Here is a 72089-nt window from a genome sequence, read left to right on the forward strand (position 1 = left end):
GCCGTGGCCGAAGCTTGCGGCTCCGTGATTCTCGGTGAGTGTTCCCTCATTAGGTTCGCTTAGGTTCCGGCATTGCGTGGGGTCTCTGGTTTGGGCGCGCGGCGTACCAGGTAGCTGATCATCCCTCGCCGGCGTGTGCGCCGCCACGGTCTTCTCCGATGCCGCCGTGTGCGTGCTCCAGCGTGAGGCTAGAAGGGGGAGGCGACTTCTGGAACGTCCGATCGGTTCTGGGCGATCTGGATTAGAATGACCAACTCCCTTTACAGTAACCTTTCGCAAGAATAGGTCAGGGTCGTCGATCCTTGATCCTATGGTTCTGAGCGCATACCGATTCGTTTTGGGTACATCTAATCCGGGCCCTCGGTTCTGGATCGAGCGGCCGAGATTGACTCATACCCTTTCGCGTGCGTTTCTTTCAAAAGAGCCCCTGAGTAAATTGGAATTCAACCCGCAGTCCTAGGTCAGGGACGCCTGTGTCTGGGATTTATTTGCGCCAGAGTCCCTGCCCTTTTATGAATTTGAGGCCCAGTCCAGAGTTCATAGGAAATAGATAAATAATATCTGGAAATGATTTTTAATGAGAAAATAAATGCTAGAACTTTAATAAATCATAGAAAATTCATATTAAGTCCAAATTGATCCATTCCAGTTTCTATAATTTTATAATATTATTGTTCATCATATAGTGCCACTGTTTTGACATGAAAATTGTATTAAAATTAATCTCTTGGTTAATCTTGCATTGAATACATCAAACCGTAGGAAATTCATAACTTCTCCGTTCTAACTCCAATTTGATCCGTTCAAGTTGCGTTAGTCTTGTAGCAGCGCATAGATCATTATTATGCAGTATATTTTTATGTTTGGTGTGATGTTAATTTTGTCTATACACTGTTTGTTTGTATTGCTACAACTAGCGGTGAGGTCACGAGGATCTGAAGAATCACCCTGGTAACTGGAATCTCAAGTGCCAGGCAAGTTGTGCCCTTGACCATTTTCTACCCAATAATATTCTTTAATGTCACTTATCCATGCATAGGTTAATTTTGATGGGACCCAATAGGTCACCCTAGATTGTTTATCTCATTACCTTGTTTACCCCTGAATCACTTGGGTAGTTTGCTATTGCTTTACATGGTTTTGGGATAATCATTTATTATATCTATGTTCCAATTCTTTTTGTTATTCTATTTATGTTCATGTTGAGATCATTAATGTTAATTGGAACATAGAGCTTAACTTGAGAACCACGTGCCACCACAAGGGTTTAATGGGACGCCCTTGGCTGATTAACTAGGAAAGCTAGTGGAAGACTACCTTACCCGAAAGGGGCAAGGGCAGTAGGGGAGAGGTCAGTGCGGGGAGGTCCCTGGTTGATTTTGCTGCGATGGCGGTCAGCCAGGAACCCTGTACTGGATCTTCCCATAAACTGTAGCGGGTTTTCGGAAGCTAGTGGAACTTTGTAAAGGCCTCGTAGTGTTGCCCTGCCGCGCTTCCTAGGTAGAGGTGTATGGGATTCGCGACCCCTTGGCAAATGGGTAACATGACTTGTGGGTAAAGGGTACAACCTCTGCAGAGTGTAAAACTGGTATACTAGCCGAGCTCACGGTCATGAGCAGCTCAGGACTCTCTGATGATTAAATTATGAAACCTAAATTCAATTTTGTCATTTGCATATGCATGGGTTTATTATTAATTTTGTTCTATTATTTATTAAGGTTTGGTATTTACTTACATCTAGTAATTGCTAATAAAAGTTTGACCAACATTAAAAGCAATGCTCAGCTTAAACCATTCTCTTTGATAAGCCTTACACTCCATGAGCTCCCACCTTTGGTGAGTTCATGTCACATTATTCCCCACGACTTGTTGAGCTATGATCGTATGTGAGCTCACCCTTGCTGTCTCACACCCCCCCCCCACAGGAGAAGAGCAGGTGGTTCAGGAGGAGCCACATGGCGAGGAGTTCGATCTGATCTAGGTGGCGTTTCTCAGTCGACATTGGCGCCAACGATCCTTAGTTCGTGTTATATTTATCTTTTATTTTTGTAAGTCTTCCGCTATGTAATAAATACTCTGATGTTTTGTGACATTTATCTCTATACGCTCTGTTATTATATATGTTGTCTTCTTGGCGCATGTATGAGATGCACCTGGCTTTGTCCCTTAAAGCCGGGTGTTACAGAAGTGGTATCAGAGGAAATGTTGACTGTAGGACGAAACCTAGATAGAAACGGACAAAACCCTTACCTACTTACCTTCTTCTGATTCATTCTACACTTACCTTACTCTGATTCTTTCTACACTTATCTTGATCCTGTTTCACCTTCTACTGTTCTACTCTGATCATTCTTACCTCCTCTATCCTAAGACAAGATGGATTTCACACCATGGAATCCTACCACTATGATCTTTTTAAGAGATAGGAACCCAAGACAAAATTTAAAACTATTTTCTTTAAAAATGTTGGTTGATTGTTCTGATGATCAATGTCTGATTTGCTTCTTTGATTGATTGAAATAGTATAGACGGGCATCTTAGCATGTACCACTATAAGGTATTGTATTATCTTTAGTAGGTGACACACTAATCTACTTAGCTAATAAATCAACCGCAGTAACATTCGTCGTAATTACTCACCTCGTCTACAATTCTTCCTTTCTTACCCTATATTTCTATCCCAAATGGACTACCCCTATAGTGTTAGAAGAGAGCACTATAGATATGATCCTTGGTATGTCATGGTTAAGAAAGGCAAAGGCAGTATATACACTGTGCTAAGGGAACCGTAGAACTCACCAGTTCCAAAGGACAAAGCTTTGAAGTTGAAGTTGCAATGACTGCCACCATCAGACTAGCGGCATTCTTAGTAGATGGGAAGTTTGTTGGTGTCAACATCCGTGTGGTTAGATATTTTCCGGATGTCTTTCCAGAGGAGTTGAAGGAACTTAAGAAGCAGTTAACTGAGTTACAAGAGTCTGGATACATTCGTTCGAATTCCTCACCTTGGGGAGCACCGGTCTTGTTTGTACAGAAGAAAGATGGATCGCAAGGGATGTGTGTGGATTATAGGACCCTCAACGATGTTACTGTGAAGAACAAGTATCCGTTACCCCGTATTGAGGATTTGTTTGATCAAATGAGAGGAGCAAGAGTATTTTCGAAGATTGATCCCCGATCGGGATACCATCAGATGAGGATTAGACCATCGGATATTCCCAAGACGACTTTCTCGACTCGATATGGACTATATGAGTTTACCGTGATGTCGTTTGGATTAACCAATGCACCAGCTTATTTTATGAATTTGATGAACAAGGTGTTTATGGAGTATTTGGACAGATCCGTCGTGGCATTCATCGACGATATTCTTATCTATTCCAAGAGTGATAGTGATCACGAGGAACATCTAAGGTTGGTGCTACAGAAGCTACGAGATAATCAACTCTACGCCAAGTACAGTAAATGCGAGTTCTGGATTGACGAGGTGTCATTTCTTGGACATATTATTTCTAATGGAGGAATATCAGTGGATCCTGCTAAAGTCAAGGCGATAGTGGCGTGGAGTATACCCACTATAGTTACGGAGATTCAGAGTTCTTGGGATTAGCAGGCTATTATCGGAGATTTATTGAAGGATTTTCTAAGATTGCTAAGCCTATGACTTCACTTTTGGAGAAAGGAAAAGAATTTAAGTGGGATGAGAAGTGCCAAGATAGTTTTGATCAATTGAAGAAAAGATTGATGTCGCCACCAGTATTGGTTATGCCAGACCTACAGAAAGGATTTGATATCTATTGCGATGCATGTGGCCAAGGACTTGGATGTGTACTTATGCAAGAAGGACATGTGATTGCTTATGCTTCTCGTCAGTTGCGGAAACATGAATTGAACTACCCCACTCACGACTTGGAATTCGCAGCCGTTGTGCATGCACTTAAGATTTGGAGACATTATATTATGGGAACCAAGTGTCAAGTATGCACGGATCATAAGAGTTTAAAGTATATATTCGCTCAGAAGGATCTTAACCTTAGGCAACGCCGTTGGTTGGAGCTTATTAAGGATTATGATTTGGAGATTCACTATCACCTGGGCAAGGCAAATTTGGTTGCAGATGCCTTGAGTCGAAAGGAGCATGTTCATTCAGTTGTTGTTGCCCAGCTACCCGATGAGATTGTTGAGGATTTCAGGAGACTTAACCTGGGGATAGTTACTCATACTGAAGGAGTTACTATTGATGTGGAACCTACTTTGGAGCAAGAAATCCGCAAAGGTCAACTTGATGATGCTAAAATAAAAGAAATTAAGGATCTGATTACTGTGGGTCGAGTTCCGGAATTCACGGAAGATGAGCAAGGCACTGTTTGGTTCAAGGACAGGATATGTGTTCCTGATATTGAAAGCATTCGAGAGACTATTTTAAAGGAGGCCATGACCCGGACTATTCTATTCATCCTGGTAGTACTAAGATGTATCAGGATTTGAAACAGAAGTATTGGTGTTATGGACTGAAGAGAGATATGGCTGCACATGTGGCTATGTGCGATGTATGTCAAAGAGTTAAGGCTGAACACCAGAGGCCAGCTGGATTATTACATCCACTGAAGATACCCGAGTGGAAGTGGGAAGAGATTGGTATGGATTTTATTACTGGATTGCCTCGCACCCAGAAAGGATATGATGCTATATGGGTGATTGTGGATAGATTAACTAAAGTGGCTCACTTTATTCCTGTGAAGACTACTTATAAAGGTTCTCAGCTAGCAGAGTTATATATGGCTCGGATTGTGTGTTTGCATGGAGTGCCAAAGAAGATCGTGTCTGATCGAGGTTCGCAGTTTACCTCAAGATTTTGGAGAAGCTTTCATGAGAACATGAGTACAAAATTGAATTTTAGTACAGCTTATCACCCTCAGACTGATGGACAGACTGAAAGGACTAATCCAGTATTGGAAGATATGTTGAGAGCTTGTGCACTTCAGCATGAAGGAAGTTGGGATAAAAGTCTACCTTATGCTGAGTTCTCGTATAATAATAGTTACCAGGCCAGTCTGAAGATGTCACCTTTTGAAGCTTTGTATGGGAGGAAGTGCAGGACTCCTTTGTATTGGGATCAAACTGGAGAAAGACAGTTCTTTGGGCCTGAACTGATTCAAGAAGCAGAAGAACAAGTCCGTATAATTCGAGAGAATTTGAGGGTGGCTCAAACCAGGCAAAAGAGTTATGCTGATAATAGAAGAAGACCACTGTAATTTGAAGAAGGAGATTATGTGTACCTCAAGGTGTCACCACTTCGTGGAATGAGGAGATTTAAAGTTAAAGGCAAATTGTCCCCTCGCTATATTGGACCATTCTTGATCTTTAGGCGAGTTGGGAGATGGCATACCAACTCGAGTTACCTGCTAGTCTGTCGGATGTGCATAATGTGTTCCACGTGTCTCAACTGAAGAAATGTCTCTGTGTCCCTGAGGAACAGTTGCCAATGGAAGAGCTCAGTGTTCAGGGTGATCTGACTTACACGGAGTATCCAATCAAGATTCTTGACACTTTGGCTCGAGTTACAAGGCTATAAAGATGTGCAAAGTACAATGGAGCCATCATGGAGAGGATGAAGCTACTTGGGAGAGTGAAGAACTCCGTATAGATTCTACCCATCCTTTCCCTAGTCCTTCCTAAATCTCGAGGACGAGATTATTTTTAAGGGGGGTAGGATTTGTAACACCCAGTTGTAATATAAAAAAAAGCCATTTCCTATATTTTAGGTGAGTGTTGAATTTACTTAGCATCACATGTGAACACCATATTCAAACAACAAATAAATAATAAAAAGATACCCAAAACAAAACTTGCATCATGCTGGGATTTTATTTTGTGAGTGCATTCTGTGACAACATAAAATAATGAGAAAAGAATTACATTAATACCCAAATGGGAAATTAAGATCTAAAAGATACTCTAGAATCGGAGAAAGAAAGCACTACTTATCATAAAATAAATACTAAATTTAGACAAATTTATCCATAACATGTCTAAAATGAGTCTTTAATGAGAGAACAAATTTATCATGAAGTTAAGTTGGAAAGGGAATTCAAAATTTTGAATTTGAAAAGGAGAAGAGAAAAGAATAAAAGAAAAAGAGAAATACCACTGTTGGGCCCAAAGCCACCAAATTCGGCCCAATTTCCCTTTTGAATCGCGCAGCCCACCACCTATCTCTGGCGCCGACTTGTGGGCCATGGCTGTCAGTCGCACATGCGCTCGCCGTTCCTCCCTGCAGCCGCTGGTCCGTGGGACCCACTGGTAGCCTCTTCCCCGCGCCCGACCCATTTAGTCCTCCTCCGCGCGGCCCATCTTCGCGCCTCACGACCGCGCGCGCGATGGCGCCGACGGCCGGGGCCCACATCGCCAGCCAGTATACCGCGTGCGCCTGTCTCTTGCGCGTGGGACCAGCAGGTCAGAACCCTCCCCTCCCGACGCCGTTCCTTCCCCAGCTGAACGCGGTCTTGGCGGGCGAAGGTCCCTCGCCGTGAATCTCGCCCCGGGTCGTTGGTGCCTCAACAAATCTCCACCGAATCCCCGAGGACTCCGCGCCGAACTGCTACCGGTCTCCTTGGCATGGACTCGCCCCTTCCTCCCCTTTTCTAGCGGCGGATGGTTACAGTGGAACCGCGCGCTTCCACCGACCGACTCCCTCTTCCCCATAAGATCCGTGGATTGCGGCGCCCCCTTCCTGAGCTGATCCTCCCCTGTTAGCAAGCCGCGTAGCGCACCACCTTTACGCTGGGGCCATGGCCGCCGGGGAACGCGAGAGATAGGAGGTAGAGAGAGAGAACCAGAGAACCGGCCGCTGTCGCCGTCCTTGGCTTACGCCGCCGTGTGGTCCGTGGCATGGTCGAGGAGGGCTGCCAGGGCTTGTGCAAGCTTTTGTGGCGTCGATGGATGGTGAGCATCACCGTTGTGGACCCAATTTCTCACCGGCGATCTCTGCTCGTTGCGGGGCCGCCATGCGCCGTGGCCGAAGCTTGCGGCTCCGTGATTCTCGGTGAGTGTTCCCTCATTAGGTTCGCTTAGGTTCCGGCATTGCGTGGGGTCTCTGGTTTGGGCGCGCGGCGTACCAGGTAGCTGATCATCCCTCGCCGGCGTGTGCGCCGCCACGGTCTTCTCCGATGCCGCCGTGTGCGTGCTCCAGCGTGAGGCTAGAAGGGGGAGGCGACTTCTGGAACGTCCGATCGGTTCTGGGCGATCTGGATTAGAATGACCAACTCCCTTTACAGTAACCTTTCGCAAGAATAGGTCAGGGTCGTCGATCCTTGATCCTATGGTTCTGAGCGCATACCGATTCGTTTTGGGTACATCTAATCCGGGCCCTCGGTTCTGGATCGAGCGGCCGAGATTGACTCATACCCTTTCGCGTGCGTTTCTTTCAAAAGAGCCCCTGAGTAAATTGGAATTCAACCCGCAGTCCTAGGTCAGGGACGCCTGTGTCTGGGATTTATTTGCGCCAGAGTCCCTGCCCTTTTATGAATTTGAGGCCCAGTCCAGAGTTCATAGGAAATAGATAAATAATATCTGGAAATGATTTTTAATGAGAAAATAAATGCTAGAACTTTAATAAATCATAGAAAATTCATATTAAGTCCAAATTGATCCATTTCAGTTTCTATAATTTTATAATATTATTGTTCATCATATAGTGCCACTGTTTTGACATGAAAATTGTATTAAAATTAATCTCTTGGTTAATCTTGCATTGAATACATCAAACCGTAGGAAATTCATAACTTCTCCGTTCTAACTCCAATTTGATCCGTTCAAGTTGCGTTAGTCTTGTAGCAGCGCATAGATCATTATTATGCAGTATATTTTTATGTTTGGTGTGATGTTAATTTTGTCTATACACTGTTTGTTTGTATTGCTACAACTAGCGGTGAGGTCACGAGGATCTGAAGAATCACCCTGGTAACTGGAATCTCAAGTGCCAGGCAAGTTGTGCCCTTGACCACTTTCTACCCAATAATATTCTTTAATGTCACTTATCCATGCATAGGTTAATTTTGATGGGACCCAATAGGTCACCCTAGATTGTTTATCTCATTACCTTGTTTACCCCTGAATCACTTGGGTAGTTTGCTATTGCTTTACATGGTTTTGGGATAATCATTTATTATATCTATGTTCCAATTCTTTTTGTTATTCTATTTATGTTCATGTTGAGATCATTAATGTTAATTGGAACATAGAGCTTAACTTGAGAACCACGTGCCACCACAAGGGTTTAATGGGACGCCCTTGGCTGATTAACTAGGAAAGCTAGTGGAAGACTACCTTACCCGAAAGGGGCAAGGGCAGTAGGGGAGAGGTCAGTGCGGGGAGGTCCCTGGTTGATTTTGCTGCGATGGCGGTCAGCCAGGAACCCTGTACTGGATCTTCCCATAAACTGTAGCGGGTTTTCGGAAGCTAGTGGAACTTTGTAAAGGCCTCGTAGTGTTGCCCTGCCGCGCTTCCTAGGTAGAGGTGTATGGGATTCGCGACCCCTTGGCAAATGGGTAACATGACTTGTGGGTAAAGGGTACAACCTCTGCAGAGTGTAAAACTGGTATACTAGCCGAGCTCACGGTCATGAGCAGCTCAGGACTCTCTGATGATTAAATTATGAAACCTAAATTCAATTTTGTCATTTGCATATGCATGGGTTTATTATTAATTTTGTTCTATTATTTATTAAGGTTTGGTATTTACTTACATCTAGTAATTGCTAATAAAAGTTTGACCAACATTAAAAGCAATGCTCAGCTTAAACCATTCTCTTTGATAAGCCTTACACTCCATGAGCTCCCACCTTTGGTGAGTTCATGTCACATTATTCCCCACGACTTGTTGAGCTATGATCGTATGTGAGCTCACCCTTGCTGTCTCACACCCCCCCCCCCCCACAGGAGAAGAGCAGGTGGTTCAGGAGGAGCCACATGGCGAGGAGTTCGATCTGATCTAGGTGGCGTTTCTCAGTCGACATTGACGCCAACGATCCTTAGTTCGTGTTATATTTATCTTTTATTTTTGTAAGTCTTCCGCTATGTAATAAATACTCTGATGTTTTGTGACATTTATCTCTATACGCTCTGTTATTATATATGTTGTCTTCTTGGCGCATGTATGAGATGCACCTGGCTTTGTCCCTTAAAGCCGGGTGTTACAGGTGTGATGTTCATTTGTACTTTCCAAATGTATTGAATGCATGCTCACTTTATTTAGACAACGAGCAGTCCGAGATTCCTGAGTGTGTTGTTGGAGACCTCCCTGAGCAGCAACCTGGTGAAGGCAAGTGTCCTCTGCCCCATTATGTCCTACATACTTTATGATTCACTGTCCCGCATTACTTTATGAAACCTAAGGATTGTCTAGTCTGTATTCACTTATCCTTGTTTACCTTTTTGGGTTACCATGGTTAGCATGTTGCTATTGCCTCAACTTAATTAATGAACATGATGTGAACATTTATGATACGATACTGTTATCCTGATTATGTGGATGATTTTGTGATACCTTAGGGGGCTCAGACCTTTTCCCTGAGTACCTCTCCGTAAGGACCTATTTGTCGAGTGACCACCCGGGATAACAGTACAACCATGAGGGTGGAATGGGACGCCCTTAGCTGATTAATTAGATGAACCTGGGGGTGTAGTTGGCTTTGACGGAGGGCCGTCAATGGGGGCCGAGGCGTAGTGCTCGCTCCGCCAATGTTGGGGTGCAGAGGTTCTTTCGATTTGGTTTTGTTAGTCACCCACCTTGGGGAGGTGTACTGTGTTTGTATGACTGGCGAAACCTAACGAGCAGCTATGCACCAGGAGAGTCTTTGTAAAGGCTACGTAGTGTATCACTGGCCATTCACCTTGGTAGTGACGATTGGGTCTGTACAACCCAGGCTGGAAAGGGATCACGACTTGTGGGTAAAGTGTACAACCTCTGCAGAGTGTTATAAACTGGTATATCAGACGAGCTCACAGTTAAGAGCAGCCTTGGTATCCTCTTTGATTAGAAGAACTTTGGATACTATTATGTTGATGATTAACAATGATGTTATAAAATCTGATCTCTGGTATTTCCTCTTTTGAGGAGGTACTTCTGGGTAATAACTGGGTTTATTACTAAAACTTGGCTTTACTAATAATAATAAATATTTGACCAACTAAAAGCAACTGCTTGACCTCAAACTCCATATACAGCTAGCCCACTTTAGCCAAACGGGACATTTGCTGAGTACGTTGATGTGTACTCACCCTTGCTTTACACACCACCCCCACCCTAGGTTGTCCCTAGTGTACTCAGTGCTCAGGAGGTGATGCTGGCAACATGGATGACTTCGAGGAGTTCCAGGAATATGACGAGTTCTAGTTCTTTCTTAGTGGCAAACCCCCAGTCAGCTGCCTGTGTAGGCTTTAGCTTCTACGTTTTGTAATTCCGCACTTTGATAGTTATGTTGAACAATGGTTATGTAATAGACTCTGTGGATGTCTTGGACATATTGATGTAATAAAGTACCTTTCCGCTATTTATTTCGAGCATTGTGTGATGATGTCCAATTATGTAATCATTGTGTACGTGAGTTTCTGATCCTGGCACGTACATAGTTCGCATTCGGTTTACCTTCCAAAACCGGGTGTGACAGTAGGTGGAGATGCTTGTATGGAAGATGATGGTTGATCTTGTGTTTGTGGAGGCTCTTTGGATTCCTTTGGACACACATCCCCAATGGACATGTTCCTTAGTGCGACGCATGGAGCCTCTTCATCATCTAGTTCATCAAGATCAACTTGCTCCACTCGGGAGCCATTTGTCTCATCAAACACAATGTCACAAGAAACTTCAACTAATCCAGTGGACTTGTTGAAGACTCTATATGCCCTTGTGTTTGAGTCATAACCAAGTACTAGTTGGGTGCCCGTGCGTTGCAACGACATACAAAATATTCAATAAAACTTTATTGCACAACGATTATTGTTTAGATCATCTAAATAGTATTTAGACACAATAAGATGGTTTAGACAACATGACAATGCCATAATCTATACTTAAGTTCTCACTAAAGCAATAAGAGAAAAACAATTTTGGTGGTTATAAAAAGAAAATGCAAAGCTTTAGAAACATTAATATTAGTTCAGAGGTAACACAAATTAAGATGGCATACAACAATTCGCATATGACACATAAATCAATAGTACAGTCAGATCTGAGAAAGAAAATCACTATTGATTTTCTAGACACATAACAATGTCAAATCATATTCGAGAAATATTATTTATTACAGAAAGTAACAATTATGTATACTATAGTGCTGGCGCATCTGAACTGGATGAGAACAAGCTGTGGCCAGCTACCAGTACCATTTTCCACTAAAATTCACTAACTACGCCTTCTAATTTCATCGTAGCAGTCAAGATAGGATGAGCGCCTGAGCGTCAATCGGGGCCAGGGATGGTCTTTGGACGAGATTTACTGCTAGGTTGCACATATGTTCCAAGCACTAGGACTGAAAGGATGCCACTTGCTATTTTGCCGAAAGAAAGAATATTCCAACAACTAAATTAAGAACCTTGTAGTCTAAACTCACTTCTAAAGCACAAAATGAATTATAACCTATGCTTAATCTAGATGATTCTTCATTAAGTGAACATGTAGCTAACCCAGGTCTAATGACTTGACTGCTACAAATCTTGGATCCAATCAACAAACAAATAAGTGCCACAAGTAAACTCTCCCTGAGAAATTGGAGCTTGTGTGCTACCCGTTTCAACAATTGCACTACATAAATCCATATGAACAAAGAAGAAACATGAAACAAAATGAAGAAAAAGAGAGCTGAATCTACTGTTAGGCTAAAACAGAAGATCCCACATGAGAAATTGAAGAATAGAGGCATATGACTCGACTTTTTATTAGTATTTTAGCAACCTTAACGACTTGTAAGGGAAATGTATCAAATAGGTAACAAAGGCATATGGTCATATGCATTATAGATATCTGGTGAGTTTTACATGCACTTGTTCCTGACCAAAGCAAATTCACTATATGTCGCTGACCACTTTTCTTGAATCAACTGAAGCTACAAATCTTGGATCCAATCAACAAATAAATAAGTGCTACAAGCAAGTTCATCTACTCCCCGTGCGCTGGAAGAATTTGGTGCGAAGATCTACACCGTTGGGTACATGGACTGGCTGAGATGCAATTAAGTTCACCTACTTGCTTGCTGCATGTAGTATTCATTGTATCGTACTCGTACATACCAGCTAGGCTACTTGGAGAGCTGTGGTTTGATCATAAACAGCTTATACCATCTAAATGAGCAACAGTATAGGGGATGCCCAAATTAGCAAAAGAATGTAGCTACTTTCCATTTTGCTTAGAGTGCAAGTCTTATTGCAGAAAGATCAAACCAGTATCACTCTAACAGCAATTCTAATACTCAAATGGAAAAGACAATTGCAAAATCGGGAACCCACGACAAAACAAGAAAAAGAATATTCCGCTTTCAGTGAAATGGATGCCACTTGCACCTAACAATAGCAAATGGATGTCACTTTCTATTTCACAGACTGCTCACTTCTAATACACAAACATTGTTAGCGGGGAATGCTTTTGCACTTGCTAATATAACAGTACTCCCTCCGTCCTAATTTATAAGGCGTAACCACTTTTACCATTATTTTTACACTACTTTGCTATCAAGTGAGCCAAAAACACTTACTAATTATTCTTCACTCATGCCCATTGAACATAGATTGTTTGTGGATTGCTAAACCTTTTATGCTCACTCCTTTCTAATGTACTAACTTTGACAGCTAATAAAACACAAAAAATGTATTAGCAGATAAATTATCTCTTCAGCAAGTTTTAGTAGCAAATGTTTAGGAAAAAAAGTCAAAGACATGTGCTAAAGACGATGTCCAAAATGGAAGGTGTGAACAATAAAAAATCTTTCTATTGAAGAAGAGTTTCCAGAATCTACCAAAACTGCATGACTGGTGAATCTAGCATAATTCCATAAATAATGTACATAATCTGGCCACGATCAGCATCCCTCTCGTGCCTTTGTCTCTTCCCCTCCTCCCATGACTATGATGCTTCCTGCGAAAAAGCAAGGCTTGTTAACCCCTCCAGTGTGCTTCAGGCAAAGATTGTGTATAAGGTGTCAAGTTTCCATACTACATGAACCAGCACAAGACAAAAACAAAATTGTGCATGAAATTATAAGGGGAGAAAAAAATCTCAACCAATAGTGCACTGATCAACACAAAAGGAGGGAGGAAAGTAATGGTTGTAACAATCCAAGTTTTAGCGTATGAAAGCGACATGGATATGCTCGTCGCTGTAGCAAAGCATAGGCTGTTGAGTGTACCGTTGCCTGGACAGGAGCTCAGGTGCTTTCATCACGAGATCCTCATTCGTCACCTTCTCGTGCTCATTTGCAAGAATGGTCTAGATAGCATTGCTTAGCGCACCGAAGGAGACACCCTGTGGTGTAGTTGCATCGGTTGTTGTTTGGTTAGTCTGGCACCCACTGATCAGAATGCCATTATTTGGTGCCCAGGCCTTAGTCACGGCATACACCTCATCGACACTGTGAACCTCTTGCTCCATTACTTGCTCTAGCACTCATAGAACCTATTACCTGCTCTAGCACTCATAGAACCTATACAATAGAGTGAAAGCAATGCACCTATCCTTAAAATTTAATGGCGTCAGATTACGACGATATGCAAAATTCAGTAACCCTATGTACTGATACACAAAATTACCCCAATCAAACTCTGAGTGTCATGGCACATAAATCATCTCAATCAAGCTCTGAAACTCGTGACACACAAAGAAGGAACTGAAATGTCACGTGGTAGACTGCAGGTTGCTGCATACACACAAGCCCCCCGCCTTGTTCATCGGACGAGGATTCTGATTAAAACAGTGGGCAACTGTAGGGACACAAATCGACCTGCCTGATCCAGCCCCGATCGATGATGCAGTGGAATAATCCAAACATCTAGTGCAATAACACATTTTAGAGGTAGGGTCTTAAGCCCCAGGTCGCTTACCCCTTGCTTGCCGGGGATGGTGCAGTGCCAGATCATCAGGTTCATCGTCCAGTCGGGCGGCTTCACAACGAAACACTGCGCCAGCACCATAGCAGCAAAATAGATCAGGCACCCAACCGCCTGGTGAGTCGAGAGCAGAGCGTAACCAAGGGAGAATCGTGAGGCGCGTACGTGCGAGGCGGTCGTGGGTGATTCTGCCATACATGGCGGCGGCAGCTCTTCCTCCCAGGCTCACCCCCGCTAGGGAGTTTGGGGGCTAGACTTTTTTCCAAGCGCGCGCGACAGAAGGGCTGAAGGGGAGCGAGGCGGTCGCGGGTGGTTCTGCCATACATGGTGGCGATGGCTCTTCCTCCCAGGCTCGCCCCCGCTGGGGAGTTTGGGGGCTAGACTTTTTCCCGAGCGTGCGCGAGGGAAGGGCCGGAGGGGAGGGCGGCAAGCATGGCGAGCGTCCGACGCGTGCGCGGATGAGGGCGGGGATGGCAGGGTGCGTGTAGTCAGCATGGGGAAGCAGGGGCGGCGAGCATCACGGACACCAGATAGGAAGGGGATAGCGACGGCTATTGCGTGGGCGAGCAGGGGCGGCCAGGGTCGATGGCGTGGTGGTAGCCGAAATCGATGGTGCGGACTGGAATATGGTGGCGATTGGGGAGCGACTCCCAGGGGCACTCATGAATCGCCTTCACCACCATTTGGTCCTCTACTGTCGCCGAGATCTGGCTGGATGGAGCGGATCTGGTTGATGCGCCAGTGGTTGGATGAGGGCGACATTCACGGCGAATGGAAGGCGGAGCGCGAGCGAGCGAGGATGGAAGATCCTCTCGGGCGGTGGGGAAGAATGCCCGCGGATCTGTTGCGGTGGCAGTGGGGAGAAGGGTGGGAGATCCGCGGGCGTTGATTGGTGGCGGCGCGGTGTGCTAGCGCTGATGGTGGGGCGGATTTGGGGCAGCGCGTGCCGCGTGCGGGAGGACGATTGCGAAAGAACAGTGGTGCTGTGGACGCCTACAATACATTCATATAGAGTAGTAGAGAAAAAGCCTTCTACTGCTTTAGGGGCAAATTTAGAATTTCTACCCCTTTTAATAAGAATGAAGCATTTGCTCCCAAAAACTCTAAAATAAGAAACATTGGGCTTTTTACCGGTGAGGAGTTCATATGATGTTTTCTTGAGGATTTGATGAAGATATAACCGGTTGATGGAGTAGCAGGCTGTGTTAATTGCCTCCACCCAAAACCGATTCGGGGTCTTGTATTCATCAAGCATGGTCCTTGCCATATCCAAAAGAGTCCTATTCTTCCTCTCCACTACACCATTTTGTTGAGGTGTGTAGGGAGAAGAGAACTCATGCTTGATGCCCTCCTCCTCAAGAAATCATTTAATTTGTGAATTCTTGAACTTCGTTCCATTGTCGCCTCTAATTTTCTTGATTCTCAATCCGAACTTATTTTGAGCCCGTCTCAAGAATCTCTTTAAGGTCTCTTAGGTTTGAGATTTTTCCTGCAAAAAGAATACCCAAGTGAAGCGAGAATAGTCATCCACAATTACAAGACAATATTTACTCCCACCGATGCTTATGTAAGCGATCGGGCCGAATAGATCCATGTGGAGTAGCTCAAGCGGCCTGTCAGTCGTCATGATGTTCTTGTGTGGATGATGAACTTCAACTTGCTTCCCTGCTTGACATGCGCTACAAAATCATGTCTTTCTCAAAATGAACATTTGTTAGTCCTAAAATGTGTTCTCCCTATAGAAGTTTGTGAAGATTCTTCATCCTAACATGGGCAAGTCGGCGATGCTAGAGCCAACCCATATTAGTCTTAGCAATTAAGCAAGTGTCTAGTTCAGCTTTGTTATCATTAAAATCAACTAAATATAGCTTACCATCTAACACTCCCTTAAATGTTACTGAATCATCACTCCTTCTAAAGACAGTAACACCAACGTCAGTAAACAGACAGTTGTAGCCCATTTTGCATAATTAAAAACTAAAAGCAAATTGTAGTCTAAAGAATCTACAAGAAAAACATTGGAATTGGAATGGTCAGGAGATATAGCAATTTTACCCAAACCTTTGACCAAACCTTAATTTCCATCCCCGAATGTGATTGATCTTTGGGGATCTTCATTTTTCTCATATGAGGAGAACATCCTTTTCTCCCCTGTCATGTGGTTTGTGCACCCGCTATCGATTGTCCAACTTGATCCACCGGATGCATAAACCTACAAAACAAATTTAGGCCTTGTTCTTAGGTGCCAAACGGTCTTGGGTCCTTTGGCATTAGAAACAAGCACCTTGGGTACCCAAACACAAGTCTTTGGAGTCTTGTGTTTGCCCCCAACATATTTGGCAACTACTTTGCCTGATTTGTTAGTGAGTACATAAGATGCATTAAAAGTCTTAAATGAAATGTTATGCTCATTTGATGCATTTGCAATTTTCTTTTTAGGCATTTTGACATGAGTTGAATGCCTAGAGCTAGATGCCACATTACTATACATAAAAGCATAATGAGAAATATTATGAGGTTTTCTAGCATGGATTTTCCTGATTTTGTGTTCAGGATAGTTCTTAGGATATAAAATATAACCCTCTCTATCCTGAACCATGGGAGCCTTACCCTTAACAAAATTAGACAGTTTGTTCTTGGGGGCATTAAGCTTGATGTTGCTTTGCTCCCTTGTTGGAAGCCAATGCCATCCTTAATGTCAGGGTGTCTCCTATTATAAAGCATGCTACGAGCAAATTTAAATTTTTCATTTTCTAGCTCATACTCGACAATTTTAGCATTTAACTTAGCTATGTGATCATTTTGTTCTTTAATCATAGCAATGTGATCATTCATAGCATCAAAATTAATATCTCTACATCTAGTACAAATAGTAACATGCTCAACAGTAGATGTAGGAGTTTTGCAAGCATTCAATTCTTCTATCTTAGCATTTAAATTTTCATTCTCAATTCTAAGACAAGAAATTGAATCATTGCAAATATTAACCTCTTTAGATAAGTTTTTACATTTTTCTACCTCTAGAGCATAAGCAATTTTCAATTTAACAAATTTCTTATTTTCCTTAACGAGCAAGTTCTCTTGGCATTGCAAGAGATCATCCTTCTCGTTAATAGATTCTATTAATTCATTTATCTTCTTCTTTTGATCTTTAGTAAGGTTAGCAAAAAGAGAAGTTAAATCATTATTATCATCACTAGAGCTACCCTCATCATCGGATGTAGTATATTTAGGGGTATCTCTAGAATGTATCTTCTTCTTGCCGTCCTTAGCCATTAGGCATTTGTGTCCGATGTTGGGGAAGAGAAGGCCTTTGTTGATGGCGATGTTGACGGCGTCCTCGTCGGAGGAGGAGTCGGTGGAGCTCTCATCAGAGTCCCATTCCCGTCCCATGTGCGCCTCGCCACCCTTCTTCTTGTAATACTTCTTCTTCTCCATGTTCTTCTTCCCTTTCTTGTCGTTGTCCTTGTCACTGTCACTTATATATGGACATTTTTGTCACACCCGAGTTTAAGGGATAAAGGCGGGTGCATATCATATATGCGCCAAAGAAGACAACACATATAATAACAAAGTGTATAGAGATAAATGTCACAATATCATCAGAGTCTTTATTACATAGCGGAAGTCTTACAAAATAAATGATAAATATAAAACGAACCAAAGTCCATCCTTGACGCCATAAAGTCAATTGGGAGACGCCACCTAGATCAAGTCGAACTTCTCGTTATGTGGCTCCTCTTGAACCACCTATTCTTCTCCCGTGGAGGTGTGAGACAGCAAGGTGAGCTCACACATGTACATCGCTCAACAAGTTGTGGGGAATAATGTGCATGAACTCACCAAAGGTGGGAGTTCATGTGAAGTGTAAGGATGACCAATAAAAGAGGTTAAAGCTGAGCATTGATTTTAATAAGTTGGTCAAATTTTATTAGCAGCTACTAAATGTAAGTAAATACCAAACCATAATAAGAATAATAGGGAGCTAGAGTCACAAATGCAGTAGTACGCAATGTTGTTCACTTGTGGTATGTACTTTTACTCTGTTTTAGCATGCTAATCCTTTCACAAATCATCAAAATAAAGAATTCAAGGGTGAATTCTGTTGAATGGGGGGAGGAATATAACACCTAGAATGCATAAAGAAAGAAAAAGATATGCTTTCTAGAAAAAGAATTCAAGTATCTGCAGTAAGGCACAAAACAAAAGGATTATTTGTTAAATATTATCAGCACATGGTTTACAATCAATAATACAAATTACTCGATTGCAGGAGATGTATGATTGCATAGGATACATGCCCGTCTAACTCTGGTTCCATAGATTGTTCGTTGTACATCTTTCACATGATCTGTTTACATCCTCACCGACAAGAAAAAAAAAGATGACGTATTAGTTACAGGTTGACCGAGACAAACATTAACTGAACAGTACACGTCTGTTCTACTACCCAAACAACTTTGTCTACCGTATTTACACTTGTAATTTCTTCGATCTGTCAATCAAATCCAAAGCCTAATTCACTGCTGTAACCATTAGAAGATTCAGGTTTCATTCCGAGAGCGAACAGAACACGCCGGTTGCCCGTACCAGAATACCAGATGCAGAGCTGGGAGTGGGAGGAACCGAGGCACTGATCGCAGGCCGGCGTCTGCCGCGTCATGGCTTCTTGCTCCGCTGGGCGGCAGCCAAAGGCAACCACGCGCGCACGTGCCTGCAATGCCGCTTCCTCTCCCCCGTCGCTGTCGCCGTCGCGGGTGTCTCGTTACGACTATGCGGGCTCCCTGGGGCGCGCCGCCCAGAGCGAGCTGAGCGCGCGCAGGCGCTGACCGTAGTCCGCGAGCGCGAGCAGGCCGCGCGCTGCCTGCCGCGGCGTCAGGATCTTGTGCATGTTCCGCAACGTCTGCTGCCGGAGGTGGTCCGCCTGTGCCAACAACGTCGACGTCGGTCGGTCAGAGCAAGAAGTCGATTGAGCGTGCCAATATGCCAAAGATTTTGGTTTCGCTTGCTGCTCAATGGCTGGCTACGGCTAGTCATCACCTTGTCCACGAAGTCGACGAGGTCGGCGAGCTTGCCCACGGCGCAGGCCATCTGCTGCCCCGCGTATCCGCCCCCGGCGCCGTCCGGGGAGACGTCGACGGTCATGAGGGTGTCGACCAGCGTCTGCTGCAGCTTGCTCATGCCCTGCGACAGCGCGTCCTCCAGCTGCCGCGCCGTGTTCTGCAGCTTGCGCACCTCGGACGCCTGGTGGTCCATGAGCGGGCTCAGCTGCGGCTCCAGCACCTTGAGCAGGTCGGAGGGGCGGAAGCCGGCGATCCAGAGGAAGAAGCGCTCCGCGGGGGACCGCCACACGCCGGACAGCACGAAGAAGGCGTCGGACCGGGCTGCCCTCGCCTTGGCCTGGAACAGCGCGCCGTAGTGCGCCAGCGCGGCGTCGACGAGGACCCGCAGCTGGACGTCCGGCGCGTGCGACTGCAGCGCCGCCCGCAGCTCCGTCGCCTGCCTGCTCTGCTCCTCCACCCAGTGCGCGTACTCCAGCTCGAACGCAGCGACGCGCGGGTCCACGGGCGCCGCCGGCGGTGCGACTCCTCCTCCCACGCCGTACGCGCCGTGCTGCAGCAGAGTTGATCAGCAGTGGCAGCTGCGGCTAGCGGTGCTGCCTGGATTGTTCCATCGGCGTGTCGATCGATGCCCTCTCCCAGAGTTATTACCGTACCTGCTGGCGCCTGGCCATTATGAGCTCCTGCTCCAGCTGCGCCAGCTTCACGCGGCTCGTCTCGAGGTTCCGTATGTACGCCTGGGGATGGAACAAAAGCAGCAATCGTCAGCGACGAGCGGAGTCGACGCAGAAAACAACGTGAGAATGGAGGGGGGAAAAACAAGAAGGTTTGCTTGGCATGCGCGCGGTGACTGATCTCTCTTCGCTGAGACGCTGACCTTCTTCCGTAGCCGGCTCTTCCGAGCTGCCTCTCTGTTCTGCGCGAGCCGTCTCTGAACCTAGGCAAAGCAGAGGGAGCGTTGACATCAGCGGGAAGTTCTGCCGAGTCATCGTCGGCCGGGTCGTCTCACGCACGCACCTTGTCTCTCGGCCTAGCGTCGTCATCGTCGTGGCTGAAGCTATCCGACGACGGCGGCGCTTCTTGCATCCGCGGCACGTCGTCCTGCTGCGCCTGCAACTGAAACCAAGCGGAGTGATTGTTTCCTGGAGCCATGGGTATACGCGGAGGATCGTACTGAGGTACACGTACACCAAGCGGAAGTACCAGTCGTTTGCCGAGCTTGATCTCCTCTGCTTCCGGCTCGACGACGTCGAGCGGCGCCGGCGTGGCCACGGTGACCGAGGGGAACGCGGCCAGGGGCAGGGGCATGGCCACGGCGTCGGCGTCGAGCCGGAACGGTTCCCCCCACACGCCGGTGGGCACCAGGTGGCGCTGCCGCTCGTAGATCCCCATGGCCCCGACGGGACCCGATGTCACGTAGCGGGCGGGCGCGCCGCTCGTCGGCAGCGGCTGCAGACGACTGCAGGAACAAGCAAGAGCTCAGCTTCCTCTGCTCGTGTCGTGTGTCCGTGGCTGACGACGACTGATTGCTGAAGCAAACAGCTGAGTCTGACGACGTGGCTGGTGGTTGGAAGTCGTACGTGCTGGGTCTGGCCGTCTGGGAACGGACTCTTGGTAGCCCTCCTCGTCCGGCACACGACAAGAAAGGCAACCTCGGCGCGGGGCAGAAACAGAAAGGTGTCGCTACGTACGGGGGGGCGGAGGGCCAGGAAGGGTATGTTCCAATCCCTCGAGATAAACTTTAGCTTCTTGCTAAATTTTAGCCATATCAATTGAAATGCTAAAGTTTAGCTCATTGAAGGTGTTTGAACCACTCTGATAAAGTTTATCACATTGAAATAAAAAGACACTAATACCCCTAATGCTACATCGTCATATTATTGAATGCACAGTTAGAGAAGGGGTTGGAGGGTAAGGGGTGGAAAATGGTCTCTCTAGCCCACATTTAGCTCATTTTAGCACCCTTTGAGCAGCTTATGAGATAATAGGAGCTAAACTTTATCACATCACTATTAGCTCTACTGTTTAGATCACCAAATAGCTAAAAGTAGCTAAAAAGAAGCTGCTAAAATTTATCTCATAGGATTGGAACAGGGCCGAAGTAGGCATGGCATCCTCGCTCGCCGGAGGCTCCTTGTCATCGTGCTATTCTATATCACTACCGTACGTTGCACATGTGATATTGTATCCCTTGTTTGATTTTGCAACGACACCGGGGGGTCGCCCTGAAGTGGACAGCCACTAAAGATTCATAGTCCCCCAGCTCACAAGTCGATATATAGATAAGCATAGAACACTGGTAGGCAGTAGCACGCAGCGTCAGCAGTGGCGTCAGCGTCACTCGGTGGCAGCCAAGTGGAGCCAAACATGCATGCATGCATTTATGCATGCATGGCCTGCTGGTTGACCACTAGGGGGGGGGGGAGGGATGGGCGCATCGCATCTGTATCTTTTCGTCGAGCGAGAAGATAGAGAACGGAACCTAATTAGTTATCATCATCATCACCACTTCACATATCGTGGTGGTCATGGGTGATCCTGATGAGTTTGTTAGTTGGCGATGATGCACAGGTCACACAGCTCCAGTAGTAGTGCACGAGCACTTGCTGAGTCCCTCCTTTCTATCTGTCCCCCTTTGCATCATTGCAGAGGAATCAGCACTCGATCGGAGCGGCCACCACCCGCTCCGCTGGGAATCTCGACCGCTAGCTACTAGCTGGGGTGGTGGGCCCGCGCGTACGTGGGTTGCGGAAAAAATATCATTGTGGCAGCTAGGGAAAATCATTCTGGTGGTCTTTTTTTTTTCTTGACGAAAAATCTGGAGGTCTTTGATACCCTCATGAGATTCGATTCTATTTTCCATGAATTTGATGTTGCGCGTAGGACTATATAGGTGGTATTCATCTTGGCGGCTGCCATGACATCTTGTCCGTTTTTGCCCTAAATCCACGCAGCGACAATTCGATTATAATTGTCTTATTTACTCTTAGAATATACCACCTCACCGTGTCAATGTCTCCTTTGTTGTTTTTCCTTCCAAAAAACAAGAAAACCCTTCTATGAACGGTCAGCTCAAGAGATGCTCGAGAAGCGTCGCCATAGAAGGCTGGTTCAGTGAACAAGGAAATAGAGAGGATCCAATTCAATCTCGTTATGGATCCCCTCTATTTTACTTGTCATCAAACTAGCTCGAAAGGATAGCGCCTTCGTTGAGGCCGGAGTCCGGGAGGGAGATGGCTGAGGAAGAAAATGGAGCCACTGATAGAGTAGGAAGCGGCATGAAAATAAACCATGCGGAAACAAAGAAGAAAATAAAAAAGGGAGTAACTATATTATTTTTTTAAAAATTAGGAGTGGTGGTGAATAGTTTTCACCGACTTCACTAAACTTGAGTGGCTGGAGCAGCACCCTTTGAGGAGCAGAGCACCACCAAATAGATTTTTTTGTGAAGAAAAAAGTGAATCTATCTTTAATAATGAATCTGAGCTATATAGCTAGATTATAGATAGGAATTAAATCGAATCCGGAGCTTTTTGCACACGGTCGTACGTACTACCTCCAAATGCAGCTGACCGAAAAGGCGGTCATGCATGTACCCTTACAAATAAAAATAATTATGATATATGCATGACGCTACGGTCGGTCGAACCTGAAACTAGTACGTATATATGAAAAGAATTCACGACCCGTAATGGCCCGTAATTCGCACTGGCTTCTACGATATTTTTGTCTCTATATATTGCAACTGCAGCATTTTAAACGATCGGTTTTAATTCGAAACGAACAACCAGAATCTATAAAACCGAGAGAGCAATTAATTCCCCATTGCTTCGGTGGAGACAAATCAGGTGGCCAACCAATCAATCTCGTGGTGGTGGAGAGAAGTAGGAAAAGAAGAAAGTCCCATTGGTCATTTTGGTTTTAGTTGGTGATGATGATGCATCATCGGTCATAACTTTCCAATATATGCGACACGGCACATCATATCACCGTAACCATCAAGAATGCCAACGTACGTCAGATGAAACGAAGCCAAGCGCTCTTGCGAATTCATGGTCCTCACTAGCTAGCTGGCCGGGTGCGGTTCACACAACAAAATGCAACAAAATATGATCCTCTCTCGCGGCCAATCATCTATCTATTGGCGAGCTCTCTTTTTAAGTTTTACAATTTTACGAGGGTGACGGGAGAAACCATACCGAAACCCGTGTTTAAAAACTATGAATTTTCACCGTTATTTTGTCGGGTCACAATGCAAATCTGATACTACTGATTAACCATAGAGACGGGAAATGGTGTACGAAAAATAATGAAGTAGTTGCGCCACTTCCACATTTTTGCTGCTGTTCTAATTTTTAAAGGTGCAGTGCAGAGAGTGGAGTTCCTTTCTCTTGGAAGCAAAGCTTGACGCACAATCGTGTGCCCTTTTGATGCTCATGCAATTTGTAGAGAATCGAGACCTCATTCGTTGAAACAGTGTCTTAATTAATTGTCAAGTAAGGTGAATCTACATGAGCACGCCAGACGACTACTACTAATATATATATATATAGATTGTATATTAGGAGCCCTGGGCTTCTAATAACTAGAGGAAGCCCAGGTCAGACAGTGCAATCCGGTCGAGCCGAATCAGGTCCACACGTCTATATAAGAAAATCCGGAGTGCTAGGGTTCAGTTTTGACGTGCGACGACGGCGGTTACCCGATAGCGCGCGCAGCGGTGGAGCCTCGACTAGTGGCTGCGGTGGCCGCGGATCCCCGACCTCGACGTGCGGTGGCGACGGTTCCTCGATCCGGAGTAGAGGCGCCGGTTTCCAGATCGGCAGCAGCGGCTCCCCGATCTAAAGGGCGAGCGATGGCAGTGCCCTTGTGCGGGCAAGCGGCGGCGTTCCCGGGACCCCGAGGCGGCGACACTTCCCTGGCCGGCGAGCAAGCGACGCCCCTCGATGTGCGAGTAGCGACGGCGACACACGAGGCGTGAGGTTCGAGCGGTGTCACGGAAGGTGCGAGGTGCGCGCAGCGACGATCGCTCATGACATCCTCCGATCCGGCGCAGTTCGGGCGGCCCCAATGACAACATACATCTGTGCTTATGTCGTCGACGACGTCCTCTGGCGATTACCTCCTTCGATTCGTGTTTTCTTTTCGATTATTGTGTTTTATACCTACTACATGTATTATTTATGCTAAAAACTGTACGATTTTATGTTTGAACACAGATTCGTATATCAGTTTGCTGCATGCATATTTTTTGCATGCACATTGGAAAGACAATTCCTTAATTTATGTTCCTCGTAATTTGTACGGATGCAATGAAAACTCCTACGATTTTGCCATAATTTTTGGATCTGTATAAAAATAGAAACTGCATGCATGCGGCTGCCATGTTTTTCGGATCTGCCATAAAAATAAGATCGTAATAACAACCTGCTAGAGCTATCAACCTCTCACATTGACTCGGTGTTTACACTTATATAATTGAGAAATTTTATGCTCAAAACTTAAGGTTTTACGCTACACCTGGAGATGCGTCCACCAGTGAACAACATGCCATATATTTTACGCGCTGTAACGAATTGCAAAAATATACCTACACCGTGTAGTATAATTTGTATCGGTATATATCATAAATTAGTTATAATGCGTTTAGCTGGTAACAGATTTTTACGCAGTATACCCAATTGCATAATTATCTACACAGTGTAACATATTTAGTATCACTATATATCATAAAATGATCATTACGAGTCTAACTGCATGGCTGTTGCAGTGATCCTAAATTTATGGAGAAAATAAAGCATTTAAAATAGAAACCGCCACACATATCTTTCCTAAATTTACGCGCATGCAAGGGGACATGTTTGACTTATGCATGCATTTTGCCATAATTTTTGGATCTGTATAAAAATAGAAAACGCATGCATGCGACTGCCATATTTTTCGGATCTGCCATAAAAATAGGATCGTAATAACAACCTACCAGAGCTATCAACCTCTCACATTGGCTAAGTATTTACGCTTATAATTGAGAGATTGTATGCTTATAATTGAGAGATTTTATGCTCAAAACTTAAGGTTTTTACGCTCCAACCTAGAGATACGTCCACCAGTGAACAACATGCTAGATTTTTTTACGCAGTGTACCGAATTGCATAAATACCTACACCGAATTGCATAAATACTTACACCGTGTAGTATAATTAGTATAAGTATATATCATAAACTAATTCTAATGTGTTTAGCTGAATAGTTGTTGGAGGGATCCTATATTTATGAAGCAAATTAAACAGTAAATACAATTTTTTGTTTCTATGCATGTAATTCATTTCCTTTCATTGCACATTTTTTCCATCATAAATTCATGTGCATGCAGCTGGTAACAGATTTTTACGCAGTATACCAAATTGCATAATTAGCTACACAGTGTAGCATATTTAGTCACAGTATATATCATAAAATGGTCCTTACGCGTCTAGCTGCATGGCTGTTGCAGCGATCCTAAATTTATGGAGGAATTAAAGCATTTAAAAATAGAAACCGTCACATATATTTTCCTAAATTTACGCGCATGCATTGAATCGTGTTTGACTCATGCATGCATTCTTTTTTTTGCGCCAACAGACGTGGGACAGGTGGTGCACCCGACAGCCTGGTTGAGCGCGCTGGGTTGAACTAGTTTGCAGGGGTGGTCGACCTGGGCTTCCTTTAACTATTGGAAGCCCAGAGCTCCCGTTATACCTGCCCTATATATAGTTTATATATTAGGAGCTCTGGGCTTCGAATAACTAGAGGAAGCCTAGGTCGGACGGTGCAATCCGGTCGAGCCGAACAGGACTCGGAGTGCTAGGGTTCAGTTTTTTACACTCCACCCCGATTCATTAGCGACGCCGACGTGCGACGACGGCGGTTGCCCCAGAGCGTGCGCGGTGGTGGACCCCTAGCCGGTGGCCGCAACTCCATGACCTCGATGCGCGGTGGCGGAGGTTCCTCGATCCGGAGTAGTGGCGGCGGTTCCCAGGTCGGTGGCGGCGGCTCCCCGATCCAGAGGGCGAGCGACAGCGGGGCCCTTGTGCGGGCAAGCGGCGGCGTCCCCAAGGTCCCGAGGAGGCGGCATTTTCAAGACCTGCGAGCAAGCGACGCCCGTCGACGTGCGAGTAGTGACAGTGACGCATGAGGCGCGATATTCGAGCGAGCGGCGTCACGGAAGGCCCGAGATGCGCGCAGCGATGATCGCGTGTGACATCCTCCGATCCGGCGCAGTTTTCTTTTCGATTATTGTGTTTTATGCCTACCACATGTATTATTTACGCAAAAAACTGTACGATTTTATGCTTAAACATGGAGTTCGTATATCAATTTACTGCATGCACATTGGAAAGACAATTCCTTGATTTATGTTGTTCGTAATTTACGCGCATGCAATGAAAACTCCCACGATTTTTGCCATAATCTTTGGATTTGTATAAAAATAGAAACCGCATGCATGCGGCTGCCATATTTTCGGATCTGTCATAAAAATAGGATAGTAATAACAACCTATTAGAGCTATCAACATCTCACATTGACTCGGTATTTACGCTCCACCCGGAGATGCGTCCACCAGTGAACAACATGCCAGATTTTTTACGCAGTGTAACGAATTGCATAAATACCTACACCGTGTAGTATAATTTGTATCAATATATATCATAAACTAGTTCTAATGCGTTTAGCTGAATAGCTGTTGGAGGGATCCTATATTTACGAAGAAAATAAAACATTAAATGCGATTTTTTGTTTCTATGCATGCAATTCATTTCCTTTCATTGCATATTCTTTCCATCATAAATTCGTGTGCATGCAGTTGGTAACAGATTTTTACGCAGTATACCGAATTGCATAATTATCTACACAGTATGACACATTTAGTATCAATATATATCATAAAATAGTCATTACGAGTCTAACTGTATGGCTGTTGCAGGTATCCTAAATTTATGTAGAAAATAAAACATTTAAAATAGAAACCACCACACATATCTTTCCTAAATTTACGCGCATGCAAGGGAACATGTTTGACTCATGCATGCATTTTGCCATAATTTTTGGATCTGTATAACCGCATGCATGTGGCTGCCATGTTTTTCGGATCTGCCATAAAAATAAGATCGTAATAACAACCTACTAGAGCTATCAAACTCTCACATTGGCTCGGTATTTACGCTTATAATTGAAGGATTTTATGCTCAAAACTTAAGGTTATTACGCTCCAACCCAGATATGCGCCCACCAGTGAACAACATGCCAAATTTTTTAAGCAGTGTAACAAATTGCATAAATAGCTACACCATATAGTATAATTTGTATTAATATATATCATAAACTAGATCTAATGTGTTTAGCTGCATGCCTGTTGGAGGGATCCTATATTTATGAAGGAAATAAAACATTTAATAAGATTTTTTTTGTTTTTATGCGTGCAATTTATTTACTTTTATTGCACATTATTTTCATCATAAATTCGTGTGCATGCAGCTGGTAACAGATTTTTACGCAGTATACCGAATTGCATAATTATCTACACAGGGTAGCATATTTAGCCCCTGTTTGTTTCAGCTTTTTGGAGCTTCTGGCCACCAAAAGCTACTGCGGACTGTCAAACGCTCAGCTTTTCAGTCAGCTTCTATAAAATTCGTTTGGGTAAAAACCATTCAAAATCAACATAAACACATAATCGATTGAGTCGTTGCAATAGTAGGAATCTGTCACTTTCTAGATCCTGAGTCCTATGGACACCTTTATCTTCCTCCGCACGTAATCCTAATAATACTCAGATTCTCTACACAGCCAAATTCTCCCCACATTCAGATTCTCAGAAAAGCTGGTCAGAAAAAAGCTGAACCAAACATGCCCTTAGTAGCAGTATATATATCATAAAATGGTCCTTACGAGTCTAGTTGCATGGTTGTTGCAGCGATACTAAATTTATGGAGGAAATAAAACATTTAAAAATAGAAACCGCCGCACATATCTTTCCTAAATTTATGCGCATGTAAGAGGACGTGTTTGACTCATGCATGCATTTCTTTTTTGCGCGCACAGACGTGGGCGCGGGTGGTGCAACCGACAGCCTGGTCCAGTCGGTGCACTTGATTGAACCAGATTGCAGAGATGATCGACCTGAGCATCCTTTAACTATTAAAAGCCCAGGACTCCCGTTATACTTGCTATATATATATATATATATATATATATATATATATATATATATATATATATATATATATATATATATATATATATATATATATATATATATATATAAAAGAATCTGGCTATATAATGTTTTACGCGACGCTCATGCTGCACCACGAGACGGGATTCCAAAGGCAGAGCATAAGCCCCAGCCTTTTGGAGTGCTGCACTAGCTAGTCCACTGGTCTTCTAGAGAACTAGCTAGCTAGCGACACCAGCTTAGATTCCACAATGTAGTGAATTTTACTATCGTGTGGGCATCAATTATAATTGCATGGTTAAGGTTCCACTTTGTATTGCAATGGTCTCTCTTTAAGTCGCATATATAGAGCAGCGGTGATTCAGGAAATAGGAAATGGTCACCTGAGTTTGTGGATGTTGAAATGGTCTTGAAGATATCCAGGGTAAAGCTCCATCTCATGCTTCACCTGATCAATCTAATCAAGGCATTTTTTAGTAGAAACAGAAGTTATGAGAAGAAACTGGAAACTGTTGGCATAAAGATAGCTTGTGAAGATGAACCTCCAACCGAAAGAAAACTCTTGTTAAAAAAGACCCCACGAAAGGATGTGTTATTTTACACATTTTTTAAGAGGTGGGGGGACTATATATTATATATTATATATAAGATGAAAAGAAGTGCAGAATCAATTGTTGTGGTTACGTCTGTATGCCCAATCAACGAAGGATTTGTGATGACCAATCAACTAACGGAGAAATGCTCTTATGATATTTTCTTGAGAAAACGGTATGTTCTTATAGCAATATATCCTAAAATAAAATAAGATATGCTCCTGCAAAAAGGATTAACGTTGGATCATTCACCATGAACACTCGATGCTCTTTCCCTTGCGAATAAAAACATTTTAACAAGTTAGGGGTATTTGGTTTTTAGGGACTAATTTTTAGTACCCATTATTTCATTCCGTTTTAGTCCTTAATTTGTCAAAAACAGAAACTAAAATAGAAGAGTTTTAGTTTTCGTATTTGAAAATTTAGACACTAAAATAGAATAAAATAGAGAAACTAAAAATTAGTCTCTAAAAACCAAACACACCCTAACAATACATATCCTTTTAGTAACATGTGTAACGGTAACACTGATTGTAGACAGTAGGCACAGAATTTAGTTTATGATGGCTAATAATCTCAAATCAAAGCATTTTTTTCAAGGACACTCCCAACCTTTAGTGGTGGCCTTGTGGACAGACCAAAACTAATTTGCTTTGTATAAAAACTATACTGACGAATTCTGTAGTTCTCTTAATAAATTCTAAGGACCAGTTTGAAAACTCAAATCCTCTTTAAAATTGGAGGGGTATGAGAGGGAAATTAAATTTACTAATTTCTCCTTTATTTTCCTCCAATCCTGAAGAGGATTTGAGTTTCTAAACTAGCCATATGTATGCCATAAAACCCACTTGTATATTTAGTCAGTTTCATGTGGTGTATGAGAATTTTCTGCAACCCAGAGTATGCTATGAGAAATGTTTACTTCCATGTCTATCGACAAGCAAATTCAAAACACTCAGAAAATGTATGATTCTAACATATGTGTAAACTGAATAGGTCGAACAAGTTGAGATCTAACTGAGAAGTAGTGATCAGTAGTACCTTCTTCTAGGGATGAGCAGGTAATAAGGCCAGGGGCAGATACACCACTCAAAAGGAAGAATCAGAAGCTCAGGGCAGCTACCGATATATGTATGTGTGCTCCGGATGGGAGTTCGTCTCCAAATAGCACACCACTTGCCCGTGCAAGAGGCCATCCATCCATGTACAAGTGTTTATAAGGAGCGGCCCCATTATTTCCCTTGCAAAGAAACAGCCCAACTTGCATGGCTGCTTTCATTAGCAAATGTTATCACTGGGCCCCCTAGTTAGCTTAGCATGCACTAATCACACTTTCTAGTAAACTAACCAAATGCATATATGCTGACAGGCACACATGCATGGTGGCATCTAGTTATCTAGCTACAGAGATATAGAGAAAAGAAGATCCGATCCGGGGGTGCTCATCATGCGCGTACCAGAACGGCAGTAACTTTATTTGAGATGTAAAAGTTGATCAAGTGCCCGCAAGTCAAGAACTTTTGTTTTACTATTGCCACTTGATACATGCATACACGTGATGAGCATTTCAGTACTTTGGTTAGGTGTGTGCGTAGAGATAACCTTGCTAGGTTATGGATCGGACATCTATCTCTGCACAACACCGATCTGATTATGCAGAAAAGACTTGCATGCAAGATTCAGAAAACATAGTACACTTGAACATGGCTTGCAATAATCACTAGCTCTAGGATTATGATCTAGAGATCAGCTAAGGTAATAATATAATTTGAGCTGTAACGAGGCATGCTGCCATGCGTGGAGGCAGGCTGTCTCCATACAAGTCCAAAGCTCGCTGACAAAAGACTCAAACTTGAACAGAGTTAGGTCAATTATTTGTACCAACACTTAATTCATACTTTAGAGCTAGTTTGGAAACTTAAACCTCTTCCGGAATTCCCGGGAAATTCCGGAGAGGATTTAAGTTCCAAACTTACCCTAACCTATTATTACATACATGCCTCTCACTGCCATTACTTAAGGTGGTTCATGTAACATGCTTGCAAAGATCGAGAAGAAAAAAGAGTGCGTGCACGATGAATCAAATTCATAATCATGGAGAGAGTAACCAGATTCATTCACCTATTTTTTTTTTGACGCATGATGGAGCAAACCCTTTTCTGGACTGTCCCCCGAGAGCCCAAAAGAGGCGTCCTTACACGTTTGCACGCTTTTTCCCAGCCTATCAAGTATCAACCATACAATGATGTTGCTTGTCTTCTTCATCCATGCTACCTTTTTTGGTGGCATTGCATAGTTATCGTTTACTCATTAGCAGTGCGGGTACGTAGCATAGATATTAGTTATCTTAATTACTACTACTATATACGTGGCATGTCATCATGTATATATATATATGAGAATATATCTTTACGGCTAGTTTGGAAACTCCATTTTACTAAGGAATTACTATTTTTTCAAGAGAAAATGAAATAGTTTCCCTTGTGAGAATAGAAATCCCTTGAAAAAAATAGGTTTTCTAAACTAGCCCTTATATAGTAAAGCGGCGGAAAAGAAACAGAAGCGGTAGAACAAATTTTGGCTGAAGAAACTGGCATTGCCACCCCCGAAGCATTTTTCGAAGCTCTCAATTATATTCTACGACATGCTTCGGGGAAAAATTTAACTGAAAAAGAAAAGCAAGAAGCTCAGTTCTATGCCCAAAAATTGAAATATCCGAAGAGGGCATTGATTTTCAACGACAGCGGAGAAGAAGACTTCTTATATTTTCTCACAGACAGCAAGGAGATCTCTGTCTACCGGGAGATGGGAAGAAGCTTCGGATTCCCGACGCTAGAAAACGGGCTCTCAGTGTTATCAAAAGATGAATTGGCCGACAGCTTAGCATACAACAGCTTAAAGGTGAGAGAATAAGATTTTTGTACTTAATTTTTTTTCGTTTGCTTATACTTAATACCACACCCTTTTGCAGGGCCTTATCTTAGCAACGCCCTCAGGGCGCAAAAAAGCGCTGAAAATGAGGGTTGTACCATGGCCTTGAATAACCTTCGTTCCGAAGTAATTGAGCTAAGGAACGAAGGTCTTGAAAAAGACAAAATATTAAACTCTTTGATAAACAAGATAAAAGAAGACGAGGCTGCTTCAAAAGCCCAAGCTAAGACCCAGAAATGCGAAATTGAAGATCTTCGGAAACAGCTGGCAGAAGAAAAATTAAAATGTGCAATTGCCGAAGCTGACCAAGACACCAGTGACTACTGGAAAAATCACTGGGAAAAAACAGCTGTGGAGCTTCGTTCTTCAAAAGAAAGATGCTATGAAAAATCTGTGGCATGTGTACAAAAGATAAAAACCAGTTTCGCCAATATCGGCGCATATTCAAATGAGGACAACTTCGTACTAGACGATCCCGAAGGTCCAATCGAATGGATTAACGACGAAGCCGAAGCCTTTGAGGAAGTTTTGAGCGGCCGTGGAGATGTCTGCGCCTTCTCAGGTGCCAGGGGAATTGCTGCTATCTTAGAGAAGGTAGGATGCGAACATGTGAAGATTCTGGCCCAAACCGAAGCTGCGTTCTCTATTGAAGATACGAAAGACCCCTCGGCCGAAGCAAGCTTGGTTGGCGAAAAGTTTTTCACCGACATCTGGGAAAATGGTGGCCGAGGGATGGCTCACGAAATTATAAAGAAAAGTGAAAAAGATACTCATGATGCTAGAGAAGCATCAAAGGCAGCCGAAAAAACTGCAGATCTTGAAAGGCGGATAGGTATTACCTAATTGCTTTTGACTTTATGTTCTATTTCTGTAACTTCAAACTTATTCATGTTTTGTATCGCAGCTGAACTATCTCCTCCCCCGGAGCCTTTTGAGTCATTAACCGACCCCGAAGCAAAAAGGGAAGATGAAATTACGAAGATGGCCGAAGCTATTATGGATAAAGTTGTGAATCAACTACTGAACGAAGCTGTAGAAGTAGTTTTAAAAGAAGAATAGCTATTGCTGTAAAAACATTCGGAATACTGATGTAATATTTGCTGAACAAAGTGTGTAATATTCTATAGTTTTGAAAGTGATGTATATAAGTTGTATATAATTCAGTTCTTTACGATGCATAAAACTTTACATACATACCGTTTTTGAGCCTTTGGTGAAAAAACACCTTACCTTCTTTTCATGCTTCGTGAAGAATATCCATATTCGCGAAAATATTATGCTTCGTAAGCAATAGATCTTCTCTGATACTAAGGTTGACGAAACTGTACTTCTTCAAACTTTATTCTGTGCCTTGGCATAATTTCTTCGAAACAATTTTAGATTAACATTGTATTCCCCTCTTGTGCCATTGATGCAATATGATGTGTGATGTCATGTTATGCGAATGATGTGATGATGTCATGATATGCAAAATGATATTTGTGCCGAAGATACGCACACGTTCCCATAGTAGAACACAGTCTCTTTGCCGTTTATTTTTCGACTACACCGCTTATTTTTTGGTGTATCAGCGTTGACTTTTCGCTGTAAGCCTCCCTTAGGAGCTTCTTCGCCTTTTATTTCAGCGGTATCAGCGTTTATTTTTCGCTGTAAGCCTCCCTTAGGAGCTTCTTTGCCTTTTATTTCGGCGGTATCAGCGTTTATTTTTTGTTGTAAGCCTCCCTTAGGAGCTTCTTCGCCTTTTATTTCGGCGGTATCAGCGTTTATTTTTCGCTGTAAGCTCTGCATTCTCTTTGGAACGACTTTTGAGCAGAAAACTTACGCTGCGTTCCCTTAAGAATGACTTTTGTTGCTCCGACAAAAACTTACACTGCGTTCCTTAAAACGACTTTTTGTTGCTTCGTCAAAACTTTTGGAACTTCGTCGGTGTATCAGGAAGGTATATTACATTATGATAATGACGAAGCTATTACAAGAAATTGAAAACAATAAAAGAACTAAGTTTTCAATGATTGCTCTTTATTTAAAAAGGTAAATGATAACGAATGTAAAAACTGTTTCAGAGATAGGATATCTCCTAGTAGATGTGCTTCGATTCTGGCACAGTACTGTTGACTGTGCGAGCTTCGGACTGCTCCCTGAAGTCTCGCTGCTGGTGAGTGTGCTGGCTCCCTTCTAGCTGCTGGCCTTGGGGATAAGCGGGTTGCATTGGTGGTGGAGGTGGAGGCTATTGCCAAGATGCCTGAGGTTGGCTTGCCGAAGCAACAGAAACTGCAAGATGGTTACCCACATACTCTAGAATGTACAGTGAGTGGTACGAAGCAGTATGCATAACCTGCTTCGGCTGACTCTGTTGGACTGCAGCTTCTGCTATCTCTTTCTGTTTCTGGATGGTGACATGGCACATCCTGGTAGTATGACCCTTGTCCTCACCGCAGAATAGGCAATAAATTTTCCTGGGTTGATCCCCAAACCTTCCTCGGAAGCCCCTGACGCCTCTGCCCCTTAGATCTGGGGGCCGTGGATAGCTCTGTTGCTGCCCCGAAGCCTGGGAGGAATACTGTGGCCTCTGTTGCTGACTTCCCCTGTCGTCATTCTGAGTAGAGTGGATTGATCTGACGTGTCTAGGGTGGACTCTCCCTCCGAAGCCCCTGGTCATTTCAGAGAACCTGTAAGCTTCCTCCCTTCTTTGTCGAAAGTCATTATCTGCGCGGATATATTCATCCATCTTTTGAAGCATTTTCTCCAGGGTATGAGGGGGTTTCCTGGCGAAGTATTGAGCTGTAGGTCCTGGCTGAAGCCCCTTAATCATGGCCTTAATAACAATTTCGTTGGGCACCGTTGGCGCTTGTGCCCTCAGTCGTAAGAACCTTCGGACATACGCCTGAAGGTATTCTTCGTGATCCTGGGTGCACTGGAACAAAGCTTGAGCAGTGACCGGCTTCGTCTGAAACCCTTGGAAACTGGTGATGAGCATGTCCTTCAGCTTTTGCCATGATGTGATTGTTCCTGGCCGAAGAGAAGAGTATCAGGTTTGTGCAACATTTTTGACTGCCACGACGAAAGATTTCGCCATGACTGCAGTATTGCCACCATATGAAGATATGGTTGCTTCGTAGCTCATTAGAAATTGCTTCGGATCTGAGTGTCCATCATACATGGGGAGCTGAGGTGGTTTGTAAGACAGGGCCAAGGTGTAGCCTGCAATTCTGCTGATAGAGGAGAAGCATCATCAAAGGCAAAATTTCCATGATGAAAATCTTCATACCAGTCATCTTTGTTGACGAAGCCCTCTTGGTGAAGCTCTCTGTACTGGGGCCTTCGGTTCTGCTCATCTTGAGTAAGATGACAAACTTCTTCAGAGGCTTCGTCTATCTGTCTTTGTAGGTCATCTAGCCGAGCCATCTTTTCCTTCTTCCTTTGCACTTGTTGATAAAGCATCTCCATATTCCTGATTTCTTGGTCCAAGTCGTCCTCCTGAGGCGTTGGACTGGTGGCCTTCCTCTTCTGGCTTCAGGCCTCCCGAAGAGAAAGGGTCTCCTGATTCGGGTCCAGCGGCTGCAGAGCGGCAGCCCCTGTTGCTGAAGCTTTCTTTGGCGGCATGATGAAGGTCAATGCTTGCCGAAGGTGGTCGAAAAGGGTTCACCGGAGGTGGGCGCCAATGTTGGGGACTTGTTCTCAAATGCTATGAGTTAAGAACAAGGCAACACAGAGAATGTTAAACATTAAAGTCCTTCGTCCTTTGAACCATTATATCCCTTTTGAGAAATAATGTTTTTCGGACGAAGGTTAAGAAGGACGTACCTTTGTCAAAGCAACATATGAACGAGGAAAAGAAAAACATATGAGGTGTAAAAGATAATATCAACAGTCATTTATTACCATCAACTCATTTTTATTTTATTATTAAGGAAAAATAGGAATGTTAACAAGTTACAAAAGTACCTTCGGCTTGAAAGAAAGTGAAAGTACAAGCGTGACAGAAAGGCAAAGATGTCCAGTCAGCGTGAACAGTACGGGAGTACTGTTCATCTATTTATAGGCACGGGTCATAGCCCATGTAAAATTACATCCAGGCCCTTTGCATTTGCTAATAACTCTATAGTAATTCATCGGGGTCTAGATAGCCTTTTCCCCTTTAAGTCGGTTTCCTTTTTTCTGTCATTATACCGAAGCTCCCTTGCACACAGCTTCGGCTTTGTTCCATCCTTCGTTTCCCTTGTGCTTCTTTATACTGTGATTTTGACTCAAGTCCGAAGGGTCCAAGTCCGAAGGTACCTGCTCATGTATTATACTCCAGAAACATTGTTAAATCACGTTTTTGAGGACCTTCGGAAGCCGAAGGCCCCCAACAGTTGCAATCTTCTACTTTGAATATTTCTACCCAAACGATGGAGTCTTCAAAAAGGAGGGGCGTGGTACCCTTAAGGGTATAGTAGCAGCCACCAAGCGAATCAAGAATGGTGATCACAAACTTAAGATTGAATTTTCTTCTAAGCTTGGAGGTCCTGTAGGACCAAACACTCGCACTTTTGTGGATGAAATTGTATTGTTTACAAAGAAAAAGGCACCACTCATTGGAGTGAAAAAGTGGAAAGATATAGAGCTCAATGTTAGGTCTTCTATAGCCTCTAACGTACTGGTATGTGAAATTTCTTTACTTGAGCCCTAACAGTTAGCTAGAACTATTAGTGGTCTACTATTCCCAAATTACTAGACAATTAACCTTCTCTTTATATCAAAACTGAAACAGCGAAGGTGGGAGTTTCTAACCAATGAGGACGCGCATGAAAAGATCTGGTCTATTGCTAAGGAGAGATACAAAGGATGGCGATCAACGTTAAGCTCAACATACAAGGCATACAATAGTTATGCTGAAAGGATGAAAAACAAGCCTGAAGATGTAGACATCGTCGAGTGGCATTACATGATGTTGTATTTTGGATCTGAGAAATTCCAGGTTTGCTATTTCATTTCCTTTACTTTAACGATTGGCACTTGCATAATATGGATGATTCTAGCGATTTATTTATTAATTTATTTCCAACTATTATTATTTTCTAGAAAATAAGCAGTCGGAACTCAGAAAACCGTCAGAAACAAAGAACGAAGCATATAATGGGTTCTAGAACTTTTTCCCAAATAAGCTTTCAACAGGTAATGATATGACCACTACTTTATTTTCCATGATTAATGACAAACTTGTATGATACATTCTTCACATTACGGAGAGATCCAGAAACTGGTATAGAACCAATCGATCTATCCCTTTGGATGATTACTCATTGTAAAAATGATGAATGGTCGGAAGAGGCTTCACGTGGCATTTATGTGAGTAAATCACAAAGCTTACTACTAAAACATACTTTGAAATACTGGGCATGAATTCTTATTTGAATTGAGCTAACTTGAACTATATTGTTCTTTTCAGGAGAAGGCAACTGAGAAAATTGTTGTGAAAATGTAAAGATTTGATCTAACAAGAGAAGAGGAAAATGCTATTTTCCAAACAACATTCAAGGAAACAACAGGATGTAAGGCAAACAGACTTCATGGTCATGGGTACCTATCAAGGTATCCAACAAGAAGTCAAGTGATGGAATCAAAGTTCCTCGAACAAGCTCGTGCAACGGTTGTAACCAACCAAAAGAACATTGAACTCGAAAGTCAGGTGCAGTTGTTATATGAAAAACTTGCGTGTGAGGTTGGAGAACGAGAAAGAATACTACAGGAAAAAATGCAAGCACTGCAAGAAGAAGAAGAAAGAAAAAGACAAGTGCTTAGAGAAGAAATGAGGCAAGAAATGGTTGCTGCCCTTGCTGCTGTAGCACAACAGGTATAAAATTTGATATTTGTATTTTTACCATCATTGCTATTAGGAACTTTTGCAACATAAATTGTTTGATCAATTATTTAATGCAGAGCAACCGTGAAAGCACCACTCCAATCGATCCTTCTTCCGTTGTCCCTACTAAACCTCCTGAACTCATCCCAGCTGATCCTCCTGCACCTGCACCAAGTAGTGCAAACAATGTTCGTACACCAGACACAAACAATAAGAAAGACAATATGCCAGCAAACTATATTAGCTCTTACACTCTAAGGAATGCTGTGACAAGACGTGTGCAGGCAAGGGGCAACAAAACAAGCGAATGTGTATGGAATGCAAATGTTCTTGTATTATGATCATATAAACTGTTTTACAACATTTTTTGATAGTTTTGTTTTTGTAATCCTGAATATGATAATAGGTACAATCCGCAAGTGCAAGCGAGAAGCAAGGTAGATCAACTTAAGAAGCTCTATCAAAGTGTGTTTAAGGTATGTCCACAATCTTTTTTTATTTCTTTTGTAGTTGTGCACGCAATGGATTTTAGTAGCCTAAACAGATTTTAGTTAACCATAGGAGCAGTACACATGTTTGTGGCTCTGTGCAGCATGCTTATTTGGTAGCCTGTTTTCGCTCTTGTTAGGCTGGTGCTGCAGCTGCCTTCTCTAGTAGAGATAGAGTAGAACGCTTGCTACTGCGTGCTTACTGTTTGCTGCTTGCCGCTGCTAGCTGCGTGCTGCTGCGTGTTGTTGTTGCTGCTTGCTGCATGCTGCGTGTTGCTGCTTGCTGATTGTTGCTACTGTTTGTTGCTTGCCGCTGCTAGCTGCGTGCTGCTGCGTGTTGTTGCTGCTGCTTGCTGCATGCTGCGTGTTGCTGCTTGCTGCTTGCTGATGGTTGCTGCTGATGCTGCTTGCTAGGAGTTGTGCTGTAGCTGTAGCTGTAGGCACTACAGTTGTAGTCTTCCACTAATGATTAACCAAGTTATTGTAGCTTTGCTAATTATTGTTTTGAACACTTCCAACAGGTTCCTTGTCGTCGTGATATCGTCGTCAGCCTAGCTAACCATCGCTTGCATCAATGGAGGGGATGAAGGGGTATACGATGACAAAAAAACTTCCAATAATTTGCTAGTCCTGAGTAGTTTATTATCTATGTTATCACAATCCAAGCTAGTATGAGGATGTTGTGATTGTGAGCTATGTTATCAAATTAATTTGTATTTGGCCACTATTTATTTGGTGCAACCTATTTGTTACAACTTATGGTATGGATATAGTTAATATATGAGACAAGAGACAAATATTATGGTTGTCAACTTTGGTTCTTACGTTACTGATGTAAAATATAATTCTTTTGCATAACATTTTATACCCAATAGAAATGCAAAATGCATTGTCGTATAAATTGTGGGTTTGAATATATGTAAATGCAACAGTTTTATTGGTTGTTGTATGGTTCAGTTGCAATGATTTTTTTGTTGCAATAAGATGTAATTACCATGGATCTATTTCGTTGGGACTTCAGTAGTCGCAACCTTTTCTTCTTGTTGCAACATCATTAGTTACGATATTTTTTGTTGTTGTTATAACGGTTCTTACCACAGATAATTTTTATAGCAAAAAGGTCATGTAGCCACGAGACACATTATGTTGCAAAATGATCAAATGCAACGAAATTATTTGCATGGCAATACATCTTGTTGCCACGAGTCACTGGTGTGGCACTAGTGTTTTGTTGCCACGAAGCATCTTGTGGTAACAAAGCCATTTGCAACAGATTTAAACGTGGCATCAACACTTATTACCATGAAATATGTTGTGGCAATAGAGTTTTTGGCAACTATCGTAAATGTTGCAATATAACTTATTGCAACAGAATAGTCCATTGTAACAACGAATTGCTACAACACTTGAATACGTTGCAAAAGATGTAGTAATTGCAACAGAACGTAAAATTGTTGCTATAGCCTATTGCCACTCTGTTTTCTGCAACAGCAGACAACGACAGTTGTTCTATCGCAATTGATGCCTATCGCAACGATTTATGGTCTATCGCAACGATTTTTGCCCATTGCAAGAAGGTGATTTTTTAGTAGTGCATCAAATCAAAGCTTGTTGAAACGCCGAAGCTCAAAATCTCGACAAAACAAGAAAGGTTTAAAATGGCAAGCAGTGTAAACAACTGAAATAGCACAAGAAACGCCTTCAATGCGAGCTCATATTTATATGCATAGCGCCCCATGGTTTGGTGGGTTCAACATGTCAGTGTCGTTCGCTATTCTAGCGAAGGGAAGGTGTTTTTTTGGACCTTCGGCTAAAGGCCTTCGTCCACGTCACAGTCTAAATTTGTTACAAGGAAACAAATTAACACTACGAGGGGCTACTATTTGGGGCCTTCCTCTTCCGAAGGTCCTCAAAAATGTGATTAACCATATGTTTTTAGCATGATTATGAATAGTTACAGGAAGCTTCAGACTTGGGATGAAGAACTTCTCTTATGACGAAATGAAGGGAGATAAAGATTGGGCGACAAAGCTAGAAGCCAAGGGCCTTCGGTTTAGCATATTGACGAAGTCCAAGCATGATGATGACTAAAAGAGGCTAAAGACCTTATAGTCCTCAACAATTCATGTTAGGATTATAGGTGGTTACCAAGGGTAAAAATGTACTTTTATCCGGGCTGCGTCCCGTGAGTGAACAGTAACACTGTACTGTTCACGTTTAATTGTAATCGCTCTCGAGCCATTCTCGCTCTCTCACCTTCCGACAAGCCGAAGGTACCATTGTAATATGAATATTGTTAATACTTATTCATGTTGCATGAAGAAAAATGAATCATAAATATATAACAAATATTATCTTCATTCCTTTGTATTCTCTTATTTTATTACTTATATTCATGTTTATATTGTGAAATGATGAAGGTGTGTCCTTCATGACCTTCGTATGAAGATCATTATATCCAGAAGGAAATAATGTTTCGAAGGACGAAGGTCTTTAACCATTAATCTTGTTCTAGATTAATAGCATTTGAGAACAAGTGAACAACACCTAGGATTTTGATCTGATGGCCACACACTCCACACAAAGTTGCTTCGCCTTAACGCACCCTTCACGATGATGCCATGTGTCGCCTCTGATTCCTGCTAGAACCGCCACCACTAAGTTTTGAGGCCCAAACTCGGCAAAACTAGTAGATGGGTGGTTTTGAGGCTCAACCTCGAAACCAACGCGAGTAGTGCACCACATGCGCACCTCCCAAGTCCTAGACACATGCCCCGCCAGTCCTCGACTGTGCTAGCGACACGATCCACTCTGCCATGTCCTCGCACTCGTCCTTCGCCCTTCTCGGAGCATCAGCTATCATGTCAAGTCCCAGCGCTTGTCCTTCGCCATTCTCGTTCCATCAACATGAACCTGCATGACCTTTACCTTCGTCGTTGACCACCATCCCCTATGCTCCACACCTGCACAGCACAAGCCAAAATACATGGTTGCACAACACATAACTCATGCCTCGGTTAGTCCACTACTCAACCCAAGACACTAGCTGTTGACAATCACTCATCAACCGAACCACAAGGGCAAATCAACCTTGTGTTCGTATAGGTAACAACAAAATTCCCAATATTACAAATAAATCTGCTGATCAGTGCCTATTACTTAAGCTTTACAAGTTACTTGCTGCCACCTCTAATTAGCAGAACCAACACATTGGTTCCAACATTAATCCAATGCAGATATATGTTATGTTCTATTAAAATAGCGTGTGCGTATGAATGAAGGTTTCCTTCTTGATAAGTTATAAATAGGATGGTTGCCAAATCTTGATGATAAATCCAGTACTATATCTAAGTAATTTGAACTTATTTACATTTGTATGCCCTCCCAAGAAAATTACTTCACAAATCTATTGAACGAAGATGGTTTAGAAGTGTTAGGCTCAGAAGATGTTGTGGAGTCTGATAACGACTTGTTGGAGCCAGTGCTTGCAGCTGATATGAGTTCCCAGACAAAAAGTAAGGGACAACCCAAGAATTTTTCAGAAGAGGAGGAAATGTTTCTCATTTCAACATATCTCAATGTGAACAAAGATTCTATTGCTGGAAGGTGATAGTCAACTAGATGTAGGTGATAGCCACATAGGGGTAGCTTAGTCTATATAATGCAGGAGTCAAATTTTTTTGATATACTTCTTGCCCAAAGGAGAGATTTAATTATAAAGGGGGACAAGTTTCAAAGAATCAGAAAATTTGACACTCTATTGCTTTAATGTATTTCTATTCGACATTTGACTCCAAAGGGGTTAATTTTTAGGATGAAAGGCAAACACAACCCATATCAAAGACCAAAACTACAAAATATTCATATTTTTATTTCACTTGGTTATTTTTATTTACAATTTATTTTCAACTTTCAAGTTGCATTTCTGTAAGACATTTGATAGGGGGATATTGAAAATGGGAGACAAATAGAGAGATGTTCTTATAAGAAGAGAATGTCACCATAGGGTCCAAGAAAGTGAGGAAGAGGATTATGGAGTTAGAAGGAGGCTTAATTCCATAATCCCACAATGGGAACATTTAGCAAGGGTAACATAGTTTGTTATCTAAAAACTTCAATTGACATATTTTTAGAAGCATATAAATCTTTTATTTGCATTTGCATCTTAGCAAGTAAATTGCATTTTACATTTTTAGTATTTAATATTTCCTTTCTTTGGTTGTGTTCTCATCAATCACCAAAAATAGGGAAATTGTAAGAAAAATGGACCAAGCCCATTTGATAGTTGAGTTTGGTGTTTAATGGTCGACATAAGTATTTGGACTAACATTGATTGCTAGTGTTTATGGATATACTTCAGAGGACACAACATGGACATGGACGAACTCAAAGAGGTGATCTAGAAGATCAACACCTCAGGAAAGACATTAGAAGACTATGTTGGTCACTTGTTCTTAATTGTTGTGAATCAAGAGCAAGGCAACACACTTGTTATGCGTTAAAGACCTTCATCCTTCAAAACATTATTCCCCTTCGGGTATAACGAGTCTTGGACGAAGGTTCTGAAGAACATATCTTCATCATTCACAAATATAAAAACATAATTACAAATGTAATATCATGACACACATTTATTCTATAACGAATGTATTAATAATATCAAAGTTCATATTACATTGATACCGTCGTCTTGCTTGAAGGTAATGACGTGAACGAGATTACAATCCAACGTGAACAGTATGGGGGTACTGTTCATCTATTTATAGGCAATTGTACAACTGTAAGACCTAAAAGTAGCAGAAGAAAAAAAATATATCATAAAATAATAAAATAAGAATATCTAGGATAGTATTTCTAGAATTTTTTAAACCTTGGAATTTAGTAGGACATTTCCTGTTCATAATCAATAAAAGACATTAAAATAGTCATATGAGAAAGTGGGCATCTCATACTTATGAATTTGGGGGGAATACATTTTATTGAAATAAGTAATCATAATTTAAACTTGACCTCCAATTCTAAATAAAAACATAAAGTAGAAAATGTGAAGGAAAATGTTTATGAAACCATTTATTCCTTCCCTAAATGAATAACAAGAAAATAATAAATAATAGTATTGTAAATAGTAGAAGTTATATTCACTAGGAAATTTGAAGTTCAAAAATAGGAGCTGAATTTGAATTTGGATTTGAACTTGGAACTAGAAACAAATTTGAAGTTTAAATAGGAAACTAGGAAATAAAAACAAAAAGAAAAAAATGGATAGCCTCGACCTGGGCCTTTTCCCTTTTCTCCCACGGCCCATTTCCAAAACTCCACCACCGCGAGCCCATTTCGCGCGCTACAACCATCTGACTGGTGGGGCCCGACCGTCAGCCAGTCTCCCTCGCGCGCCGACGGCGTGGCCCCATTGGCCAGCTCTTCCTATCGCATACGCTCAACGGCTTTGTGAATGCATGCGGGACCTATGCGTCGGCCTCACCGCGCTCACGCTCTCCCGCCTGAGTCACTAGCAACTGGGCCCGGGATGTCAGCACCATCTCCCTCCTACCTGCCGCCGAGAACTTCTCCGCTCCTGCATCACCAACCCCGCGAAAACCATGGGCCGTTGTGGACTACTCCTTTTTTTCTTGTTCTTCCCCCGAACCAACCGGCTGTAGACCCCCGAACTGCTCATGAGTTTTTTCCAGGACTTATTTAATTCATAGAAATTCCATTTTAACTCCTTTTTTTAAACAGTTTCAGTTGCATTAATTTTGTTTCAATATTGTATATCATCTAGTAACTCTGTTTAGTCATGAAACCTAGATCAAAATTATCCACTTGATTTATTCTATACCAGGCAATTAATAACTTTGGAAAATCGTAACTCGATAACCGTAACTCCGAATTTAGTGGTTCTCGAACCTGGGATCTCGTTAAGGCGCGTAGATCATTATTATGCAGTTTGTACTTATGTTTGGTGTGATGTTAATTTTGCCTATACCATGTTTGTTTGTATTGCTATGTTTAGCAGTGAGGTCACGAGGATATAACAAATCATCCTGGTACTTGGAATTTCAAGTCCCAGACAAGTTGTGCCCTTGATCACTTCTTTTTACCTAATCATGTTCTTATTAATCATAATGATCTGCATAGGTTAATTTTGATGGGACACAATAGGTTATCCTAGTTTGACTATCTTTATACCTTGTTTACCACTGATTTTTTTGGATAGTACCTGCTATTGCTTTATATGGTTTTGGGTATAGAGATATACATTATTTATGATCACACTTTTATTATCAGTTTGTTATTTACTGTTCATGATAAGATCATTATGTTAATTGGAACATGGAGAACCACCCGAGAAAACAGTGCTACCACAAGGGTGGTATGGGACGCCCTTGGCTGACTAATTAGGAAAGCTAGTGGAGGACTACCTTACCCGAAAGGGGCAAGGGCAATAGGGGAGTGGTCAGTGTAGGGAGGTCCTTGGGTTGATTTTGTTGCGATGGCGGTCAGGCGAGGGATCCCTTCATTGGAGCTTCCTAGAACTGTAGCGAGTTTTTTGAAGCTAGTGGAACTTTGTAAAGGCCTCGTAGTGTTACCCTGCCTCGCCTCCTCGGCAGAGGTGTATGAGAAGTCGCGATCTCTTGGCAGATGGGTATAATGACTTGTGGGTAAAGATGTGCAACCTCTGCAGAGTGTAAAACTGGTATACTAGCCATACTCACGGTCATGAGCAGCTCGGACACTCACATGATTAATTTATGGAACTAAATTCAATTTGTCATATGCATTGCATTGCGGGTGTTGTTATCACTTTTGTTCTATTACTTATTTGGGTTGGTTTATATTTACACTTAGTAAGTGCTAATAAAATTTTGACCAACTTTAAAAGCAATGCTCAGCTTTAACCATCCTCTTTGGTAAGCCTTACCCTTCACATGAGCTCCCACCTTTGGCGAGTTCTTGCACATTATCCCCCACAACTTGTTGAGCAATGAACGTATGTGAGCTCACTCTTACTGTCTCACACCCCCAACAGGTCAAGAACAGGTACCGCAGGATGAGGCGCATGGAGGATGCTGTGATGTGTTCGTGAGAGGTCTAGGCCGTCGTCTCCAAGTCAACTTTGGGTGGCTGGATCGTTGTCTCCATATGATGTAATTATTTATTTATTTTGTACAGAACTCCTATTATATAGTAAAGATGTGACATTCATTTTTGTACCATGAGTTATCATATGTGTGAGACTTGGTCGTAGCACACATGGTGATTATTTCGCACCCAGGTTTTAGACCCCTAAAACCCGGGTGTGACAGAAGTGGTATTAGAGCAGATGTTGATTGTAGGACGAAACCTAGATAGAACTGGACAACCATTGTCTACTTACCTTTGCTACTCTGATTCTTTCTAAACTTTCCTTAATCTTTTCTCATCCACTGCTGCTTTACTTTGATTATTCTTACCTTTTTCCTTCTAAAGACAAATGTGGATTTCACACTTTGAAATCCTGTACCTAAAGTGACCTTTAGGAATAGGAGACCTATTCATAGGAACAAAAACAAAACTATATTTTTTATAGGTATCTATGCACTTGAATGTTTGTTCTTATGATATTTGTCTGATTTGGATCTTTGATTGAGTGTGATGGGTTGTGGATTAATGTCCACAATTGCATCTGCATATATATCTAAGCATAAAGGATATTATTTATACAATAACTAGACAATCTAGATTATCCCCATTAAAATGTATCTAGTATCCCATATCTATCTCATCTTGATAGATTCTATCTTACCTTTGGACATTAACCTTATACGTCTAGTTACCCCAATCTTGACATAAAACAACAGATCAAGCCCTGCCAAAGAATCTTCAGTTCATAACCAGCTACTAGCCTATTCATTCTGCCTACCAAATAATTTCCCTTGCAAAACTATCTTACCATATGCTTCTAACTCAGATGGTCAATACCAGGAAGGGTGGAGGAATTAATCTACCTGCCAATCCACATAGCCGGAGGGTGCTTAGACAACAACAACAAGCAGAGATGAATCCTCCAAATCCTCCACCAGTCGGAGCTGATCCAGCAGTTGCAACCTAGATGCGGATAATGCAACAGATGACTGACACTATGGCAGATATGCACGCACAAATGCGATAGGAGCATCAGAAGATGTGCCAAGAGAGGGAGGAGATGCGCCAGGAGCGAAGGGTGCAATAGCAGCAACCACCACTACCTCCACCACCACCACCAGCTCCACCTAGGGATAAGCACCAGGAGTTTATGAGTCACAAACCACCAACCTTCTCCAATTCCGTGGACCCACTAAAAGCAGATGACTGGCTAAAGTCTGTAGATAAGATGCTCAACCTAGCTCAGTGCTCGAACAAAGAGAAAGTGCTCTATGCATCGGGTCGTCTTACTGGCCCCGCTGTAGATTGGTGGGATGCGTACTGCGCTGCTCATGCCGCCGTCAACACAATCACCTGGGAAGAATTCTCCCCTCAATTCAGGAATTACCATATTCCTTCTGGACTCATGAAGATTAAAAGTAAGGAGTTTCTATCCCTCAAACAGAGAAATATGTCCGTGAGCGAATATAGGGACAAATTCATCCAGCTATCTCAATATGCTCCTAGGGATGTTGAGGATGATGAGAATAAGCAGGAGCTCTTCCTGGAAGGTTTGATTGGACCGCTACAATACCAACTGATATCACACACATTTCTGTCCTTTCAACGACTACTTGACAAGGCGATTGCTGTGGAAAACAAGAGGTGTGAGTTTGGAGAGAAAAGGAGGGCTGCCAACCAGGGACAAACTGGAAGTAGTTCCCGTCCCCGTTATACTACCACTCAAAGTACACCAGCTCATGGCAGTTCTAGGCAGCAAACTCAACAAGCACCAACTGCTCCTCCGCAGGCAAGCACGCCAACTAGACCCGTTGCTCCTAACACATCCACCAACAGGGCATGCTTCAAGTGTGGACAGTCTGGACACTACGCCAACTACTGTCCCAATAGGGCCGCTTATACTACTCCGACTCCAATGAAGCAAGGACAAGCCTCGGCAGGCAAGAGTCAGCCCCTATTTGTCAACCGGGGGCAAGCCAACCATGCAGAGGTAGAAGCTGAACCTGGTGAAACTGAAAACCAAGAGGAAGTACTGGTTGAAGATGAAGTAGTCGGGGAAGAAGTCAACGAGCAACAAGAGTAGAGCATATATAGAAATAAACATATATATATATATATGTATATATATTTAAGTAATATTTGTAAGACCTAAATGTTACTTTAGTTAGTAGCTAGTATTTTACTATTTTAGGAATAATAATAAAGTCTATTTGACCATATGTTTTGCTAATAAATTAGGCATCATGTTGAGATTCTTGTTTGTGCAAATGTTCTAAAACAATATGGTTATACATCCTTTTTCTTACAAATCTCGAGGACGAGATTTCTATTAAGGGGGGTAGGATTTGTAAGACCTAAAATTGGTAGAAGAAAAAATATATATCATAAAATAATAAAATAAAGAAATAAGAATATCCAGGATAGTATTTCTAGAATTTTTGAAACCTTGGAATTTAGTAGGACATTTCCTGTTCATAATCAATTGAAGACATTAAAGTAGTCATATGAGAAAGTGGGCATCTCATACTTATGAATTTGGGGGGAATACATTTTATTGAAATAAGTAATCATAATTTAAACTTGACCTCCAATTCTAAATAAAAACATAAAGTAGAAAATGTGAAGGAAAATGTTTATGAAACCATTTATTCCTTCACTAAATGAATAACAAGAAAATAATAAATAATAGTATTGTAAACAGTAGAAGTTATATTCACTAGGAAATTTGAAGTTCAAAAATAGGAGCTGAATTTGAATTTGGATTTGAACTTGGAACTAGAAACAAATTTGAAGTTTAAACAGGAAACTAGGAAATAAAACAAAAAGAAAATAATGGATAGCCTCGACCTGGGCCTTTTCCCTTTTCTCCCGCAACCCATTTCCAAAACTCCACCACCGCCAACCCATTTCGCGCACCACAACCACCCGACTGGTGGGGCCCGATCGTCAGCCAGTCTCCCTCGCGCGCCGACGGCGTGGCCACACTGGCCAGCTCTTCTTGCCGCATTCGCTCAACGACTTTGTGACTGCATGCGGACCTACGCGTCGGCCTCACCACGCTCACGCTCTCCCGCCTGAGTCACTAGCAACTAGGCTCAGGATGTCAGCACCATCTCCCTCCTACCTACCGCCGAGATCTTCTCCGCTCCTGTGTCACCGACCCCGCGAAAACCATGGGCCATTCTGGACTACTCCTTTTTTTCTTGTTCTTCCCCGAACCAACCGGCTGTAGACCCCCCACGCCGGAGTATAAAGCGGGACCGAACCCCCCTCGTCTGCAGCCACCGCGAGCCGAGAGCCACCATTGCCGCAGATCCCACCGTCGCCGACCCGATTATTCTGCGGGTGAATCTCACCGGTAAAGGGTGCCTGGTCTTGCTTCGGGCCTGCGGAAGCTCGTGGTAGCAACGTCCGGTGCAAAGACAACTTGGGACCTATTGGATTGCTCGCCGGAGCAAATACTCGGCTGCGGATTTGTAGCTCGCCATGGACCATTCCCACCAGGACACCATTGCCGGTAAGACTACCTCCTTATCACTCGCCTTGTCCTTCTCAAAGTGTAGCACCGTTCTAATCAGAGTTTAGGGTGTTACGCACCGGGATGGCCATCTCCGGCCATGGTCCGTCGCCGTGGGGCGATGCTCCGTCGCTCGGCACGGTCTGTATGGTGCTGATGCACGACCGCCGTTGGATCGATCACCGGTGGTTAGGATTAGAGCTGAGGTTGGCGCTTCGGTTCATTAAATCTAGGGCGTTCAGAATTGATTGGGTGGATAGGATTTAGCCAAACACGTGGACGTCTCGTGTGCCATGGACCTCTGATCCAAGGGCTCATATTGCATACTGTTTCATTTAAAGTATGATCTAATCTGTGCCACCGGATCTAGATCGGGTGGCTCTGGGTACCCGATACCCCTTCGCGGTGTAACATTTGCTAAAGAGACCCCAAAGATAGTTAAATCAACCCACCATCCATGGGAAGCGCATAGTAATTGCAGATATGCCCTGAAATTTACAAATTGACCCCCGAACTCCCTGGTTATTGTGTGCACAGTCCACAAGCTTAGGAAATTAATGGAAATGATATAGAAAATCGATTTTGTGCATAAAAATATATTCAGAACTTATTTAATTCATAGAAATTCCATTTTTACTCCTTTTTAATCCGTTTCAGTTGCATTAATTTTGTTTCAATATTGTCTATCATCTAGTAACTCTGTTTAGCCATGAAACCTAGATCAAAATTATCCACTTGATTTATTCTATACCACACATTTAATAACTTCGGAAAATCGTAACTCGATAACCGTAACTCCGAATTTAGTGGTTCTCGAACCTGGGATCTCGTTAAGACGCGTAGATCATTATTATGCAGTTTGTACTTAAGTTTGGTGTGATGTTAATTTTTCCTATACCATATTTGTTTGTATTGCTACGTTTAGCGGTGAGGTCATGAGGATCTGAAGAATCATCCTTGTACCTAGAATCTCAAGTCCCAGGCAAGTTGTGCCCTTGATAACTTCTGTTTACCTAATCATGTTCTTATTAATCATAATGATCTGCATAGGTTAATTTTGATGGGACCCAATAGGTTACCCTAGTTTGACTATCTTTATACCTTGTTTACCACTAAATTTTTGGATAATACCTGCTATTGCTTTATATGGTTTTGGGTATAGAGATATACATTATTCATGATCACACTTTTATTATCAGTTTGTTATTTACTATTCATGATAAGATCATTATGTTAATTGGAACATGGAGAACCACCCGGGAAAACAGTGCTACCACAAGGGTGGTATGGGACGCCTTTGGCTAACTAATTAGGAAAGCTAGTGGAGGACTACCTTACCCAAAAGGGGCAAGGGCAGTTGGGGAGTGGTCAGTGTAGGGAGGTCCTTGGGTTGATTTTGCTGCGATGGCGGTCAGGCGAGGGATCCCTGCATTAGAGCTTCGTAGAAACTGTAGCGGGTTTTCTGAAGCTAGTGAAACTTTGTAAAGGCCTCGTAGTTTTACCCTGCCTCGCCTCCTCGGTAGAGGTGTATGGGAAGTTACGATCCCTTGGTAGATGGGTAACATGACTTGTGGGTATAGATGCGCAACCTCTGCAGAGTGAAAAACTGGTATACTAGCCGTGCTCACAGTCATGAGCAGCTCGGATAGTCACATGATTAATTTATGGAACTAAATTCAATTTGTCATATGCATTGCATTGCTGGTGTTGTTATCACTTTTGTTCTATTACTTATTTGGGTTGGTATATATTTACACTTAGTAACTGCTAATAAAATTTTGACTAGATTTAAAAGCAATGCTCAGCTTTAACCATCCTCTTTGGTAAGCCTTACACTTCACATGAGCTCCCACCTTTGGCGAGTTCATGCACATTATTCCCCACAACTTGTTGAGCGAGGAGCGTATGTGAGCTCATTCTTGCTGTCTCACACCCCCACAGGTCAAGAACAGGTACCGCAGGATGAGGCGCATGGAGGATGCTGTGATGTGTTCGTGAGAGGTCTAGACCGTCGTCTCCCAGTCAACTTTGGATGCCTGGATCGTTGTCTCTATATGATGTAATTATTTATTTATTCTGTACAGAACTCCTATTATAGTAAAGATGTGACATACGTTTCTGTACCATGAGCTATCATATGTGTGAGACTTGGTCCCAGCACACGTGGTGATTATTTCACGCCTGGGTTTTGGACCCCTAAACCCGAGTGTGACAACAACTTCGTACGTTATTACATTCATGCCCTCAACAACTACATACAAGGTTTCCAAATGTTACAGGAACAACATTGTCATTTGTACTCAACAACTTGAACAACACCTTCTCCCTGCGTCACCTTCCTGCTTCATCGTGACGAAGCTTTCTTCGTCGTACTTCCCTTATTCTATGTCGAAGCTTTTTTGGTAACGAAACTCCTATAATACTTAATAATACACTAAAAACAAATGATTAGCCATGTTTTTGAGGACCTTCGGAAGACAAAAGGCCCCCAACAGTAGCCCCTCGCAGTATTAGTTTGTTCCTTCGTAACAAATTCAGGCTGTGAAATGAACGAAGGCCTTTATCCAAAGGTTCGAAAAAAATACCTTCCCTTCACTAGAATAGAGAAACCTTCTATATCGTGGTGCCCATCGTGCAGTGGTGCTTTGCATATATATATATATGAGGGTTATGATGAAAATATTTTTCGTGCTATCAAGTTTGTGTTGGGTTTGTCGTTTTAGCTTTCTGATTCTGTAACCACGATTGTATGGAGCTTCGGCTTTTTATTTCATTCAACGCTGAGATGGCCGAAGATAATAGAAGTGAGGACCCCGCACTGACCGGTTTTTACGAAGCTATGGAAAGGACCAATGTTGAAAAGATTACTGATGAATTTTTAGCTAGGTTGTCTAGAGATTCTAATGACAACGGAGATTTTGATATGGAGAGTGACAACGATGACGTTAAAGATCGGCCATGGAGGCCAAGTCAGGTTGTATTTGGAAAATTCACTGTTAAGAGAGGACAGATTGAGGCAATGAAAGGCAAATATTTCTGTGATACAACTATAGTAAGGGCCAGAGGAGAGAACACCGCTCCTCTTCCTGAACCTGACGAAGTGGTAGTTTTCAAGGGCTTTATGAAGGCTGGGCTTCGGTTTCCTTTGCATAAGTTGCTGGTCGAAGTACATAAAAGAGTCGAGATATATCTTTGTCAGCTCACCCCCGAAGCTTTGATTAAAGTCGAGGTTTTCATCTGGGCAATAAGCAGCAAAGGGTTGGAACCTGATGCTGACTGCTTCTGCAATATACATGAATTATCTTACCAGAAGAAGGCAATGGGGAAGGAGCAATATCATAACAATTTTGGTTGCTATTCCTTCGTATACCACTCTAATGTGAGACGCCATGTCCCCACGTTTTGGAAGAAATGGCCATGATCTTGGATGAGGCAATGGTTTTGTGTTAAGAATGATTTGGTTGAGAGGGAGGATGCAAAAGATATAATTCAGCGTCCAATTCAATCACGCTTCGGCATTCGAAGGCCCTCGATCATAAATAGTGATAAGGCTCAAGCCTGCATGATAGCCTTCAACACTGTGTGCAGCTACATTGACACCAGAGACTTGGTCCAGGAGCACATTGCTTTCAAGGTATGGCCTCTTGTTAATGGATGGGAGATGTCGAAGGAGACCACCGATAGTTCAAGCGAAGGTGGTCTAATTTATTTGAAATATACATATCGCTACAGAAGTCAGTTCGTGGAGCCAGATGACGAATGGCTCGAGGCCATTGAGGCAACCATTGATGATTTGTTGGGGGCTTATACGAAAGACGAAGATGAAGCCAAGAAAATCGCCTTCGGCGCCCGTGGAAAGAAAAGGCTAAATAGAGTTTTTGATGTCATTGGTTTTGTCTATCCCGATTACTGCTTTCCGGCTCAGAAGCAAGGGACGAAAAGAGAATTGCATCAACGTCCCTTTCTACTGCGTTGAAACCAAAGAGAATGAAAGTTGCAACTCACCGATCGAAGTCATATTTTTTGGAGATGGCTGCTATAATGCATGCTGCAGGGGTCTTAAAGACAGAGGCTGTTGAATCTGCCAAAGATATCCTCCCAACTTCGGAGGCAATACCCGTTGTAGCAGCCGAAGTTCCCACCATTAAGCTAAAGAAATCAGAACCAGAGAGTTCTAAGACCAACAAGCAGCCGAAGCTGCAGAGTCCTCCAGTAATGTAGGGTTCACAAGGACATCAACCGTTCTAGCGGTTATTCCTAGGAAAGGGAGGAGGATGGCCAGCGTTCTAGATGCTGTTCTGAGACCTTCGAAGATGGCTACTTCTGCTCCTTCTAGGGTTTCCAAAGACAAAATTGAAGAATTGGAAGAAGCTGTCACTGCAAGTGCTACTCCTGATTGCACTAAGGCCAGACCTTCGGAAACTAGGCCAACAGAGCAAATAAACGAAAGTCTGCCAGAGAAGTTATCATTACCGATACCCGAAACAGCGTCGACCGAAGATCTTGAATTCATTATCCGTCACGCTTTGGGAAAGCAACTGACACAGAGGCAAATTGCCGAGGCCTAACATTATGCTAAGGAACTGAAATATCCTCGAGGGTCCTTAGTGTACGAAGGTGATGAAGAGAACAACTTTTTATACTGCCTTCCTAACAACAAGGAAATTGATTTCTGCCAAGAAATGATGGACAATATGGGTTATCCGAAGCTTGAGCTTGGGCTATCCTTAATGCCGAAGGATCATCTGGCAGATAGCTTAGCATACAATAGTCTGAAGGTTTGTGCTTACTATTCCTTTCGATCTTTTGGTAATCATTTTAAGTATGTTATTTACTTGTTTTAATAAACACTTCTTTTGTTATTAGGGACTTATTTTAACTAAAGATATGAAGGCTCAAAAAGAATGTGAGGATGAGAGCACAAAAATAGCCTTCAGGAATTTGCGCTCAGAGGTTATAACTCTTTGGAATGAGGCCCTTGAGAAAGATAAGACCCTGCTTTCCTTGGTCGAAAGGTTAAAGACAATCGAAGCTAATTTGGCCAAACTTTCTGAAGCGGACCAAAAAATTCTAAAATTTGATAAAGAAAAAGAAGAAGATGCAAAACGTATAGTGAAAGTTGCCTAGAGTGGGGGGGGGTGAATAGGCAAGCGGAATTTTTCCAACAAAAACTAGAAACGAACTGGGTAAAACCGGTTCAACCGGTGTCAAAACCGGTTCAACCGGTTTGCACGAGCTCAACTAAAGAATGAGATATAAAACTGAATTGATCTCGAAATTCACCCAATTAACTTTGTAAATGAGATGTTCTAGATGATCCATAGGGTTCAAAGTAGTAGATCTGAGAAGGGCACTTTTCAAAATCCACACACCAAAAAGATATAAACATTTCTTCCACGAAATAGTGAGAACGAAGAACACGAACAAACACAATGAGCAAGAACACAAGAGACACAAGATTTATCCCGAGGTTCGGTCACACCACCAAGGTGCCCTACTTCCTCGTTGTGGTGCCCACAAAGAGTCGAGTCTCTTTCAACCCTAATCCTCCCTTTGCTGACCACAAAGGTGTCACACCCGGGTTTTAGGGGTCCAAAACCCGGGCGTGAAATTCACTGGATGTGCTAGGATCAAGTCTCACACATATGATGACTCATGGTATAGAAACAAATGTCACATCTTTAATATATAATGGAGTTTTGTACAAAATAGATAAACAATTACATCATACGAAGACAACGATCCAGCAACCAAAGTTGACTGGGAGACGACGACCTAGACCTCTCACGAACTCATCACGACATCCTTCATACTCCTCTTCCTGCGGTACCTGTTCTTGACCTAGGGGATGTGAGTACAGTAACGGTGAGCTCACATACGTTCATCGCTCAACAAGTTGTGGGGAATAATGTGCATGATCTCACCAAAGGTGGGAGCTCATGTGAAGTGTAAGGCTTACCAAAGGAGATGGTTAAAGCTGAGCATTGCTTTTAAAGTTGGTCAAAATTTTATTAGAAGTTACTAAGTATAAGTAGATACCAACCCAATTAAATAAGAGATCAAATTAATAACAACACCCACAATGCAATGCAAATGAGAAATTAAGTTTAGTTCCATAAAGTACTCATGTGAGGGTCTGAGCTGCTCATGACCATTAGCACGACTGATATACCAGTTTTACACACTGCAGAGGTTGCGCATCTTTACCCACAAGTCGTGTTACCCATTTGCCAAGGGATTGTGACTTCCCATTCATCTCTACCGAGGAGACGAGGCTGGGTACCACTACGAGGCCTTTACAAAGTTCCACTAGCTTCCGAAAACCCGCTACAGTTTCTAAGAAGGGAAATATAGGAATCCCTCGTCTGAAAAGCCATCGCATCATGATCGACCCGATAACCTCCCTATACGCAGCTCCCCTACCGCCCTTGCCCCTTTCGGGTAAGGTAGTCTTCCACTAGCTTTCATAATTAGTCAGCCAAGGGCGTCCCATACAACCCTTGTGTAGCACTATTTTCCCGGGTGGTTCTCCATGTTTTAATTAACATAATGATCTTATCATGAATAGTATTTAAAACAACAACATAATTGGAACATGATCATATTAAAACATTAATTTCCCAAAGTGTAACACCCTAAAATCCTATTTTGGTATTTGAGAAAAAATTACTAAAGATTTACAATTTAAAAACGTCTTTCTAATAAGCTTATCAATTGAAATATTTTCCCAAAGTTAAATAAAGGGTTAATATAAATTTTGGCTATGTATTTGAACTATTTTCTTAACTAAATAATATGGTGATATATTTTACATAAATCATACTACATTTAATTATATGTTTTGTGGCATGGACAAAGGAATCAATATAAATAATTATATAATTTATACTTGCATTGTCATGCTGAGAGTTCTGATTGATGCATCAAATATATGTTTGAAATTCAGAATCAAACATAGGATTGAAATGGGAAATGAAAATATGAAATAGAAATAGAAAAAAGAGAATAAGGAACCGAAATGGGCTTCACTTCTCGGCCCACTCCCTCATTCTCTTCTTCCTCGCCAGCCCACCGCGCCCTGCCTCTGCCTGCAGGACCCACATGGCGGTGGCTTCAACTGGAGTCAGCACGTGCAGTGTTGGCTTGTATCACCGACTGGTGGGTCCCATTGTCTGGGTCACCCGCAACCTCGCGACAGATACGGAAGCTGGACACCCCAGATCTCCAACAACCGCCCAACCGAACCCCTCACCAGCCGCCGGGAAACTCATACTTGGCCTCACGCGTGCTGGGACTTGAGCTAACTCCGATCGGTGGGGTCCGCCTCGCTGGGCTTATCCTCTCCTCCATCCATAACAGCCATGGCCAAACTCCATGGCCGAGGTTCTGATAACTCCACGATTTTTGCGCCGCCATAACCTCCCTGGCGTGATTGCGCCACCAGCCCTGGACCCACCCCCTCGCCTGCGATAGTGGCCTATGTGGACTATATAAGCCGGTGCTTCCCTCGCCATATCTAGGAATCAGACCTGTTACCGGACATCGGGAGCAGAGAAAGACGTGATGGCCGCCGTCGTTGACCCATGTACTCATCGGCGGCAGGGCCTCGGTGTCCACTTTGGATGCTTCACCTCATCACCTGGATGTGCCCGTGGCCGAGACAGGGAAGATCGGCCATCGTAGGCAACACCAATTACTCGCCGGGGCTAGGCGGGCATTGTTGGCCGCCATTCCCCATGGTTGGGGCTTGTCGCAGCGCAATCACAAGTAAGATGACTCGTATAAAGCTCACCGTTTCCCCCTCGATGTGATGCACCCGTCCGTTTGTGTATTGGGGCACTAGAACCCGATTCCTGTATCGCCGGCGATGCCGCCGCCGTGGTGGCGTTGGGCGCCACCCTGCTCCACCGTTGGGTAAGGAAGAGGTCCTCGGACCGTTGATGGTTTAAGGGCCGCGATCGACCCTTTGGTCGATACGGTCGGGGTGGTGTTGGGTTCGTTGGATATAGATCAGGCGCCCGAGATTTGATCGCGCTGGTTTAAAATATGTACCGTTGATCGGCAATCCGATGGCCCGGATAACATACCAGTTCAGATTGGGAATCTGTCGTGTTCGTTTCTAATCGGACTGTTGTGGATTGCCCATACCCCTTCGCCGCGGTGATTTTCTAAAAGAGACCCTAAAGAATCCAGAAACTAACCCATCGTCTTCCACGAGTTAGTCTGAGTCTTGGAAAACTTTGCAAGCCAGCCACTGCACTCTTTGTTTATTGCGCGTGCAGTCCAGAACTCAGTGAAATGAATAAATAAATATGGAAATTGATTTCTAGTATGAAATTAATTGGAGAAACTTGTATAATTCATAGAAAATTCATACTAGCTCCTTTTTAATCCATTCCAGTTCCTCTAATTTGGTAATAATATTGTCTATCACTGAGTAACACTATTCTAGCATGAAAACTATATTAAAATTTATCACTTAATTATATTTGTACCAAACACATAAGGACTTCGAAAATTCATAACTCCTCCATTTTAATTCCGAATTGACTCGTTCCAGTTGCTTTAGCTTCGTATAAATATTTATTACGCAGTAACAACATAAATTATACCATGTCGCATACTCTTATAGTTAGATATTTATTCATCCTGTGTCTACTAGGTTAACTTTTCTAAACCAAAGCTAACCTATCCATAATCATAGGTTGATTAAAATATGATCACTAGTCAAGTTATAATTAAGATTAATGTTGAGTTAATTATTCATAGAATATTCTCACATATGGTGTATATTAATCAATTTATAATATAGTTTAATATTTAAATCATATAGATCTTCCGTAAATCCTAACTCTATAACCATAACTCCAAATTTGTTGGTTCGCAAACCCACGATCTCGTAGCGACCCGTAGATTAATATTACGCAGTTTGTTCTTATGTTTGGTGTGATGTTAATTTTTCCCATACCATGTTTGTTTGTATGGCTACGACTAGCAGTGAGGTTACGTGAATCTGAAGAGCAAGTTTGTACCTGGAATCTCAAGTCCCAGGCAAGTTGTGCCCTTGGTCACTTCTTTTTACCCAATCATGTTCCTATTAATCATAATGATCTGCATAGGTTAATTTTGATGGGACCCAATAGGTTACCCTAGTTTGACTATCTTTATGCCTTGTTTACCACTGAACTTTTGGGTAGTACTTGCTAGTGCTATAAGTGGATTTGGGCATTGAGATACACATTATTCATACTTTTGTTATCAGTTGTCATTTACTATTCATGATAAGGTCATTATGTTAATTGGAACATGGAGAACCACTCGGGAAAACAGTGTTACCACAAGGGTGGTATGGGATGCCCTTGGATGACTAATTAGGAAAGCTAGTGGAGGACTACCTTACCTGAAAGGGGCAAGGGTAGTAGGGGAGTGGTCAGTGTAGGGAGGCCCTTGGGTTGATTTTGCTGCGATGATGGTTAGATGAGGGGTCTCTGCATTGGAGCTTCCTAGAAACTGTAGCGGGGTTTCTGAAGCTAGTGGAACTTTGTAAAGGCCTCGTAGTGTTACCCTGCCTCGCCTCCTCGGTAGAGGTGTATGGGAAGTCGTGATCCCTTGGCAGATGGGTAACATGCCTTGTGGGTAAAGATGCGCAACCTCTGCAGAGTGTAAAACTGGTATACTAGCCGTGCTCACGGTCATGAGCAGCTCGGACACTCACAAGATTAATTTATGGAACTAAATTCAATTTGTCATGCGCATCGCATTGGGATTATTTATTATTTTGTTCATCTACCTAATTGGGTTGGTATTTACTTATACTTAGTAATTGCTAATAAAATTTTGACCAACTTTAAAAGCAATGCTCAGCTTCAACCATCCTCTTTGGTAAGCCTTACTCTTCACGTGAGCTCCCACCTTTGGCAAGTTCATGCACATTATTCCCCACAACTTGTTGAGCGATGAACGTATGTGAGCTCACTCTTGCTGTCTCACACCCCCACAGGTCAAGAACAGGTACTGTAGGATGAGGCTCATGGAGGATGTTGTGATGTGTTCGTGAGAGGTCTAGGTCGTCGTCTCCCAGTCAACTTTGGGTTGCTAGATCGTTGTCTCCTCATGGTATAATTATTTATTTATTTTGTACAGAACTCCTATTATATAGTAAAGATGTGACATTCGTTTCTGTACCATGAATCATCATATGTGTGAGACTTGGTCCCAGCACACCTGGTGATTATTTCGCGCCCGGATTTTGGACCCCTAAAATCCGGGTGTGACACAAAGCCAGGTAGAGCAATAGCAAATCTACCCAATAGTTCATCTGTTTGCAAGGTGGGGGATAACAATGCTAGGGAAACCTATTAGGTCCCATCAAATTAACTTGAGCATGTCACAGTGATTAACAGGGACATTATTAGGTAAAGAAAAGTGATCAAGGGCACAACTTGCTTTAGACTCGAAATTCGAGGTACCAACTTGCTCTTCAAGATTCTCGTGACCTCACTAGTATTCATATCAATACAAACAAACATGGTATAGGCAAAACTAACATCACACCAAACATAAGCACAAACTGCATAATAATATTCTACGCGATGCTACAAGATTGTGGGTTCGAGAACCACTAAATTCGGAGTTACAGTTAAAAAGATATTATTTTCCAATGATTTAGGTGATTAAACAATATAAGATATATTATATGTTAATTAATATAAATCATGTGAGAAGTAATTAATTAAACTTTAATCCGAGTTATAACTTCATTATAGGTTGTATCTTTAGTTAGGTTATAATCATGGACAATTAATCTTTGATTAGCAAGATAAATCACTAAACATAGGATAAACTATATCTAATTGTATAAGTATGTGATACGATATATTACAAAGCTTATGCAATTGGAGCGGACTAAAATGGAGTTAAAATATGCAAGATATGAATTTCACAATTTTTTGTTATACTTGTATAGTAAATTTTTGCTTTGAAATATTCTTCAAGGCTGTTTTGGAAAGTCTAGGGGCCTATTTGTGAAATCCGAGGGCACAACTGTCATTGCTACTAAACTGGGTGGACGACGGGTTATTTTTCAGTTCTCTCAGGGTCTCTTCTGCAATTGTATCGTTGTTGTTTAATGTGGGATCAGGTAGAGCCGTCCATCAGGGATCTAAGGCCTAGATTAAAACAGCGAACTGGTATGCTATTAGACCCACTCGATTCCAAATCCACAGCTCCCACGCAACCATGCCATCAACAAATCCGAACTGCCCGCAGAGACATCAATGGCCCAGTTCACTTCTGGCCGAACCAGACCCTAATCGTGGCAGTCGGTGGACGGATCAGCGGTCTAGGGTGCCTCGTTTTCTTTGATGGCCGCCAGCAGCAGAGCTCTACTCCCGCGGCGGCGCCATAATCTCTGGTGACAAATTCCCAATGCACAATCGCCCTAATGTCTACCCAAATCAGTGGTACTTATCACAGACATGGAGAAGAAGGCTTGGAGGGGTTTCTTACCGGCGATTGGGCGGCGGTTCGATCTGGCGATGTCGTGGGGCGGCTCTGCGGTTTAAGTAAAGTCCGACAACAAATTCATGTCGCCACGGACCCTTCCCACACCCAGCGAGGCCCCACACACGATAAACACGATCCTTCGAGACCTCCAGGGCACTCGCCTGAGCCTGGACGATGGTGCGGTCTAGTTGCCCACGGCGGCATCTTCGAGCTCTCCCTCGTGGTTGCGGACAGCGGAACGCCAAGCTTCGGCCCAAGCTCCCAGGTTCCAAACGACGAGAGAGCGGAGGCAGGGGTGAGTACGAGGGAAAGGCCTTGAGTATATATTCAGCTACGTGGAGGAGAGAAATTCGGGCGGGTTCCTTCCTGGCCGCGCCCCCGTCGCGAGGTTGTTGAAGCGTTTGAACCAACGGGCCCACGTGGCGGTGTCAGGCGTGTGATGCGCGGGCGGGACCACATGTTAGTGGCGATGTCGCAAGAGGGATGGGCCGACATGGTGGTGAATTGGGCCAGGGGAACTAGAGCAGGCCCAAGCGCACAATTTCACTTTTTTTATTTCCTATTTGGATTCCAGATTTGAATTTCTTCCTTGTTTTCAAAATCTAATATTTGATTTCAAATTTGATTGTGGATTTCATACAGAGGTCAAGTGCACAATAAAAGTCCAAGCATGAAGTGATATATATATATATATTTTTCGTTAGTGTATGTTATTTCCCTTTGTTTTTCCTCCATTCTCTTCTATTCCATTTTCAAACTTGTCTCGCGAATTTGGATACAAATGCAATAATACAAGAACTTTAGCATGAGATTAATATTTCTGTATTTATTTATTTGTTATTTGATCAATATAATTCCGTTAATTGAATATGCACCAAGAAAATAAAACTAATATCCTCTAAAGGTTCCCTAATCCCAAAACACCAACATATAAATATATTTGTTTATTTACATTATTATTATTATTCTTATACAAATTTTGTGATGTACAAAAGGTCAAGCCCACACACTAATCTTTGCTCAAATGAGCGGGTAATACAAACTTTCTTGTGGTCTTCCACAAGATTTGGAGACTCACAAGAGACACCTAGTCATCTAGGAGCTAGAAGCTCCAAGAGTAATGAATCCACAAAGAACTCGATGTAGTACCAAAGCTCGAATCAAGAAGAACAAGAAGGATTTAAAGATGAAGCACAAAAACCGCAGCTCTTCAATCTCACTCAAAGATTTCTCTCCAAAGATTTGAAATGGGAGAGACAAGAGGTTTGTGAGAGAGAGTGGGAGATGTTTTTCAGGTTAGAAATGGAGTTCAAGTCATGCTCTTGTGTGGGGGAGAGAGGTAGGAGTGAGTATATATAGGTGGGGCTCCAAAACTAGCCATTTTTGACCTTTCTGCTCAAAACCCGGATGAACCGATTTTCTGATCACAAATCTTGGCTGATCCACCTATTGAGTAGTAGAGTGGACCAGGGCCAAAACCGGTTGAGCTGGTCCAAAACCGGATGAGCTAGTTTTCAAAAAACTGCACACAGACTTGTGACTGGATGAGTAGAAAGGTGGACCATGGCCGAAACTGGCTGAGCTGGTCCAAAAACAAGCTGAGCTGGTATTTCAATACTAGCTGAACCAACCTGAAAACTAGCTGAACCAGTTTTTTCTAGAGAGCAATTTTGGCCAAGATAAACTTAAAAAGGTTGTACTACATACTTTCACTAAGGATCAACAAGGATGAAATAGAAGTTTTGGATCATGGATTTGAGCTTTAGTACCAACATCAACCTTCTTTTTGGACCCCCATTGATAGTACTATGATTCCTATACTCAAGTTAAATAAAATATAATTAAGTAAACTCTTTGAGTCATTGGTGTCTCATGTGTGATTTCTCGATGGTGTTGCTTCATAAAGATCACAAACATCTTTGTATCACCTTTTGAAGCAAACACAAATCGAGCCTGTGACTTGAACCATTTCACCATATATGAGCTCAACTCATGGCTTCAAGTCACCTTACTGATGCATCAACACAATATAACTCTTCATAGCTGATTAGTTCATCGACTTAGTGCAAGTACTCTCTTCTTCACCTTAGCAATGGTACCGTGGTCCACAAGGTGTCGCTTGGCCTTCACCTTCGCTTAGTTCCTCGAAGCCCTTTCCTTGCTTACTTCACCCTATCAAGCCATTCTTGAGTCACATCATATTGAGCATCCATTGAGAGAACCATTTATTCGATATTGTGAACCTTGCTTGAATGTCATCTAGATATAAATGCTAAGATCAATCAAGCTCTAGTTTGATTCTCATAGAAGCTGTTGGGGACTTGTTCTCAAATGCTATGAATTAAGAACAAGGCAACACAAAAATAGATTAATGGTTAATGCCCTTCGTCCTTCGAAGCATTATTTCCCTAAGGATATAATGATCTTCGGACGAAGGTTATGAAGGACTTACCTTCATAATCACAACATATATCAATGAAAGACGAAGCATATGAAACATGGGAAACAACATGGATAATCATATGACATCATAATATATCTTTTATTATATAATCATGAATGAATAAGAATAACACATGATTACATTTGTACCTTCGGCTTGATAGAAGGTAAAAGTACAAGTGTGACGCACAAGCGATTACAAGTCAGCGTGAACAGTACGGGGGTACTGTTCATCTATTTATAAGCACAGGGCGCAGCCTGTGTAAATTTACATTCATGCCCTTCATATTTACTATTGACTTATGGACAACCCAACGAGGACTAGATAGCCTTTTCCCATTTAAGTCAGTTCCTTTTTCCACCATTGGACCGAAGCTCCCTTGCGCGTAGCTTCGAAGCAACATTAGCCTTCGTCTCAACCATGCTTTTGACATCGTGTATTGTTTTAACCAGAGTCCGAAGGTACCTGTTCATATATTACACTTGGGAAACATTGTTAAATCATGTTTTTGAGGACCTTTGGAAGACGAAGGCCCCCAACAGTAGCCCCTCGCAGTATTAATTTGTTAAGATAACGAATTCAGACTGTGATATGGACGAAGGCCTTAAGCCGAAGGTCCGAAAAAACACCTTCCCTTTGCTAGAATAGCAATAATCAATGACAGACGGGGCCCTCCAATTTGCAGCGCACTGTGCGTATAAATATGGACTCACACCAGCTGCATTTGATACGCTATTTCTGACATTTGCATTATTTTCTCAATCTTTTAGCTCCTGCTGACTAGATTTTCAAGTTCTCTGAGCTTTGGATTAAAAGACGCATTTTTACCATGTCTGGTGAAAAGATGTCCCAGGAAAAGAAGGTTGTTGTGGAAACGAAGCTGACTGAAGAGGCGAAGCTGTTTGAGGAGAAGAAGGCTGTGGATCCTTATATTGCTGGATTTGTTGAGTCGATGGTAAAAACAAACATAGAGAAAATTACTAAATAGATACTGGAAGGTTTATTTGAAGATACTGGTGACAACGATAGCTATGATGTGGAAAGTGGGGATGAAGATTCTGAGGATCGACCCTGGCGGCCAAGTCATTCAATCTTCGGAAAATCGACCATCAAACAGAGTCATCTTGAGAACATGAGAGGAAGGTACTTTCGGGACATGTCTATTGTGAGGGAGGGCGGAGACAACAACGTCCCTGCCCCTGAGGAAAACGAAGTTGTAATTTACCGAAGCTTCTTCAAGGCTGGGCTTCGGTTCCCTTTGAGCAAGTTCGTAGTTGAAGTGTTGAAAATCTTCCAGATCTTCCTCCATCAGATTACCTTTGAAGCTATAATAAGGATGGGGAGTTTTGTCTGGACAGTAAGGAGTCAAGGGCTAGAGCCAAGCGTGAAGTGCTTCTGTAGTATTCACGAACTTCTATATGAGACAAAGGCCATGGGTAAAGAACAGTACCACAACAACTTCGGTTGTTATGGATTTATCGCTCGCTCAACGCAAGCCACCTGATGCCAACATTTCGGAAGAGATGGCCCGGAGCTTGGATGGAAGAATGGTTTTATGTGAAGAATAATTTGAAAGCGAGGGAAGACATTAAGGAAGTCATCATGCGCCCCATCTGGTCCCGCTTCGGCCTCCGAAGGCCGAAGATAGAAATTGACGAGACAGTCGAAGTGTGTCAGAGGGCCTTCAGCACTGTTTGCTCCTTTATTAGGACAAGAGATTGAATTCAAGAACATATAGCCTTCAGGGCATGGCCGCTTGTAGACAGCTGGGAAATGCCGAAGGAGACCACCACCGACTCTAGCGAAGGTGGACTGGTCCGGTTGAAGTATACCTTCAGATTCAGGGAGAAGTTTGATGAGCCAAACGACGACTGCTGAAGTGTATCGAAGCTACAAGTGATGAACTGCTTGGAGCATATTCCAAGGCAGAAGATAATGCTCTGTCCGCAGCCTTCGGAGGTCGGGGAAAGAAAAGACTGAACAAAGTTTTTGACGCCATCGGCTTTGTATGCCCCGATTACCGCTACCCGCTGCGGGGACAAGGGAAAAAGAGGAAAACTGCTGCTTCGGCCACCCCAGTTGAGCCTGTGCCGAAGGGCAAAAAGGTGAAGGTTCTTACCCACCGGCCGCGTTACATTGAACCGGCTGTGGTGCCTAAGTTTGGCGCAGGGACCTCTTCTGCTATCGAAATAAAAGAAACTGTTCCAAATGTGCAGAGCACTGAAGAGCCGACTGTAATGCCGAAGATGCTTACAATTGAGATGGTTGAAACGAAGGTTGATAAGGTTGAAGAGCCAGAAATTGAAAAAATGAAGAAGATGCCAGAGATTTTGAGCCCTCCAACAGAGGCAACAACACCGAAGGTACAAATGGGTTCTGCCGTTACTCCAAAAAGGAGAAGGATGTAAAATGTGCTGGATGTTGTGTTAGAAACAACAAGAACCTTGAGTCCCACTCCTACAAGGAAAGTTGCTGAAGCTTCCAAGGCGCAACCCAAAGCTAATACTAAGTAGGCAGAAGTCGAAGCTGCAACAATTCAGGCTGAAACCAAAGCTGGGCCTTCAGTGCCCACCGAGATGGAGCGTGCTGACCCTAAGGAAAAATCAACAGAGCGGATTGCAACTGAAAAGATCGAAGCTCCTGGTCCCGAAGCGTCGAACAAAAGTATTGACTACGTTATTTGCCATGCTTCGGGAAAGGTACTATCCCAAGAAGAAATGTTAGAAGCACAACACTATGCCCAAAAATTGAAATATCCGAAGGGGGCGTTAGTGTTTAATGGTAGTGGCGAAGAAGATATTTTGTACTGTCTCCCGAATAACAAAGAAATATTCGTTTGTCGGGAGATAGGTAAAAGCATCGGATTCCCGAAGCTAGAAGACGGTCTTTCGATTTTATCGAAAGACGAACTTGCTGACAGCTTAGCATACAATAGCATACAGGTATAAAAACTACCTATAAATTTGAAAATGAGGTATTTTATTTGTCATAAGTATTCTTTCCTCCACTTGGAGGGCTTGATTCTTAGTAATGCCCTTAGGGCACAGAAAAATATAGAGGACAAAGGCTATACAATGGCCCGGAACAACCTTCTTTCAGAGGTAATTGAACTGAGAAACGAAGGTCTTGAAAAAGACAAAATCTTATGCTCTCTGGTTAACAAAGTCAAAGAAGATGAAGCTAGCTTCAAAGCCCAGGCCGAAGCCCAAAAGACTGAAATTGAAGACCTTCAGAGACAACTGGTCGAAGCTAAAGAAAAATGCGTGCTCGCAGAAGCTAACCGAGAAATAAGCGAATATTGGAAAAATCATTTAGAGAAAAATGTTGAAGAACTTCGCACATCCAAGGTGTTGGGGACTTGTTCTCAAGTGCTATGAGTTAAGAACAAGGCAACATAGAAAATGTTAATCGTTAAGGTCCTTCGTCCTCCGAAGCATTATTTCCCTTAGGATATAATGGTTTACGGACGAAGGTTATGAAGGACGTACCTTCATAAATTCATTAAACAATGACGAAGGATGAAATATAAAGGATATAAAAGACAACATGAACAATTATATATTATTATTAGGTATAAACAGAAATACCATTGAATTACAAGTGTACCTTCAATCGGAATGAGATGACAGTACAAGCGTGACGCAAAAAGCGAATGCCAAGTCAGCGTGAACAGTACGGGAGTACTGTTCACCTATTTATAGGCACGGGACGCAGCCCGCACAAAATTACATTAATGCCCTTTACACTTGATAATAATCCTATAGTAATCTGTTGAGGTCTAAATAGCCTTTTCATCTTTAAGTCGGTTTCAACTGCTGCTGTCTCGCCGAAGCTTTCCTGCTTACACCTTCGGCGCTTCACCAACCTTCGTATTATTCTGGTCTACTGTGATGCCTGACTTGAGTCCGAAGATACCTGTTCACACATTATACTCCAGAAACGCTATAAATCCTGTTTTTGAGGACCTTCGGATGCCGAAGGTCCCCAACAGTAGCCCCTCGCAATATTAATTTGTTCAAAATAATAAATTTAGATTGCGATCTGGACGAAGGCTTTACGCCGAAGGTCCGAAAAAACACCTTCCCTTTGCTAGAATAGCAACATTCACTGACAAGCGGGGTCTTTCAATTTTCAACGCACTTGGCGTATAAATACGGCCACACCGCAAACGCATTTGACACGCTCTCTGGCCAACTGCTTCCGCTCACTCAAATTTTAGCTCTTGTGCACTACGATTTGCTAAGCTTTTAGTTTTGAAGCTTCGGCTTTGAAAATAGTTTTTTAGTGTCTCCGAAGATGTCCGAAGATAGGAAGACTGCTGCTGAGACGAAACTGAGTCTCGACGAAGAGAAAAATTTGGGGTTTCTTATAGCGATGTCAAAGACCAACACAGAAAAAATCACCAAGGAGATTCTGGAAGGCTTGTCTGAGGATACTGGTGACAGTGACAGCTATGATGTGGACAGTGGTGGGGAAGACTCCGAAGATCGTCCCTGGCGACCAAGCCATTCAGTTTATGGTAAATCAACTATCAAAGAAAATCATCTTGTTAATATGAGAGGAAGGTATTTCCGGGATTTGTCCATTGTGAGGGCGGACGAAGGGGAAAAAACTTGCCCACATCCCGAAGAGAATGAAGTTGTAGTGTACCGAAGCTTTTTGAAAGCTGGACTGCGATTTCCCTTGAGCAGCTTCGTTGTGGAGGTGCTGAAAATATTTGAAATCTATCTCCATCAACTTACCCCCGAGGCAATTATAAAGCTGAACATCTTCGTGTGGGCCGTGAGAAGCCAAGGTCTGAAGCCTGATGCAAAAAGCTTCTGTAATATACATGAATTATCATATGAGACAAAACCTTGGGGTAAGGAACAGTATCACAATAATTTTGGTTGCTACAGTTTTGTTTCTCGGTCCGGGTCAAGCTGCCCCGTGCCAACCTTTCGAAAGAGATGGCCCGGCGACTGGATGACAGAATGGTTTTATGTGAAGAATGATCTGACAATACGAGAAGATATCAAAGGTATAATTATGCGCCCTATTTGGCAAAGCTTCGGCCTTCGGAGGCCGAAGGTTGAAATGAATGAAGCTGCCAAAGAATGCCAGAGAGCCTTCGGCGCAGTCTGCTCTTTCATTGGAACGAGAGACTTAGTACAAGAGCATATTGCCTTCAGGGTATGGCCGCTCGCGGAGAAATGGGAAATGCCACAAGAAATCGTAAAAGAGGCCGACGAAGGTGGGCTTATCAGGTTGAAGTACACTTTTAAATTTGGAGATAAGTTTGTTGAGCCAGATGATGACTGGTTAAAAAGTATTGAAAATTTAAGTGATGAACTGCTTGGGGCTTATTCGAAGGCCGAAGACACTGCAATGTCAGCAGCCTTCGGAGGCCGAAAAAAGAAGAGGCTGAATCGGGTATTTGATGCAATCGGGTTTGTCTACCCTGACTATTGCTATCCCATTCGAAGGCAGAAGAGAAAAAACACAACCTCTGCAAAAGAAGAAGCTGCAACTGCTCCTAGCGAGCCAGAACCGAAAAGAAAGAAGTTAAAGGTCCTTACACATCGGCCGCGCTATATTGAACCAGCTTCGGTGCCTGAGTTTACCGGAGAAACTTCTTCGGCCACCGAAGCCGAAAAACCAGCCGAGCCAACCATGCTGCCAGAAGTCACAGAAACGGCCGAAGTGCCAACAAAGATAGAATTGGAACAATCAAAGATTTTGTTATCAGAAACGAAAGAGAAGGCCGAAGCGCCGTCCACAGAAAAAATGGAAGAGGTAAAAGAAGCAACTGAGGGATCCAAAACATCAGAAGTTTTGAGTCCTGCAGCAAACATTGAGACAGTAAAAAATCAAAAAGTGCCAGCAGTGACTCCAAAAAGAAAGAGAATGGCTAATGTGCTAGATGTACTGGAAACGATCAAATCTTCAAGCACACCTCCGAAGAGGGCTGCTGTCATCCCTGAAACAACAACTGAAATTTCTGGTTCTAAAGCTCCAGGGCAAGAGACTGAAGCCGAAGCTGGGCCCTCGGAGCCTGTAAAGATAAAATCCTTGGAAAGTGAGGCAGAAAAAATAACAAAGCCAACTTTAGTTGAAGAAACCGGTGTCATTGCCCCCGAAGCATCCCCCAAAGTTCGTGATTATATTGTTCGTCATGCTTCGGGGAAAAAACTATCAGAAAAAGAAGAGCAAGAGGCCCAGCACTACGCCCAAAAACTGAAATATCCAAAGGGGGCGTTAATATTCAATGGCAGTGGAGAAGAAGACTTCTTGTATTGTCTCCCCGACAGTAAGGAAATTTCTGTCTGTCGGGAGATGAGCAGGAGCTTCGGATTCCCAACTTTAGAAGATGGGCTCTCGGTGCTATCGAAGAACGATCTGGCCGACAGCCTAGCTTACAATAGCTTAAAGGTGCGACAAATGAAATCCTTGTACTTTTTGTTGAGTCCAAAATTTTTCGTTTGTTTAAACCTATTGACGCAGACACATTTCTCTTTGCAGGGCCTGATACTTAGCAATGCCCTCAGGGCACAGAAAGATGCTGAAGACGAAGGGTGTTCTATAGCCCTGAGCAACCTTCGTTCCGAAGTTATTGAACTGAGGAACGAAGGTCTCGAAAAAGATAAAATGTTGCACTCATTGATAAATAAAATAAAGGAAGACGAAGCTGCTTTTAAAGGTCAAGCTGAAGCTCAAAAGCGGGAAATTGAAGATCTTCGGAAACAACTGGCCAGAGCCAAGGAAGAACGCATACTTGAAGAAACAAAGCGAGAACTCAGCGACCAATGGGCCGATCACCTAGAAATAACTGTTGAAGAGCTTCGTTCGTCCAGAAAGAGATGCTATAACAAATCTATAGAATGTGTTAAAAAGTTAAAAGCTAGCTTCGCCAGGGTTGGCGCCTTCTCAAGCGAAGAAAACTTTACGAGAGGCAATCCCGAAGGTCCCATCGAGTGGATCGACCACGAAGCTGAGGCCTTCGAAGAAATTCTAAATAGCCGAGGAGATATATGTGCCTTCTCTGGTGCCAGAGGGATTGCCACCATCTTAGAGAAGAAGGGCTGCGAACATGTGAAAATTTTAGCACAGTCCGAGGCTGCTTTGTCCTTTGAAGATACAAAAGATCCTTCGGCCGAAGCTAGTATAATTGGTGGAAAATTTTTTACCGATATCTGGGATAATGGTGGCCGAGAAATGGCCGGAGAAATTATTCGAAGAAGTGAAAAGGGCATTCACGATGCTAGAGAAGTAGCTGAGGCTGCTGAAAAGAGCGCAGAGGCCGAAGGTCAATTAGGTATTAACTAATAGTTTTTATTGTGTTGTAATCTTTAGCCTTTAAAATTTGTTTGCGATTTGTAATAACAATGTAGCCGTATCCTGTCTTACTTCAGATCCTGCTAAAACGTCTTTGGGCCCTCAGCCGAAAGGAGACGACGAAATTAAAAAGATGGCCGAAGATATTATGGACGAAGTCGTCAATCGGCTCCTGAATGAGGCTGCAGAAGTCGTTTTGAGAGAAGATTAAATATTTTTGTGAAAACTTCTGAAATGTAATATACTGTAACATTTTGTAACCGCAAATGTAATATACCTATTTTTGTTAGTCAATTCTTTACGATGCATGAAACTTTACACGTACCGCTTTTTGAGTCTTTGACGAAAAAACACCTTCCCTTCTTTTCATGCTTCGTGAAGAAGAATTTTTCATTGTCACAACAATATCCAATGTTCTGATGAATAATATCCAGGCTTCGTAAAAATATTTTCCGAAGCTACCCTTCCGAAGATCAATGATGTATCTTTTTGTGACTGATTTCTCTCTTTTTTCAAAGCGTTCTTCCGTAGATTGATAATGTGTCCACCTCTTGTGCCATGTGCAAAATGATGTATGATGCTTATGCTATGCGAAATGACGCGATGATGTTATGTTATGTGAGATGATGTTTACTCCGAAGATACATACGCATCCCTGCAATAAAACACAATCTTTTATAAGCCTCCCTTAGGAGCTTCTTCGCCTTTTACTTCAGCGGAATCAGCGTTTATTTTTCGCTGTAAGCCTCCCTTAGGAGCTTCTTCGCCTTTTACTTTCAGCGGTATTCGCGTTGACTTTTCGCGCTTCGCCTTTTACTTAGGCGGTATCAGCGTTGACTTTTCGCTGTATGCTCTGCATTCCCTTTGGAACGACTTTGGAGCAGAAAACTTACACTGCGCTCCCTTTGGAACGACTTTTTGTGACTTCGGTAAACTTACTCTGCGTTCCTTAGAACGACTTTTTGTTGCTTCGAAGAATTTTCGATAGTTCGAAGGTCGTCTTTGTCATCACGTCTTTGAATTTTAATCAATATATGCCTGTGAAGAAAATATATTTTCCTTGTAGGAATCAACGAAACTAATTACATGAAACCTAAACAATGTCCTTTATTACAGAAAATAAAACTGAATGAAAAAGATTGCTATTAAGGTAGGATATTCGTCAATAGATGTGCTTTGACTCTGGCACAGTGCTATTGACTGTACGAGCTTCAGACTGCTCTCTGAAGTCCCTCTGGTGTGGAGCATACTGGCTCCCTTCTGGCTGCTGGCCTTGTTGCAACGGAGGTGGAGGCGGAGGCTGTTGCCAGGAAACTTGAGGCTGACTTGCCGAAGCGACAGAAACTGCAGGATGATTGTCCACATATTCTGGGATGTAGGGCGAATGATACGAAGCTGTATGCATGACCTGCTTCGGCTGAGCTTGTTGTGCTGCTGCTTGAGCTATTTCCTTTTGCTTCTGAATAGTAACATGGCACATCCTGGTAGTATGGCCTTTGTTCTCACCGCAGAATAAGCAAAAGATTCTTCTTGGTTGATCGCCAAATCTTCCTCCAAAGCCCCTGGCGCCTCTGCCTCTTGGAGCTGGTGGTCGGAAGGAGCTTTGCTGTTGCCCCGAAGCCTATGAGGAACATTGTGGCCTTTGCTGTTGGCTTCCTCTATCATCATTTTGTGTAGAGTTATGAATTGACCTCACGTGCCTCGGGTAGAACCTCCCTCCGAAGCCCCTGGTCATTTCAGAAAACCTGAAAGCCTCCTCCCTTCTTTGGCGAAAATCATTATCGGCCCGAATGTACTCGTCCATCTTCTGGAGCAGCTTCTCCAAAGTTTGAGGAGGCTTCCGAGCGAAGTACTGAGCTGACGGTCCTGGCCGAAGCCCCTTGATCATGGCCTCAATGACAATTTCATTGGGCACCGTTGGTGCCTGTGCCCTCAAACGCAAGAACCTTCGGACATAC

General features: G+C 42.9%; 1 protein-coding gene and 1 long non-coding RNA gene across 11 annotated transcripts; both read right to left on the bottom strand.

Moving 5' to 3' along the window:
- Nucleotides 1-12885: 12885 nt before the first annotated feature.
- On the bottom strand, nt 12886-14589 carry LOC111590320 (uncharacterized). The gene is made up of 3 exons (XR_002749438.2): nt 14262-14589; nt 14091-14165; nt 12886-13128 (listed from the first exon to the last, which is right to left on the bottom strand). It is a non-coding gene; the product is annotated as an uncharacterized lncRNA (long non-coding RNA).
- A 3701-nt stretch (nt 14590-18290) lies between these two features.
- Nucleotides 18291-30177, bottom strand: LOC100192658 (uncharacterized). 10 transcript variants are annotated; one of them, XM_035962869.1, is made up of 8 exons: nt 30005-30177; nt 28754-28827; nt 20345-20615; nt 20174-20272; nt 20034-20087; nt 19813-19893; nt 19137-19709; nt 18291-19020 (listed from the first exon to the last, which is right to left on the bottom strand). In XM_035962869.1, the coding sequence occupies exons 2-8, from the start codon at nt 28804-28806 to the stop codon at nt 18868-18870; spliced, it is 1284 nt and encodes a 427-aa protein (XP_035818762.1). In that variant the 5' UTR covers nt 28807-28827; nt 30005-30177; the 3' UTR covers nt 18291-18867. The 10 variants fall into 10 exon arrangements, with proteins under 10 accessions (XP_035818762.1, XP_020400453.1, XP_008661359.1 ...); XM_020544864.1 differs by having other exon boundaries at nt 20360-20615; nt 30005-30176; XM_008663137.2 differs by having other exon boundaries at nt 20034-20093; nt 30005-30176.
- Nucleotides 30178-72089: the final 41912 nt, after the last annotated feature.

Source organism: Zea mays, chromosome 10, assembly GCF_902167145.1.
Source record: "Zea mays cultivar B73 chromosome 10, Zm-B73-REFERENCE-NAM-5.0, whole genome shotgun sequence".
Lineage (NCBI taxonomy): Eukaryota > Viridiplantae > Streptophyta > Magnoliopsida > Poales > Poaceae > Zea > Zea mays.

Excerpts from the sequence above, each read along its gene's own strand:
- LOC100192658 (XM_008663135.3), bottom strand. The coding sequence starts at position 28,806 with ATGGAGCTTTACCCTGGATATCTTCAAGACCATTTCAACATCCACAAA. Across the intron at positions 20,616-28,753 it reads TTCAACATCCACAAACTCAG|TCGTCTGCAGCCGCTGCCGA; the intron begins GTGACCATTTCC and ends TTGTTCCTGCAG. Across the intron at positions 20,273-20,344 it reads GACTGGTACTTCCGCTTGGT|TTGCAGGCGCAGCAGGACGA; the intron begins GTACGTGTACCT and ends GCTTGGTTTCAG.